Source organism: Tripterygium wilfordii, chromosome 11 (genome assembly GCF_013401445.1).
Source record: "Tripterygium wilfordii isolate XIE 37 chromosome 11, ASM1340144v1, whole genome shotgun sequence".
Classification (NCBI taxonomy): Eukaryota; Viridiplantae; Streptophyta; class Magnoliopsida; order Celastrales; family Celastraceae; genus Tripterygium; species Tripterygium wilfordii.
The window spans coordinates 9,185,508-9,257,596 of NC_052242.1; the positions used below are offsets into that span (position 1 = coordinate 9,185,508).

At 38.0% G+C, this 72,089-nt stretch overlaps 4 protein-coding genes, 1 long non-coding RNA gene and 1 pseudogene across 5 annotated transcripts; 4 read left to right on the forward strand and 2 right to left on the reverse strand.

Annotated features, from left to right (window-relative positions):
* Nucleotides 1–1,265: 1,265 nt before the first annotated feature.
* On the reverse strand, nt 1,266–9,590 carry LOC120008512 (annotated as a pseudogene).
* LOC120008513 lies at nt 1,991–7,146 on the forward strand. Its single transcript, XR_005470527.1, has 2 exons — nt 1,991–2,500; nt 6,721–7,146. It is a non-coding gene; the product is annotated as an uncharacterized LOC120008513 (long non-coding RNA).
* Nucleotides 9,591–23,649: 14,059 nt separating the features above from the next.
* On the forward strand, nt 23,650–24,632 carry LOC120008755. Its single transcript, XM_038859129.1, has 3 exons — nt 23,650–23,843; nt 23,930–24,350; nt 24,405–24,632. The coding sequence occupies exons 1-3, from the start codon at nt 23,650–23,652 to the stop codon at nt 24,630–24,632; spliced, it is 843 nt and encodes a 280-aa protein (XP_038715057.1).
* Nucleotides 24,633–30,417: 5,785 nt separating this feature from the next.
* Nucleotides 30,418–32,148, reverse strand: LOC120008521 (berberine bridge enzyme-like 4). The gene has a single exon (XM_038858867.1). The coding sequence runs from the start codon at nt 32,091–32,093 to the stop codon at nt 30,513–30,515; it is 1,581 nt and encodes a 526-aa protein (XP_038714795.1). The 5' UTR covers nt 32,094–32,148; the 3' UTR covers nt 30,418–30,512.
* An 11,406-nt stretch (nt 32,149–43,554) lies between these two features.
* LOC120008756 lies at nt 43,555–44,639 on the forward strand. Its single transcript, XM_038859130.1, has 2 exons — nt 43,555–43,732; nt 43,861–44,639. The coding sequence occupies exons 1-2, from the start codon at nt 43,555–43,557 to the stop codon at nt 44,637–44,639; spliced, it is 957 nt and encodes a 318-aa protein (XP_038715058.1).
* A 1,092-nt stretch (nt 44,640–45,731) lies between these two features.
* Nucleotides 45,732–46,996, forward strand: LOC120008757. The gene is made up of 3 exons (XM_038859131.1): nt 45,732–45,765; nt 45,962–46,038; nt 46,466–46,996. The coding sequence occupies exons 1-3, from the start codon at nt 45,732–45,734 to the stop codon at nt 46,994–46,996; spliced, it is 642 nt and encodes a 213-aa protein (XP_038715059.1).
* The last annotated feature ends 25,093 nt before the right edge of the window (nt 46,997–72,089 follow it).

The following is a 72,089-nucleotide window of genomic DNA, read 5'->3' on the forward strand; positions in this document are numbered from 1 at the left end:
GGTACATGAGCATCACATAATCCGATTCGTTGATGGGATCCGGATTGTTGTATGATGTGGATTGCATGTTTGTGTGTAGCATATAATATATATGTACACATACTTGTGGATGATTGGGTGCGTTGCAGCACGAGCATTTTCATACTGTTCTTGTTGCATATTGATTATCAGTTTCTACTTTTTACAGCATTCTTCTGATTGATATATTCTACATGTATCGTCGTGGATTCTATGTAGTGTTGTTGAGCTTATTCCACTCAGTTACTTGTTTCATAAGCAATTGGGCTCTTGTCGGGTACCCACTCCTACTTGGCTTTTATGCTCATTCCCTATACTTTGTCGTACGATGTGGTGGACCAGCACTCAAGAGTGTAGCCACGAGGGGGCCAGGATAGTTGAATTGGGGGTAGTGGGCTAGAGTTTACTTTGGCAATAATAATAAATAATGCACACTCATTCGAGTGTTATTTTCTATTCAGTTGAATTGTATGGATTATTCATAACATTAGTATGTTTAATTTCCATAACAAAGCATGATTTAATAGTTGAGGGTAATTTAGTCATTTCACAGATCCCTTGTTGGGATGGGGCATCACATCATTCATGGGGGGTTTACACCTCATCATGTCGAGCACATTACATATATACAGGGGCGAAGCCACATGAGGACTAGGGGGCCTGGATTTTGAAAACAAAAAGAGTACTTATATATATTTTGTACAATATATGTGAATGTTGTTGTAGCTGCAAACTTTGGTTCCTTTTATTGTGTGGTGCTTAGTTCGAATCTCAACTCCTACATATCTTTTTTTTTTCGTTAAACCTTCTTAAACCTACTCTTCTCATTTTAAGTTTTACTAGCATTTCTTTCCTTTTTTAAACCTACCAACATTTCTTTATTTTTCTTAAACATATTCTCCTCCTTTCATCAATATTTCTTTCTTTTTCTCAAATCTCCTAGTATTTTTTTTTCTTTATTGAGGTCTGAGAGCTGAGGAGCAGATGAGGTTCGGGGTTTTTGTAAGTACGTAGTCTCTATGCATCTGGTGATGTTTTTGTTTTTCACATGAATTTTGTTATATAATCAATGAGAAATTAGTTAATTTTTCAATAAATAATCCTAAAAAAAATTTAGGGATCACTCCCCCCTAACCACCGCCAACTTTTCGCCCCCTCACAAAATTTCCTAGCTCCACCCCTACATATATATGTCGTAAAGTTTAACTTTTGGATCATTAATATAGACCATACATTACCATTGTAAAATAACCTTAACTGCATAAATATGAAATCCAAGTTTTATTGTCTGAAATGATACATTTATCTATATGTGTGCAATTGCAGGTGGAATACTCTGTTCATGAATGAAGAAATTAGAAGGATCAACTTTAGCCTTCACTTGTGTCAACCTCCAGAAATTGTTCTTGAAGTACTTAGTTCCATAAGCAGTAGCATTTTCCCACACTATTTTATCACTCTTACCGCTTCCAATATCATTGTCTCTGTAATTCTGAAATGCCTCTCTTGGGCTCTTTGACACATATGGAGTCATACCTTTATAAATCCTCCTCAACACATCTATGTTGTAATCAGTATCACTCTCATTAGTCCATATTATTACATACCCAATGTTGAAGAGATTACCGAATCGATGAGGGAACGACAATGCAGTCTCTGGGATCCTGTTCATTGTTCCGCCATACGGATTCCATTGCATCAGTAAATTGGTTCTTGTGCTGATCATCATATTCCATATGGTTTCCAGGCCTTGTTTTGAGATGGGTTTTTTCACATAATCAGATTTCGACTTGGTAAACACCTGAGCACCTTCTGCCCTATCAAGTAGAACATCAATGGATGTTCCATTTGGAAAATCTGCCCAATAAACAAGAGAGTCAACCCATCTCATTTCATGGCAGTCCTGTTTTTGTAGACCCAATTCAGGGAATCTACTTTGCATCTGATAGTTTTTGTAGATTGCTTTGTAGAATTGCAGAAATTAGAGGGAGTAGAGAAAGAAGAAGAGAGGATGAAGAATATGGACAATGTTATTCATTGCTTACTTCACACAACGGCTATAAGCCTATTTAAACAAACTTTACAAAGTGAAACGGTCATCTGTCTTATCAAGGCAGATAAAAAACAAATAATATAAACAATATAAATTTGAATAAGAAAGGACTTGAGTGGGCTTGATAAAACAAAGGCCCAAACAAGCTAAGTATAGAACCAGCCCAAAGTGGAACCCATCTCTTCAAGATGAAGACCTGAGTCTTCACTAGGGCTTGCAAAAGAGAAACTCTTCTCAAGAAGAATGAAGGCGCGAACCAGAGAGGAAGCTCAGAGACGCGCGAACACAGAGGGAGTTTATCACCCCCCCTCAAGTTAAGCATGGTCAATTTTGATGATTGAGCATGATTAACTTGTCGGTAAGGATTCGAAGACGATGAGCTGAAACCGCTTTGGTTAAAATGTCTCCTGGTTGTTCATCAGTCTTAAGGTAAGCAAGTCTTATCAAACCCTCTTCAATCTTGTCTCTAGTGAAGTGGAGATCCAATTCTATGTGTTTAGTTCGTTCATGAAAGACTGGATTGTTTGCTATGTGAATGGCCGCTTGACTGTCGCAGTAGATAAGCATAGGTCTGATAATTGAAATGTGTAACTCTTTGAAAAAATTGGACAACCAGGTGAGCTCACTGGTTGTGGCAGCTATAGCCCGATACTCAGCTTCAGCTGAGGACCTAGAAACAGTAGTTTGCTTCTTGGATTTCCAAGAAATTAGAGATGAGCCAAGAGTGACACAATATCCTGTAACCGATCTTCTTGAGTCAATGCAAGAAGCCCAGTCAGAGTCGCAAAAAGCTTTGACCTGCAATGGGTTAGCACTAGCATAGAAAAGGCCCTGTTTTAAGGTACCTGATATATATCTAAGAATTCTGTGAGCAGCATGCATATGAATGTCTGTGGGATTTTTCATAAATCGACTTAAATTATTAACAGCAAAGGTAATGTCAGGTCGTGTTAAAGTTAAGTACATTAGCTTTCCTATTAATCTTCTGTATTGTAAAGGATCATCTAGTGTTTTACCTGAATTAACAGATAATTTAATGTTGAGGTCTGTGGGAGAGGTACTTGGTTTTGCTGTTAAGAAACCAGTGTCTTGTAAAAGATCAGTGGCATATTTTCTTTGACCTATAGTGAGACCATTTTGAGTAATATTAATTTCTAGACCCAAGAAATATTTTAAAATACCTAGATCTTTTATTTTGAACCATTTTGCTATGTGTTGCTTGACCTGATTAATTAATTGTATGTTATTGCCACCTAAGGCCATATCATCCACATATAGGAGTAATAGAACAACATTCCCATCTTTGTGATAGTGAAAAAGTGAATAATCTGCTTTACTTTGTATAAAACCAAAATCTAGTAGTGATTGTTTACATTTTTGATTCCATTGTCTTGAAGCTTGTTTAAGGCCATAAATAGATTTCTTTAATTTACAAACTAAACTAGAATTCTCTGTTTGAATTCCTGGAGGTATTTTCATGTATACCTCTTCTTCAAGATCACCATTTAGAAAAGCATTGTGAACATCTAAGTGATGCACATGCCATTTATAGATGCTTGCCAAAGCAAGGAACACCCTAACAGTAGTGATTTTCACCACTGGTGCAAATGTCTCTTTATAATCAAAACCTTCACTTTGACTAAACCCTTGAGCAACAAGTCTAGCTTTGTATCTTTCTATAGTTCCATCAGAATTGTATTTAATTTTGTAAACCCATTTGCATCCTATGGCTCTCCTTCCCTTAGGTAATAAAGTAAGATCCCATGTGTTATTATTCTTTAAAGCCTGTAACTCTAAATCCATGGCAGCGCACCATTTTGGATCTTTAATAGCTTGAGTGTAAGTTCTAGGTTCTCTATTAGTGGTGATAGCAGCCAGAAAATGATCATGAGATGCAATATCACTAGTTTTGGATGCATGTGAATGTAAAGATGCAATGTCACAATGATAATCTTCTAAATGTTTTGGTCTTGTTCTATTTCTCTGAATTCTAGTAGTTTCATTGACATGAACATTTTGATGTTCAGCAATGGGTTCTGGTGTTTTTGCTTTACATTCCTTTAAGTCCTTAACAGATTTATAAGGAAATTCATTTTCAAGAAATTTTACATCTCTAGAAATGAAAATCTCATTTGTTTCTAAGTCTAACAATCTATATCCCTTAGTCCCCAAAGAATAACCTAGGAAGACACAAGCCCTCCCTCTTGGTTGAAATTTAGAGATGTTAGGTTTGTTATTTTTAGCTACACAGTGACAACCAAACACTTTAAAGATTTTGTAGTCAACTTCCTTGTTATATAGAATTTCATAAGGTGATTTGTAATCTATCACTCTACTAGGCATCCTATTAATTATATAGGCTGCAGTTTGAATACTAAAAGACCACAAATTCTCTGGAATGTTACTATGAATTTTTAGTGTTCTAGCCACATTAAGAAGATGTTGGTGTTTTCTCTCAACAATTCCATTTTGTTGAGGAGTATAAGTGCAAGTCTTTTGGTGTTGAATCCCTTCCATCAAATAGTATTCTCCCATTTCAAATTCAGCACCATTGTCAGTTCTAATTTTTTTTACCAGTTTATTAAATTGAGTCTTTGCATAGTTAACAAAACCTTTAACATAGCTTCTGGTTTGTGTTTTGGATGACATTAGGAATATCCAAGTCATTCTAGAAAAATCATCAACTATTGTCAAGAAATACTTATATCCATCAAGTGAAACAGTGGCATTTGGTCCCCATATATCAATGTGAACTAACTCAAAACAGTCACTAGTGGAAGAAGTACTTAAAGCAAAAGGTTTTCTATTGATCTTGCCCATAAGGCATTCCTTACAATCATCAATTTGAGCACCAGGTACATCACATATCAATTTAAAAATCTTAGTAGAGGGATGACCAAGTCTTCTATGCCAAGTCTCTGGTTCAATGACTGAATTAACAAAAGCTTGATGTCCTAGTGTCACTTCTTGTTTCTTCTCCAAAAGATAGAGATCTTTAAGCATTCTCCCCATTCCAATCTTCCTCAAAGTGCCTAAATCCTGCATTTCACACCTATCTTGTGTAAAACAAACTGAATATCTACCATCTTTGGTTAGTTTACTAACTGAAATTAGATTAATTGTGAATGTAGGCACACAAAGTACATCCTTTAAGACTATATCCTTTGTCATTCGAATCATTCCTATATGTGTAATGTTATGCTTTTCACCATTAGGTAAATAAACAAAGGAATTATGCACTGCATGGCAGGTAGTATATAATGATGAATGACATATGACATGATCACTTGCACCACTATCTATTAACCATTTATCAGATACTTGAGCAGTGTTTAGATAGTTACCTGCCACTGAAGCAGTGGTGCCTACATGATGTTGTTTATCTGCAATAATTTCTTCTTGATTGCCCTTGTTTCTGAACATAGTCATAAGTTGTTGGAACTGATCATTGGACAACTGCACTCCAGAGTTTTGATCTGAACCACTTGCAACTTGATTGACTGAGTGTGTCTTTGAATTTGGATAATTTGTTTTCTGCCTTTTTGTTTGAGGAAAACTCTTTGCTGGAGGGAAACCATGAATCTTAAAACACTTGTCAATGGTGTGGTTTGTCAACTTGCAGTAGTTGCAGAACAAATTGTCCCTGTTGCCTTGCTGTGGTTTGTTGGATGTGTCTTGTTCCTTCTTTGTCTGATTGTTCTTGTAGTAAGATTTGGGATTTCCATTTTGATGAGGCTTAGGTCCCCCATTCTTGACAGCCATGGCAGCAGCATCCTGTGTTATAACACCACCTTTTTCAGTCATTTTTTGTTTCCTTTCCTCTTGTATAACCATGTGTAGGGCTTTATCAATATCAGGGAAAGGTTCTTTTGTTAGGATCTGACTGCTGATATGATTGTAACATTCATTGAGCCCCATTAAGAACTCCATAACCTTTTCTTTTTCTCTCTTTAGCAGCACTGGCTTTGACACATCACATTTACACAAACCACATTTGCAAGCAGGCAGCTCCTCATATTCCTGTAATTCATCCCATATACTCTTCATTTTGGAGAAGTAGTCAATCACACTGAGCTCTTCCTGTCTCATGTTAGAAACTTCCCTTTTTGCCTCAAAGACCCTAGTCTCATTCACCACAGAATATCTGTTCTTTAAATCAAGCCATATCTCCCTAGCACTCTTCCTAGTAGAAATGCTCTGTAGAATGCCAGATGAGACACAGTTTGTAATCCAAGTCTTGATCAGACCATTGCATTGTTTCCATAATTGAAAATCTGGATGCACAGAGTCAGGGACAAGTAGAGATCCATCCACAAAGCCAACCTTGTTCCTGGATTCCAATGCATTTGTGAAAGTAGAACTCCAAACATGGTAATTGTTTCCATTCAATTCCAGTTTAATAAGCTTTGATATAGAAAAATCACCAGGAAGGCAACTATATGGATTTTGAAATAGGTTTTGTCCAAAGCTATTGACTGTAGTTGAAGGAAACACATTAGACATATTTGGATAAGTGTTTGGTGTGGGTTGAGTTTGTGGAATGGAAAAGATTGGTGTATGATTACTGGTGTTTGATATTCTTGGTTGGTTTTGAGGAACTTGTTGTGAGCATGATATACCTGACATATATTGGCTGGCAATATCTGCAGGTGTTGGTAAGATCCCAGAAGTATTTCCAGACATCATAGTAGTGAATGTTGCAGCGGATTGATTGATGGTGGAATTAAGATTCTTCGCACTCTTCAAGATTTGAGAAATCTCTTCAAGTGTCGTTGATGAAGATATGTTGTATTCACTGGCTGGAATCTGTGAATCATCAGCATAGCATGAAGCTATGGATTGTAATACTTCAGCAATTGTAGTTGCTGGAGTCATATTGTTTCCACTTGTAGGAATCAGTGTATTTGGATCAGTAACCTGCTCCGATACCATGATAGTTTTTGTAGATTGCTTTGTAGAATTGCAGAAATTAGAGGGAGTAGAGAAAGAAGAAGAGAGGATGAAGAATATGGACAATGTTATTCATTGCTTACTTCACACAACGGCTATAAGCCTATTTAAACAAACTTTACAAAGTGAAACGGTCATCTGTCTTATCAAGGCAGATAAAAAAAACAAATAATATAAACAATATAAATTTGAATAAGAAAGGACTTGAGTGGGCTTGATAAAACAAAGGCCCAAACAAGCTAAGTATAGAACCAGCCCAAAGTGGAACCCATCTCTTCAAGATGAAGACCTGAGTCTTCACTAGGGCTTGCAAAAGAGAAACTCTTCTCAAGAAGAATGAAGGCGCGAACCAGAGAGGAAGCTCAGAGACGCGCGAACACAGAGGGAGTTTATCAGCATCAGAGGAAGAAGATTGTTTGCTTGACCTAAAAAGAATCCAATGAAAGCAATGTTCACTGTTCCATTTTCTAGTTGTGGCATTGCTCTTATGAAGAGCTCATCAGGCAATAAACTAGCAACTTGTTGCCATCGATAAACGATATCAGAACCATTTTGTGCTAGATTCCTGTGAACCCTGAACACGGTCACATTTCCTGGGACCGGAACCAATTTAAATTGCCAGGCAAGTATGACACCAAAGCTTGCACCCCCACTTCCTCTAATAGCCCAAAACATGCCTTCTCCCATTGATTTCCTGTCCAAGATTCGACCATTGACGTCGACTATTCTTGCATCAATAACATTGTCAACAGAAATACCATATTTTCTCATCATATTACCATACCCACCACCAGAAATGTGTCCACCAAGGCCCAAGGTAAGACATACACCAGCTGGAAAGCCAAGAAAATTACTTGTGTTGGCTATTTTGTAGTAGAGTTCACCAAGTGTTGCTCCCGCTTGAGCCCAAGCAGTACTACTACTTGCATTTCCAAGGTTGATATCGATGGATCGAAGATTAAACATGTCAAGGACAACAAATGGGACGTCGGATCGGAACGAAAGTCCCTCGAAATCATGTCCACTGATAAACGTACAAAAATCTATATATAAGTAGTGTTATATAGATATATGTTTATATAAATAGTTATATATATAGATATATATGTGTGTGTTTATATAAAATATATATACATATTACGTTTAAGTCAAAAAGTGAATAGTGTTTTATATATATATATATATATATAATTGTCTAACATCTGTATTGATTTTCATGTAGGCGGCACAGCTTTTATTCGAAAGTCTTCAAAACACAGCGCTAAAGAAAATCATGTGAAGACTTTCCTCAGTATTTTCAATCTCACCAGTATATTTTCACTACTATAAAGGAGGAAGAGGGATCACGGATAAAAAAAATCAAAAAAAACCAGAGAAGAAATCAGAGAAGAAAGAGGAGAAGAAATCAAGGAGGAAGAGGAGAAAGAAATCAAGGAGTGAGTTCTTGAGTTTTATTTTCTCTTTTACAGCAATTTACTCACATATTCTTTCTAGAATTTTGTGAGATTAATTGTTGGTTTTGTAAACCTAGTATGAGGAACTAATCCTCTTACTAGGGTGATGATGGATCCATTCTATTGTATCTAAATAAATTTAGTTTGATTAATTGTTAATTTATTTATGCTATGTCAAGTGTTAATTAGCAATTCTTTATTGATAATTAAATCTTGATGCTTAGCTACCATCTAGGTTCGATTACCATGATGCAAATTGAGACAAATGCTCATGTCCAATTTGAGACAAGCTTCTTGCAATTAATACCGGAGTTACCTAGACATAAATGCCATATGCTAGGATCTTTGTGATCGCTACATAAGTTACCATAAATCCTAATGCATTCTTGATTGTCCTAGCCAATCCAAATGCCCATGGATGGTTGCAATTGAGAATAGACGTGGTAAGTCAGATGCCCATGACTATTACATAAATTAGGGGACTTGATCTTTGACATGCATGAATGAAATGATAATTGTCGGCTAAATAATTTAAATACAATAGAGTTGGTGAAATCGGATCCCTAGTGTTTGTTTATTTGCGTTAATCCTTATTTATTTTGTTTTCATTGATAATTACAAGAGTTTGAATTGCAGATATTTAATATTCAGTCCCTGTGGGTACGACACTCGTATTTGCCACTTCTATACTACAATTGATTCGTGCACTTGCGAGTATAATTTGGGTTTATAATCGCTATACTTTTAGCGGGTACTAAACCCCACATCATCCACCACTTCTGATTCTGAGTTGCAGGAGATGTGTTTTAGCACAAACGACAGTTGATTGGACATGAGGTTCTTCCAATGCTGTGATTATTGCTAGAGGTTTTGGAGTTGGGAGTGTTGTGAATCTTTTGTTTCTGATGTATGATGTGAGAACAGACTCAAATGAAGGATTGGTTTGGATGTAAATGGCATTGGAGATCGAATTGGATTGGTTAGTAAGGCATTGTAGAAAATTGTCCAGAAGGGTTTGGGTAGGAATGGCCCATGAAACTGAAAAGAAAAGGATTGAAAATATTAGGACTTGAAGAGAGATTGTCCCCTTCATTTTTATTTTTTTGGTTCTACAATTTCTGACAGAAATACTTGTGATGGATTTCGGAATGTACAATCATATGCATATATAGAGAGAGCAAAATACTTGTATGTTTCGCACTTTCGCAGCACTTGAGATTTTCTGGTCAAACACTCTTCATATATCAAGAAAGTCCATAATTGTGGCAATAAACTCATTCATGAAATCTGGACATGTTTGTGGTTACCTCAATAATCCCAACTACTTTGTGGGCTTCATATATCCTACATGATGCACATGAAATCTTGTGCGTAGTGGCGGCCCCTGGTGAGAGACACGGGTGGCCGCCCAAGACCACCAAATCCCTAGAACCCAAAGTTTTTTTAAAAAATATTAATATTATATTAGCCCAAACATAAAAAAACTAATAATTCTTCACATATTACAACTAAAAAACCAATGAAGGAAAAAATTATATTTTAAAATAAATAAAATAAAACACGGGTCCATTTTCTAGAGCTCACTCAAGACCTCTTTAACCTCAGGTACGCCACTGACTTTACGTGCCACTTAACAATTATGATAACTGAGGTACCAGTTGCTGAGGTCACTATGGTAATTGTCTAACCATATAACGAAATCAATGCGAAAGTCCATTATTGTGGCCATGAATTCACTATATTCTTGATAATGACAGGATTAGAAAATTCATTTTTTTAAGGGAAGCACTATCCCAACCCCCTATTTTCAACCCCCTACATTCTCTAGACTACTTTAATGACTTTTTCCAATCTCATCCGTTGAATGACTTTTCAATGGTTTGAAATTGTAAAAAAACATCACCTTTTGCTTAGTGGTCCTTGCATCGTAAAACTCGCCAACCCCTTTTTTTGACCGTTCATGTATTCAATCCACCACTCTCTCATGGACTCCAACTCAATATATATTCTCTGTATAGGACAGAGAATATATTCTCTGAGTATACATGTGTACATATATGGCTATAAATTGAGAAGAGTTTGCAGAGCATTTAAAGAAGCTGCAAGAGATAGCAATATGTTGAAATACTTGGCGGTGAAGAGAGGGCATACAATGTTAAACACTCACTGAACTTTTTTCAAGATGATGTTGCAGCACCATTTGAGCATTGGATGACAATGCCAGATATGGGTCTATTGATTGCTTCTGCATACAATGTGATATTGCATGTTCTTCATCATGCAGAGAGTGGGACATATCTACCACTACGTACAGCTCCTCCATCACCCTATCTACGCGTTGCCATTGCTATAGGGCACGTAAATGGTAATTACTACGTCAAAGTTGGTTTGACAAGGAATTATCCAATGCCTCCCATCACACCCGAATGGGTTCACTGTTGACAAACTTGTGCAGCTGCATGGGCGACTCCGTATGCGGAACGATTAGATGCGTACATGCACTCATATGGATTCATCAAATCTTCATCTGAAGCTTTTATTCATGTACTTGAATAAATTATTATCTATGTCTTACAAAATTATGATAATTAAAAAAAGCAAACAAATAATCTTAATCAAAACATTTAAATTAATAAATGTATATATATATTCTCTGCCCTATATGTGTGTGTATATATCTATATATATATATATGTGTGTATGTATATGAGATGAGACATGATGAAAAGACATGACATGACAAGACAAATAGTAACAACCTAGGGGAGGGGGTTTAAAATAGGGGGGGTTTGTTTATCAATTTCCTTTTTTTAATCAATAAGAAAGTCAGCTGACAAACCAATCCACGGATTCTAGAATTTGTTGAATGATGAACGACCAAGTCATTGACTTTGATCAACTCATTTCCTTGCGCACCAAGTTGTATTGATTGTTTGATTGACCATATGACATTAGATTGAGGTAAAATTTAATGCACAAAATCTCATATTCTACTTTTCATTAAATTTACAAGGGCATAGTTTGGTAAACAATTTTCAAAGTAGTAGATATGCTAGTAGAAATTATGATAACAGAAATGTTGGATAATTTTAGTAGCAGATATGTTGCATAAATGTTTGATATTGTTTGGTTGAACCTTTGCTGGTAACATTTATGCTGGGTAACATTTTGTGACAAATTATGTGCAAGGATATTATGCATTTTAGTTGTAACATATATATATAAATGTAAAAATAAATAATAATTAATTTATAAAATAAATATAATTAATTAAATATAATAAATATAATTAGTTATAAAAATAAAGATAATTAATTAAAATAAAATAAAGATAATTAATTAATTGTAAAATAAATATAATTAAGTAAAATAAAAATAAAGATCATTAATTAATTAAATATTATTAATTAAAATAAAATAAAGATAATTAATTTATAAATTATATATAATTAATTTATAAATTAAATATAATTAATTAATTAGTGCAATATTGATTTGAGGGTATTAAAGGGATGACACTAAAAGAGTGAGGACAATATGGGAAGGAAATGAAAAATGCTACCAAAATTGTCCCCAAGAGGAGCATTCCAAAAGTAGCATAATATTACTCCAGAATTGTCTCGGATTATGTGTCCGAAAATGGCCGTTTGGCATGCACAAAGCATTTAGACTAGATACAAGCATAAATGCTTGCAAAAATGCTTTGCCAAACGGGACCCTAGATATCTATGTAGGAGTAGATGCCTGATTTTTTTTTTCTCAGGGAGGGCAAAGTCATGTGAACTCTAGAGGTAACGCACCTAGAGTTTTTTTAGGATTATTTATTAATTATGTTTTCAAAATGATAGAAAACAACATTAAAAATCAAAAGGTTATAGAGTAGCGATAAACATAGTACCGCTATTTGCACAAATACTTGGACTCAATACGTATCTTCTTCAAAAAAAATAAAATCTCCATATTATCTTTATTTGAAATGACTTTATAACCATTTTACTTGTTCCAATCATTTTTTTCTCCATACAATTAATTGACATGTCAAAGAGCACTAACGGCCACAAATTTCCTCTTCCTTGACCTACATGATCCAACACTACGCAGTAAATGCATTTCGCTACAGTAGCTCTCTACAAGTGCCCATCAATTCCCATTATTTTCAAATTTGATTTTTTTATCTCATTTTTTCATTTTTATCACGTTCTGTAGTTACCAAATTTCGTATGGCCCCATTGGGCCACCTTACTATGAGTCTAGGCTCAACGCATTCATTCCTCAAGTCCATTTAGCAGCTTGCCCCATGCAAAGGCCCGCACAAAACTCTTGAAGTCCAACCCATAGACTTCCCAGTCACATGACCATATAGTGACTCTGACATCACATCTGACACTATTGACAAACGTTATGTCTGACTCCAACTATACTGTTTTCACGACCTCATTACCTATCAGATTCTCTCATCTCCGCAGAGGCGCCACTACCATGGAGGTGCCAAGGCACCAAGCTGACCCTCAAATATTCCATTTACGAAAGCACATGCGATCCAATTCACACCTACATTTTTGGACCTGATAGGTAACATATCTTAAGGTATGATCTTCTAGTCATATGATATCAATTCATTTATGGTTGCTTACTTTGATCATCCATTCCATGACCAACACGTGTCCAACCCCCATTATTTCACTACACATGCCCTAACACTCACATCTCGCTTTACTTCTACTAACCCTGACATATCAACTTCACTTGGCTTTTATACGCATTCATCTCGAGTTTTACAAAAAAAGGACACTAGTTGGTGACACAACTTTCGAGGGAAACCTTACTCTTGTACAAAGACCCTTCTCTTGTCTTGAATAAGGGGGATTTGGACCACCACAAGCTAGAGACATATTTCTCCTGATCTCTAACCAAATACTCAGCCAAAACACTCCAGCCCTCATCGGTCTTCCATCTCCGGTTATTACTGACTTGATCGTCAGGGCCTCTACGACCGACATCCCCCAGTCCAGTCTTGGAGCTTTTATGGTTGTTCTTGTTGTGAAGCTTACAGGAGTCAAAGGTGTAAATGGACTTCCATGTAATCAAAGTTGACTTTTCAATGATTGTAGAAATCGCTCCTACACCTCCCATACATAAGGGTATAGAGAAAACCTAAGAACAAACTTTCTGGCTCACAGAAAGAGGAAAAGAATGAAAAGAGGGTTATAAAGAATAACAATGCAAGAAGGGATGTGAGTTTTAGAATCGGTTGCTTTCGCTAAAGACATAGAGACATTCAAGTTTCCAAAAATTTCAAGTATGAGAATTCCCTAATTTTGTGTTCATCTCGTTATCATACATGTGTTTGCAGAAATAGCTTGACTGTCATGGCTTTTTGTAACTGTGGTAGATGGAGCTAATATTGGGAATTTTAACTCAGAGGAAATTGAAGCCTTTGAAGGTAACTTGGCTAACGTAGGTAATTTGGGAAATTCAATGTATGTATTAAAACAAAATTTTGGGTGTGTTTGAGTAATTGTGTGCATTGAGTCCAAACCTGTGTACAAATAGCGGCTCCCCGTAAAATAATAATGGGAAAATTAAAGATTAGTCCCTCATTGAAGAATTTTGTTCCAAGAATGGCACTCTTAAAAGTCTTATCTCATAAAGTCCATATAGTTTGAACTAATATTACAAAAAAGATAAAAAGTTAAATTATATGGTTTTATTATATAAAATACCCTCATCTTCATCCTCAAACATAGCACATGCCTCCTGCACATGATTCATCTTTGATATTCGCCGGAAGCTTCTTCTCCGCCCCTCATGGCTTATTCGAGAGTTCTATGTCATTTTTTAGTGATTTTTCATCCCGATTTTTATTGTATTCAAATTAGATCTACTCATACTCACAACGAGACCTATAGACCTTGTTGTTTTCCTTTGATTTGTCATCACATCATTATTTTCAACATTTTTTGTGGTGATTTTCATGTTTTTTGGGATCAGCAGACTACAAGTGATATGTTATCTGTTTCGATTAATTTGATATGTGTCATAATATTATCTGTGTTGTTAAAATGTTATCTGTCTTTAATGAAATATTATCTGTTTGATGTTTTGAAACAGATAACATATCAGAATAGATTCGAAAAGATATTATATCTGCAGATTCAAATCCGATTTTAGAAGGAAAAAAAAGTTCGAAAAAACAAAAAAACCTCATAGGTGATGCGTCTTGATCCATGAAGTTGATTGGGGGCAGTAATAGTCGTCGGCGTTGGTCATATTGGTCGGATCTAGCACTTTTTCAAACGATGACTGTGATTTCACGAAGCTTTTTCGGTGACTCAAGTGGCAATCGACTGTGAGTGATGGCTGGGCTTTGATCAGGATGACCTAGAGCTTCATCTCGGTAGTTGGCTTGTTGAAAACGATGGATGGAAGAACAACTTCCGATATGGTGGAGCAAGGAAGGAGGAGGAAGAAGAAGAAAGGAGGAATAAAAAGGAGGGAGGGTATTTTTGTAAGTTGGTAGGTTTTGTCCTTTTTTCTGAAGTTTTTTTTTAGGTTGTCCTTGTTTGAATACAACTTTTAGTTTTTATTCTTATGGGTAAAAATCCCAATAATAATTGAAAGTTGATTTACAAATGCCATCAACGATTTTTAACATTTTGAAATCATTTCATGACAATCTCATTTGTAATAGTATCAAACATATCTTTCTCAATGTCCAAACCTAAACTATCATTTAACAATTTGTCACTCATTTGATTTTTCTAAATCCGATTATTGACAATCTCTCTACTATAGCAGTTGCGACCAATAGAATCAATGCTAAACTCAAGATTCTATAAATCATACTATATACGCTATGTCTTGTAGTATCAATCATTTTTTTGAGTAAGATTGCATATTCCTTTTAGTTATGAGAAATCAATACAAGTGGATCCCGTAACAATATAAAAGTTGGTCAAGGACAAACATACAATGCAAACTACGATTGCGGATATCGATTGAAGATATAGAACTTGAGACTGAGAGGTTTAGTCTAGAGTCGAGTTTCACTGACTAGGGGGAGAAAAGAAATGAAGTGTGAGGGAGGAGTGAGATAACTTAAACAATATCATATATCGCTTATTTATTTAAAATATAACGAAACTATTGTTAATAAAATAGTTTTAAAAAAAAAGTTAGGGTGGGCATGTCTGTTCGCTTTTGTGTCTGTGGTGTAGTGCACCGATTTGACAATTTCAGGTGATAATCACTGAAGAAAAAAAAAAGTTGGTCAAGGATGCACCGAACTGAATCATACTCCAAGAATGACTGTGAGAAAGTCTAGGGTTAACCATAAATCTCAACTGTAATTGTGAATCCAGTACTATATGTGCGTTTTTGTGATGAAATAGAAGTGCTTATGTTCAAACGATGTTTTGATGGTAGAGCCAGGGGAGGAGTCTGTTTTCCGTTATTATCCCAAAAGTTAATATCTCCATGACACTATTCATGTGGAAGCAAATGCAAAAGATCAAAACAGAACGTTAACAAGAACATGTAGCATTTTCCATCAAACGACTCACAAGTCTGTCAACGCACAGCAATAATTCAACTGGTTATATCTCAAGGCTTAAGAGGGTCGAGATTGAGAGTATTTCCCTGGACTTTAGGGACTTCTAAGGAGAGATTAGGAGCCCATTTCACTCGCATGGGCTTTTTCACCTCACTTTTCATCATACTGCAATTTCATCGCTCCTGGGTCAAGAACTCAAAATACCCAAAATTTCTAACAATAAATATGTCCACACAAATATATACATGACAAATCGGCAACATGCTGAGTGAAAACATTGCAACTAAGTAGAACAAGACACTCGATGCAAATGATAATCCACTGGCCTTTCCCATAAAGTTGGGCCCTTGGCCCTCCCCCTAAAAGGCCTATTAAGGGGAGGAAGGTTTGCCCCTTATAAACTGAATATTGTTGCTGTACCCAGCCGATGTGGGACTTTGGCCAACACTCCCTCGCACTCGTGGACTGAGAATCTTTGCCCAAGGCCCAACGAGTGGACTTCTTATCGAGGACGAGTGCACACCGATCTGGACCCTGCCTTTGATACCATCTCATAAAGTTGGGCCCTTGGCCGTCCCCCTAAAAGGCCTATTAAGGGGAGGAAGGCTTGCCTCTTATAAACTGAATATTGTTGCTGTACCCAGCCGATGTGAGACTTTGTCCAACAGCCTTTGAAACAGGAGTCATTTGAGACAAGGGCCAATTGAGTCCACCACAGCAGTTATCTTCTTCTGTAGTTCTGGCTTGTTAGCTCCGACAAGTTTGTCGACTTGCTGGCCATCTCTAAGAAAGAATAATGTAGGAGTGGCCTTGACCTCCCATCCACTGCTAAGATCCTGGATTATATATATACATATATATATATATATGTAGACTCTACAAAGGCTACATTCAAATTTTGTTGAAAGCTTTCTTCCTTTGAGAGTTCTTTACTGTTTGCTTTTGTAAACACTAGGGTGATGACTTAGTGAAATCTTCGAACCACTATAAATCTCATTGGTTTGCTATTCTCTAACATACTCTTTATAGCTTTCATAAACTATCTGTATATTATGTTGTTTTGGTGTTGGCTTGATTATGAATTGGTTAGTTAACTTTTCTCTCTCGTCACTTTCTCTCTCTAGCTTGGTTCGGCCATTAATGATGGAAATCGTTTGTTTGGTTTGTAGCACTGTTATGAACCACCAGTATGATTCTTGTGACCCCAAAGACTTGCCTGTACCTTTCATTTCTAGAATGCTGGCCGGAGTTGGTTGGAAAACTATTTTGAACCGTGTGAGTCTTCTCGAAGAAGAACCACCTATCGAATACTGTAGGTAACCACAGACCTAACAACCACACCATCGTAGCCACCAATAATGGCGATGCAGTTTGTTACCATAGGTGATAACTGTGGGTGACCGAGTGAAAAATGATGAATCTGTAGCAACCCGTTGCGGAGGGGTCTACGAAATTACCAAAATATCCCAAAAGTATAAATTTCTATGTAAAAATCTCCATAATTCATTTATGGCGATGCAGTTTGTTACCATAGGTGATAATTGTGGGTGACCGAGTGAAAAATGATGAATCTGTAGCAACCCGTTGCGGAGGGGTCTACGAAATTACCAAAATATCCCAAACATATAAATTTCTATGTAAAAATCTCCATAATTCATTTATTGAATCCAAAGTAAAATTCAACTTCTAAAAAAATATTTAAGACATAATTAAATGTGTCCTTAAGAATAACAACATGCGGAAGTCATTAATAATCAAACCCTACGCTACCCATAAACCATAAACTGGTATCCATGGCATAACACTCACCCCTCCGGATGTTGACCGCCATCTGCATACTTACCTGAAAAAGAAAAAAGAAAATAGAGGTTGAGCTAAATAGCTCAGTAGGAGTATAATACTCGATAAGCATCCGAATATCCATGAGGCGAATACCAAGATATAGCAAATCACAACAATAAGAGAAATAGTAAAATTAGTATACAGGTACAACAACCACTCAAAATGATGCAAAGAAGGGCAGGAACAATATGAACATGATCATGCCACAATCACAACCCAATATACACTTATATAAGCATGCAAATATATATGCAAAATATACGTCCAACTTGTGAGCATAGCACCACAAAACCACAGTCGATTGGTAGCACATAGCAATCCAAATTCCTCATCGGATGCCATGGCGCTCAAATTTATCCATAACTATCAATGCAACATAGGGCAATCTGGACTCATCAAAGGTCGTGGCGCTCAAATACCCTGCACTATCGAATGGATAACAGATAAAGAGTAAAATCCCAGACAGTGATCACATCTCCCGATAGTGTGTCATGAGCACAACCAATCGCACAAAACCAACCAACCACAATAAAGCTATCACATCCACCAATACAATTTTCAATCACAATCTAGTCCATCCAACATACAATCATCCATATCATGATGCATGTATTTTCAATAATATCTCATGCACCCAAAACCAGTTTCCAAACTAGTTCAGAAAATAATTTATTTTCTAAAGTATAATGCAAAGCTCTACAAAGAGTCCTAATCAATCAAACATTTCTATCCCAATATCCAAAATAGTGCATACCTAACTACATGCTGAAAGGAATATAATTAAGCTCGAAGAACTGTGAATCAATGAATAGGCAACAACCAACGATTCAAGGAAGTGGGTATTTAAGACGCAAGAAAATAAATCACAGAATTTCAAATTTTGAAGTATCGGGCACTCGAGACCAATAATTGAAACACCTCTGCATGTCATGAAAGTATTCCAAATCAACTGCATAAGGAACAAGAACAACACAAGTCCAATCAGATACAACAGAACACTAATAATTCCTAATGCATATGACATTAAGGAATTTATCAAACAAGCAGATAATAAGGGGAATAATATTCCAAAATTTATACAGAATGAAAGATCGGGTATAAGAGGCCAAAGAGATCAAAACCTCTACCTCGATAGTAGTGTAAATAGCTCTATGCATTTATGAAGTCATCTCGGTCTCCTCGATCACCTATACAAGCACTGAAGCGTTGCTGATTAACAAGAATCCATTTAATACCAGACATTCAGAATATCTAACTCCTTAGTTTAACTCGTGTAAGGGCCAATTGGATTTGACAACAGGGTTTAAGCCAATGTCAATATCCAACAATGGCTCACGATCAACCCATGCCACACTTCTCCTATTGTATGGGATTCAGTAATTCGTTCTGTATCACAACAAATATTCTTATGTAACTTTGCCATTTGATCTCTTCTGCTTCGTAATAGTCCAAAGACATCGTGATATTTTAATCCCAATTAGAAAGCCATAACTATATCCATGTATAACTAAGTATTGGAGAATATTTTGTGTATTAGTTACCTAGATTAGTGATGGTAATTAAGAATAATTTATGAATATAAGTGAGTCTAGGAGTTGTTGGTTGTATAGGCATATATTTAGGCTAATTACGTGATAGACAGAATCAATAGCTGTAGCCAATCCTCCATATATACTTGTACTCTATTATGAGATCAGTATGAATGAAAGTTCTTTTCTCTCTTAAATTTCTTCATGGTATCGAAGCAGCGATCTTATCTCTCTGCTTGAGTTTTTCTTAATTCTTGTTATGGTAGAAGACAAGAATAATGATGCAACTGATGTTTCAAAGGAGGTGGTTATCTCCTCATCCAATGTTGCCGATGGTGATGTCAATAATTCTCAAAAATCGAGTTTTGCATTGTTGAATGAATTTAATTACCTTCCTTGGTCAAGGGCAGTCACTATTGCTCTTGGTGGAAGATCAAAGTTGGGATTCATCAATGGCTAGGCAAAATCTCCTGATGTTAGTTCATCGGAGTATGAGGCTTGGCGGTCAAATGATCAGATGGTTATGTCTTAGATTCTTAATTCAATGGAGCGCAATCTTGCTGAAATTTACAGTTATTCAGAGTCTTCTTTGGATCTTTAGGATGTTGTTCGTGACATGTATGGCAACCAAAACAATTTTGCCTGGATTTTTCAGATTCATCAGGAAATTTCGAGCCCTCATCAACTCCTTCTTTTGTCTCTGTAGCTAATGGGAAAGGTGCTCTTGTAAAGGGTAAGGGCAAAATTAAACTTGTTTCGAATACTATAGAGTTTGATGTTCTCTATGTTCCTTCTTTTCCTTTACAATTGCTTTTTGTTCGCAAATTGACATCCTCCCTTAATTGTGAAGTTATATTTACCCCTTACAAAGTTATCTTTCAGGACCTTGTCACCAAGGAGACGATTGGTGAAGGATTTTATTTGCATGGCCTCTACTACTTCTCTCCTGACTCTCGGGTTTCCAAGGGATTTCAAGTTGTTTCCACTCCCATCAATGAGCATCTTTTATGGCACCGCCTTTTAGTACATCCTTCAAAGTCTGTTTTTAGCAAAATAAATCCGGTTCTGCCTAGAGGAACTCTTCATTGTGAGATTTGTCATTTTTCTAAGTCTTCTAGGCTTCCTTTTAATTTATCATTGTCTCGAACTACACGAGCATTTGAGCTTATACATTCAGATGTTTGGGGCCCTTTTTCCGCTTCTCTTGATGGTTTTAAGTATTTTGTAACCTTTATTGATGATTTCTCTAAGGTTACTTGGATATATTTATTGAAATAAAAAAGAGAAGTATTTGGCTCTTTCAAAGATTTTCCTATATTGGCTACCACTCAATTTTCAGCCCACATTAAAATTCTTCGATATGATAATGGGACAGAATATCTATCTCATGACATGACAAACTACTTGATCTCTAACAGCATATTGCATCAGACCAGCTATCTTAGTACACCTCTATAAAATGGGGTTACAGAACATAAAAATCGTGATTTGCTAGAGAAAACTCGCGCGATAATGCTTCAAATGAATGTTCCAAAACATTTTTGGCCTCATGGAGTTCTTACTGTCATTTATCTTGTCAATAGCTTACCTAGTCGAGTGCTGGATTTTAAATGTCGTCTTGAAGTATTGCAGGACAAAGAGCTGGATATATCTCATCTTAAGATTTTTGGTTGTACTTGTTTTGTGCACTTATCGACAACTCACCGTGACAAGCTTGATCCTCGAGCAGTTAAGTGCATATTTCTTGGCTATTCTCAAACACAGAAAGGGTACAAGTGTTATGATTCTATCTCCAAGAGACTATATGTCACTAGAGAAGCTCGTTTTGTTGAATCAAGTTCCTATTTTGGGGCTTCTAGCCAGGAGGAGATACTGCTTGAGCAATTTCCTTTACCCAGTATCAACGTTTGTCATGAACATCCTACTGACTCGCCTATTAGCCAGGCTACACAAATTCAGGATCCAACTGAAAATGCTTCACCTTTTGTGAGTACCTCTAATGACCACTCAGATATTGCTGGTGTTGTATCCCGGAAAGCTATTATCGAATCCAATGAGCAAGAATTCTCTAATGAAAAAGGCACATCATTATCTCCTCGACATATTCCTCCATGAACTCCTCACCCTCCAACAAAGTTGCAAGATTATGTTGCTCATACAGTCAGGTATCCAATTACTAAATTTTTGACTTATCAAATACTATCACCTTTGCACACAGCTTTCCTTACAGCTATCTCCAATGTTCATGAGCCTAAGAATTTTAAAGAAGCTCAATCTCAAGTTGTCTGGAAGAAAGCTATGGATGAAGAGTTGATAGCTCTTACAGAGAATAAAACTTGGAGTATAGTTTCTCTCCCACACGGCGAACATGTAGTTGGTAGTCGATGGGTGTTTAAAACTAAATTCAACTCCGATGGATCTATTGATCGACATAAAGCACGCCTTGTTGCTCAAGGCTTTACTCAGAAGTACGGTGTTGATTACAAGGAGACATTTGTCCCAGTTGCCAAGATGACCACTGTCAGAGTCCTCTTATCTGTTTCTATTAATAATGGGTGGTCCCTGTCTCAAATGAAGGTCAAATTAAAAATGCGTTTTTGCATGGAGATCTCGAAGAAAAAGTATTTATGAAGCTTCCTCCTGGACATTATCAAAGTGGAAATCCCAACTTGGTTTGTCCACTCCATAAATCTATTTGGTTTGAAACAAAGTCCTCATGCATGGCATGCGAAGTTGAGCTCCACCCTTGAAGCTCTTGGTTTTTCTAGGAGTTCGGTTGATTTTTCACTCTATGTCTGACTTGATACGGTTGACAAACTGATGGTGCTTATTTATGTGGATGATCTCATTATTACCGGAAATAATATTGGCTCTATTGCTCAGTTGAAGAAGAACCTACAACACCAATTTCCAATTAAGGATCTTGGTCTTTTGATGTTTTTTCTATGAATTGAAATGGCAACTTCCAGCAAAGGGCTATTCCTTAATCAGCGTAAATACATTATGGATTTACTTCAAGATATTGATATGTTACACACTAAATCCGCTACTACTCCACTAAATAGCAAATTGAAGCTTGATCCTACAGGAGAACCCCTTGATTCGCCAAGTTATAATCAAGCCGCCATGCACATTGCTTCTAATCCCGCGTTCCATGAAAGGACAACACACATTGAAGTGGACTGTCACTACATTCGTAAGCAAGTACAATCTAAGCTTATTGAAACTTATTATGTTTGTACAGATGACCAACTGGCAGATGTGTTCACCGAAGTTCTGTCGTCTACTCAGTTTCACCAGCTATTGAGCGAGCTTGGATCCATCAATCCTCTGGATCTAGCTTGAGGGGGAGTATTGGAGAATATTCTGTGTATATATGTCATTATTAGTTACCTAGATTAGTGATGGTAATTATGGATAATTTATGAATATAAGTGAGTCTAGGAGCTGCTGGTTGTATAGGCATATATTTAGACTAATTACATGATAGACAGAATCAATAGCTGTAGCCAATCCTCCATATATACTTGTACTTTGTATGTATGAGATCAGTATGAATGAAAGTTCTTTTCTCTCTTAAATTTCTTCACTAAGACCCAGATCAACAGATCCATCTCTTTCCTTGATTATTGTATTATAGTGACTTACATTACATGCATCAAAAGTCTATCACCATGTAAAGTATACACGGCTAGACCTAGTGTGAAGAACCACATTTTTCTATAATATAATAACAATATTCTTGCATATTTATTAAGATTTTGGGGTTTACCCCTAAGTAAAAGTTTGGGGTTTCACAGAATCAGTATAGTAGCAAGTTCATACAAATTCAGGTGCATATATGTACATACACATATATATATATATATTGTTGGAATATTTTAAGTCATGACCATTGGGGTTATTAAGGTTTAAGAGGTTATGACTTGGTCTGTTTATTGCTTTCAATAAATCCCTATTTGTTTGGGATATGCTTAGAGTTTGTTTCTCTTGTTTGTTACCACAATAGAGTAGTGTGCTTGTATGTGCTCTTTACGTGGGCTGTTTTTCTTTATTCCTTTTTAGTTCAAGGTTGTAAGGCTATATAAGCCGAAAACTAAGTATTGAATGACACAAGAAGATTACGTTTCTTCTATATCCATCTTCATTGTTTTTCCTCTGAAAATCTAACATCTGGTGTCGAAGCTCCCTCACGGGGCCTGATTTGTGAAGTGAAAGCAGCAGCCTTCCACAAGTTTAGTAGCAACAGAGATGACTTCGGAAAACGATGGGTTCGTACAACCGGCTATACCAAGGTTTGACGGTCACTATGACCATTGGGCGATGCTCATGGAAAATTTCCTTAGATCAAAGGAATATTGGAGCATAGTGGAGAATGGGATTCCTGCAACAGCAGAAGAGGGTGGCCTCTCAGATGAGCAGAAGAAAGTTGCAGCAGATCTAAAGCTAAAGGATCTAAGAGCCAAGAATTACCTATTCCAGGCAATTGATCGCTCAATTCTGGAAACTATACTCAACAAAGTTCTGTAAGGGTTAAAAGAGCACAACTGCAGGCTCTTCGAAAGGATTTTGAAACTCTCCACATGAAGGTTGGTGAATCTGTGACTGATTACTTTGGTCGTACTTTAACCATTGCTAATAAGATGCGGATTAGTGGTGAGAAAATGGATGATGTAGTTGTGATTGAGAAAATCTTGCGGTCCATGTCTCCCAAGTTTGATTATGTAGTTTGCTCGATTGAAGAATCGAATGATCTTGATAAGATGACAATAGATGAGTTACAAAGCAGTCTGTTAGTGCATGAACAAAGAATGCACAGTCATGAAGTCGAAGAACAGGCGTTGAAGGTATCACATGAAGAGTATACTGGAGGCAGAGGCAGAGGAAGAGGAGGTTCTGGTTTTAGAGGAAGAGGACGGGGCCGAGGAAGACAGATATTTGACAAGTCCATGGTGGAATACTATCACTTCCATGACCTTGGTCATTTTTAATCTGAGTGTCCAAAGAAAGGATCGAGGGTGCACTATGCAGAAGCACATGATGAGATGCTTCTCATGGCCTATGTTGAAGACAAGAAAGCCTACGATGAAGAAGCCTGGTTCTTAGACTCTGGATGCAGTAACCACATGTGTGGTAAACGTGAATTGTTCTCACAATTGAATGAGGAATTTCGAGAGTCTGTTAAATTGGGAAACAATTCAAGTTTATCTGTGGTAGGAAAAGGGAATATTTGAATGCAAGTGGCAGGGATCACTCAAATTATTACAGAGCTTTTCTTTGTTCCAGAACTAAAGAATAACCTCCTTAGCATCGGTCAACTATAAGAAAAGGGATTGGCAATTCTCATTCAAAATAACAAATGCAAAGTATTTTATCCAGGAAGGGGGTTGATCATGGAAACTACCATGTCTATCAACAGGATGTTTATTTTGTTTGCGAAGACTGTTCCACAACCTCAGTGCTTTAACTTCTACAACTGTGATCCATCTTATCTCTGGCATTGTCGATATGGTCACCTCAGCTATGGTGGAATGAAGAACTTGCAGCAAAAACAAATGGTGATAGGGCTACCACAGTTCAAAATAGCTAAAGAAATATGTGAAAGCTGCATTATTGGGAAACAACAAAGAGATTCTTTTCCCAATACATGTACATGGCGTGCATCTCAGGCCTTACAACTCATCCATGCTGACATTTACGGCCCTATATCACCTGTGTCGAACAGTAACAAGAGGTATGTCCTCAGTTTTATTGATGACTATACACGTAAAACTTGGGTTTACTTCCTTGTAGAAAAGTCAAAAGCTTTTATCATGTTCAAGAGGTACAAAGTGTATGTTGAAAATGAAATGGGAATAAGCATTAAGGGATTGCGTACAGATAGGGGAGGAGAATTTACTTTGAAGGAGTTTATGGAGTTCTGCACCACTTGTGGGATCAAATGGCAATTAACAGCAGCTTACACCCCTCAACAGAACGAGGTAGCGGAGAGGAAAAATTGGACCATCATGAACATGGTGCGATGCATGCTTTCTACCAAAAACTTTCTGGCCTGAGGCCATAAACTGGACCGTGCACATCCTAAACAGAACCCTACATTGGTTGTGCGCAACAACACTCCAGAGGAGGCCTGGAGTGGTAACAAGCCTAGTGTGGACTACTTTAGAGTTTTTGGGTGTGTTGCATACGCACATGTACCAGACAGCAAGAGAACAAAATTGGAAGATAAAAGTTTGAAATGTGTACTGTTGGGAGTGAGTGAAGAATCTATCGGCTTTATGATCCAATTTCAGATAAAGTTATCATTAGTCGAGATGTAGCCTTCAAAGAGGAAGAAAGTTGGGTATGGAGTGATGAAAAATACAAGAAGTATGTTCAGGTGCCTCTAGAATGGGGAGATGGTGATGATGAACTGGTGGAAGAAAATCAAGATGGTGAAGGTACAGTTACTGAAGTTGCTGAACCCAAATCCCTCTCTTCTGAAAATGAAATAAATGTAGAGGAGAATCAGAATGAGACACGGTCTGATTCTACAACTAACACCATGCCAAGAAGGACTAGAAGTCAGCCAACTTGAATGAGAGACTACATTGGAGGAGAAGAATTGTCAGGGTCTGAAGAAGAAATTGTTCTTAACATGGCTTTATATGTGGATAATGATCTAGTTTCTTTTGAAGAAGCAACAAAGAGTGAAAAGTGGAGAACTACAATGAGAAGTGAATTGGAAACAATTGAACGCAATGCCACTTGGGAACTCACTGATCTTCCAGTTGAAGGGAGGATAATTGGTGTCAAATGGATTTTTAAGACAAAGCTTAATGAGAAGGGCGAAGTAGATAAATACAAAGCGAGACTGGTAGCTAAAGGCTACTCTCAACAGCAAGGAATTGACTTCAATGAGGTGTTTGCACCAGTAGCAAGGTTGGATACTATCAGGTTAGTCATCAGTTTAGCTGCTCAAGAAGGTTGGCCTGTGTTTCAATTGGATGTTAAATCGGCATTCTTGCACGGTGAGCTAGCTGAAGAAGTGTATATACAACAGCCTCCTGGTTTTGAGATAAAGGGTCAAAAGCACAAGGTATACAAACTGAGGAAAGCTTTGTATAGTTTGAAACAACCCCCACGGGCTTGGTACAGCAGAATCGAGGCTTATTTTGTGAAGGAAGGATTTGTTAAATGTCCTTATGAGGCAACTCTGTTTATTAAGAAAGGAGACAAGGGTAAGCTCTTGATTGTTTGTTTATATGCGGACGATCTCATTTTTACTGGAAGTGATGAGGGCATGTTCTTGAAATTTAAGCAGTCCATGATGTCAGAATTCGACATGACTGACCTCGACAAAATGAGGTTTTTTCTGGGAATTGAAGTTCTTCATGGACCAGATGGGATCTTTCTATGTCAAAATAAATACATTCAGGAGGTCTTGGAAAGGTTCAATATGGAGGGTTGCAAACCTGTAACTAATCCCATCGTTCCAGGGTCTAAATTGGGAAAGGATGTGGGTGGAAAGAAGGTTGACAGTACAACTTACAAGCAAATTGTGGGTAGCTTGATGTATCTCACCGCAACTTGACCAGACATAATGTATGCTGTTAGTCTTTCCAGTCGTTTTATGGACTGCCCTACTGAGATTCACTTGCAGGCAACCAAGAGAGTTCTGAGATATTTAAAGGGTTCAGTTGATCTTGGAATTTTTTATAGCAAGGGAGGAAGAAAAAGGCTCATTGCTTATAGTGATAGTGACTATGCTGGTGACCTGGAGGATTGGAAAAGCACCTCAGGGTATGTATTTATGCTTGGCTCAGGAGCCATCTAGTGGTCTTCCAAAAAACAACTTGTGGTTTCTTTGTCTACCACTAAGGCAGAATTCATCGCTGCTGCCAATTGTTCTTGTCAAGTAGTGTGGCTGAGAAGAATGTTAGAAGAGCTTGGTCAAGAACAACTTGAAGCTACTAAGATGTACTGTGACAATAGTTCAACAATCAAGCTTTCGAAGAACCCCGTACTTCACGGCCGCAGCAAGCATATAGATGTGAGATTTCACTTTCTCAGGGAGCTCTCGAACACTGGTGTAGTAGAAATGGTTCACTGTCACACTCAAGAGCATATTGTTGATATCATGACTAAGCCTCTGAAATTGGAGTCGTTCTTGAAGTTACGCAGTATGATGGGGATGTACTCAGCTGGAGATGTAAACTGATTGTCAGGACAATCAGTTTAAGGGAGGATGTTGGAATATTTGAAGTCATGACCGTTAGGATTATTAAGGTTTAAGAGGTTTTGACTTGGTCTGTTTATTGCTTTCAATAAATCCCTATTTGTTTGGGATATGCTTAGAGTTTGTTTCTCTTGTTTGTTACCACAATAGAGTAGTGTGCTTGTACGTGCTCTTTACGTGGGCTGTTTTTTTCTATTCCTTTTTAGTTCAAGGTTGTAAGGCTATATAAGCCGAAAACCAAGTATTGAATAACACAAGATTACGTTTCTTCTATATCCATCTTTCATTGTTTTTCCTCTGAAAATCTAACATATATATATGCAGTTGTATATATATATTTATATTTATATTTATATGCACTTAGTCATGCATTATAATATTTGCCATTAAATAATATGTTTGACCGAGAATCCATCAAACTTTGACTTGCCATGCTGATTGGTATGGTTAACGTCGGACAACCAAATCATCGCCTTAGCAACCACGGGAATGATACGATTACAAATATACCTTCGGTGGCTCCATTGGTAGCAGTTGGATGAATAGGATGAATAGTAACGGAGTCACTCTGTAATTTAGTTGCATGAGTTGCATACATGCACGCAACGTCAAATACGTGAATGGCATTTTAGTAATTTGGTTCAAAGACACAACTGTAATTTGGACCAAGGGTAAATGGTAATCTTCCAGGGATATTTTGGTAACTTGCCCAAGGGTAATAAATTGTAATTTAAAGTAAAAAGTATTTATCGATGTTATTAACCAGTATTATACTGGTATAATGATATAGGTGATAAGAGAGATCGTGTAGACGCAGAGTATTTGTGCATTGCTATCGAGATAGGGGTTCCTTATCTTTGGCTTCCTGTACTTATAATTCCTTTCCTATTTACTCCATAATTATTTTTGCTATTTCTATTCTTGCGATATTCTTTATTATACCATGCTTATTGTCTTGGTAAATTTGCTTTGCATTTTGATTACTATGTTCTGTTTGTGAAACCCCTGTTATCACCTACTAATGGGTTTATCTCTAAATCTATTCATGTGCATTTATTCTTCGTTTCAGTGTTGATAATCCCGTTCGACATGTAGCATGCCATGTGTTCAAAATGGGATTGGGCTGCAGATATATTTTCCTAATACACTATTTGGGAAATTATTTAATAAATAATTTTAAAATTGGTTCATAAAACTTGTATATTGTTTTTGGTATGGAACTATTTTTCAGAGAGTTTTGCATTTGGGATATATTCATGGGAAATTTACATGCATCATATTATGGTTGTTTATGAATGTTTCTGATGGGTCATTTCGGGCCGGTGAGGACTATTTGCACTCCCTATTTTTCCATTCACACCCCCCTTTTCCCCAAAATCTAAACGCGTCCTTATCGTTCTTCACTTGAATCTAGGGCGAAGTTCAAATCTTTCCTATTCTTTCACAAGCCATTCTTACTACACATTCAAAGTATGGGTAAAGGAACTTCTTCTACTTTATATATACACCAACCCAATCTCGAATATAAGAAAGTCGTAGAGTGATCACAGCTTCTTCTTCTTGAGCAATTCGTGTGATAACATCAGGATCAGGAAGAGTCCGCCTTTCTATACTCTCTTCGTTTAGTGGGCAGAAGACGAAAAGTTTAGTGGGCTAGCTAACTTCAGTTCGATAGTCTTTCTAATCCCTATGGAATTGGGCCTCGGTCCTTTCACTCCAGCAGCTGCTCGTGGTTCAACCTATCTATAGTGAACAATCAATCTTTGAATGAGGAGGACGATGTGGAAGATCCCTGGTTTAGTATGAGTTATGATGAACAAGTGATTGAGTCGCCTTTCTCTTTCCTTGGTGTCACCAACTCTACTGAAAAGTTTGAACCAATAATCATTGCTTGATTACAAGGATATCTGTGTCTGTTAAGGGCATGTTTTGTGGTTGGGGGAAAGGGGGTGTGAATGGGAAAATTGGGAGTGTAAATAGTCCCCACCTTTGGGGCCATGTGGGACCAGGCCACTTTGAGGCCGAGTGGTTGTGATAGCTACACACCATTGAGACGTCATGACTGTCTGAGGATTTATCCTTCACTATTATTATATGGATGTACCGCTATCATGTATCCGGGGTACATGAGCATCACAGAATCCGTTGATGGGATCTAGATTGTTGTATGATGTGGATTGCATGTTTGTATGTAGCATATGATATATATATATATATACACATACTTGTGGATGGTTGGGTGTGTTGCAGCACGACCGTTTTCATATTGTTCCTATTCCATATTGATTATCAGTTTCTACTTTTTACAGCATTCTTCTTATTGATATATTCTACATATATATCCTTGTGGATTCTCTGTGGTGTTGTTGTGCGTATTCCACTCGGTTACTTGTTTCATAAGTAATTGGGCTCTTGTTGGGTATTCACTCCTACTGGGCTTTTATGCTCATTCCTTATATTTTGTTTTCCTTTCAAGTGAGTACGATATGGTGGACTAGTAGTCGAGAGTGTAGCCACGAGGTGGCCAGGATACTTGGACTGGGGTAATGGTTAGAGTTTACTTCCGTAATAATAATAAATAATGCGTACTCATTCGAGTGTTGTTTTCTATTCAGTTGAATTGTATGAATTATTCATGAGATTATTACGTTGAATTTCCATAATAAAGCATGATTTGATAGTTGAGGGTAATTTAGTCATTCCACAGACTCCTGTTGGGATGGGGCATCACATCATTCATGGGGTTTAACTTGTTGATCATTAATATAGCCCATACATTACCATTGTAAAATAACCTTAACTGCATAAATATGAAATCCAAGTTTTATTGTCTGAAATGATATACATATATCTGTTTGTGAAATCCAAGTTTTATTGTCTGAAATGATACATATATCTATATGTGTGCAATTGCAGGTGGAATACTCTGTTCATGAATGAAGAAATTAGAAGGATCAACTTTAGCCTTCACATGTGTCAACCTCCAGAAATTGTTCTTGAAGTACTTGGTTCCATAAGCAGTAGCATTTGCCCACACTATTTTATCGCTCTTACCGCTTCCAATATCATTGTCTCTGTAATTCTGAAATGCCTCCCTTGGGCTCTTTGACACATATGGAGTCATACCCTCATAAAACCACCTCAGCACATTTTCATTGTAAACAGTATCACTCTCATTAGTCCATACTATTGCATACCAAATCTTGAAGAGATTACCGCTTCGATGAGGGAACGGCAATGCAGTCTCTGGGACCTTGTTCATTATTCCGCCATACGGATTCCATTGCATCATTATATTGGTTCTTGTGCTGATCATCATCTTCCATATGTTTTCCAGGCCTTGTTTTGAGATGGGTTTTTTCACATAGTCAGATTTCAACTTGGTAAAATCCTGAGCACCTTCTGCCCTATCAAGTAGAACATCAATGGATGTTCCAGTTGGAAATTCTGCCCAATAAACAAGTGATTCAACCCATCTCATTTCATGGCAGTCCTGCTTTCGTAGACCCAATTCAGGGAAGCTACTTTGCATCAGAGAAAGAAGACTGTTTGCTTGACCTAAAAAGAATCCAATGAAAGCAATGTTCACTGTTCCATTTTCTAGTTGTGGCATTACTCTTATGAAGAGCTCATCAGGCAATAAACTAGCAACTTGTTGCCATCGATAAACGATATCAGAACCATTTTGTGCTAGATTCCTGTGAACCCTGAACACGGTCACATTTCCTGGGACCGGAACCAATTTAAATTGCCAGGCAAGTATGACACCAAAGCTTGCACCCCCACCTCCTCTAATAGCCCAAAACAAGTCTTCTCCCATTGATTTCCTGTCCAAGATTCGACCATTGACGTCGACTATTCTTGCATCAATAACATTATCAACAGAAAGGCCATATTTTCTCATCATATTACCATACCCACCACCAGAAATGTGTCCACCAAGACCTACGGTAGGACATACACCAGCAGGAAAGCCAAGAAAATTACTTGTGTTGGCTATTTTGTAGTAGAGTTCACCAAGTGTTGCTCCCGCTTGAGCCCAAGCAGTACTACTACTAGCATTTCCAAGCTCAATATCGATGGATCGAAGATTAAACATGTCAATGATAACGAATGGGACGTCGGATCGGAACGAAAGTCCCTCGTAATCATGTCCACCACTTCTGATTCTGAGTTGCAGGAGATGCGTTTTAGCACAAACAACAGTTGCTTGGACATGAGGTTCTTCCAGCGCTGTGATTATTGCTAGAGGTTTTGGAATTGGGAGTGTTGTGAATCTTTTGTTTCTGATGTATGATGTGAGAACAGACTCAAATGAAGGATTGGTTTCGATGTAAATGGCATTGGAGATCGAATTGGATTGGTTAGTAAGGCATTGTAGAAAGTTGTCGAGAAGGGTTTGGGTTGGAATGGCCCATGAAACTGAAAAGAAAAAGATTGAGAATATTAGCACCTGAAGAGAGATTGTCCCCTTCATTTCTATTTTTTTTTTGTTCTACAATTTCTGACAGAAATACTTGTGATGGATTTTACAATGTACAATCATATACATTTATAGAGAGCAAAATACATGCATGTGTCGTTGTATTTGAGATTTTCTGGTCAAACACTCTTCATATATCAAAAAAGTCCACTATTGTGACAATAAATTCATTCATGAAATTTGGATATGTTTGTGGGTATCCCAATAATCTTAGCTACCGAGTTATACGTATAAGACTCAAATGAATTTGTGGGTTTCACACAATGTTGTGACCGCAGGTTCAATAAAAAAATAAATATATATTATAATTAAACTTTATGCTAAAAAATAAAAATAAAAACCAAAATAATGAAATGTGATCATCCAAAAAAAATCTATATGTAATATTGTCATTTAACAACGTAATAATAATATATTATATTGATATATTTTGATAATTGATATACATATATTGATGTTATCATATTACATGTAAAAAAATGAAATACATATAATGAAATTACAAAAAAATTCAATGGTTTATAGTCATTTAACCCTAAAAAATATTCTCTTCGGCTCATATAAAATTGGCCGGGTCGTAGGGTTTCTGGTCTGAGTGGTTGGCATGGTCCGTTTCTCACAACACTGGTTTCACATATTCCACATGATGCACATGAAATTCAGTACATACAACTTAATAGTTGTGATAACTGGGATACTAGTTGTTGGGATCCCTATTATAACTCTTGCCATACAAGTAAATCAATAAGAAAGTCCATTATTGTGGCAATGACTTCACTATATTCTTGATAATGGCGTGGCAGAATTAGAAAATTATTTTTTTTAATCAATAAGAAAGTGCATTATTGTGGCAATGAATTCAATATATTCATGATAATGGTAGAATTATAAAATTAATCAAAACCGTATATCCCATTTAATATGACGTCATTAATATTATTAATAAGTCAAATACGTTTTTTGGTCATAGCAAAGCACTTGCGTCATCATCAAATTAAGATTTGACACTTGAATGAAAACTCTATATCCCTAACAATTTCTTCCATAACCAGTAATAACAATATTACGTTATCTAATTACATTGAATTTTTTTGTTACGTTGTCTAATTACATTGACTTTCGTTATTACGTTGTCTAATTACATTGACTTTCGTTATCACGTTGTCTAATTACATTGAATTTCGTTATCACGTTGTCTAATTATACATTATGACTGATCATGATTGAATTTGTTAGGAATACTTAGTGTTTCCGAGACTTAAAACATTTCATATTAACTTCTGTTCAAAATTTTTGAATTGACTTTTATTTAAATTAAGATTTAAGAATTAAGGTTGTATTTGGTATCACTTTCAAAAATTTTGAAAACAAAAATAAAAAACAAAAACATAAAACATAAAACATAAAATTGAAACTTGTTTGGTTGAACACTTGAAATTGAAAACAAAAACTGAAAAAAAAATGTGTGTTATGCTTTTATTTTCATAATAATGGAATATATCCACACCACTATATTTTTCATATCTGCAGCCTTTGCTGTGTCTATTGCAACGTAATTCACCATTGAAAACATCAGCAGAAAGAAAAAAAAAAAGATAAGAAATAAAACAATAACCCAAAGTATATTTGATCATTGTCTTCATATCTCTATGCAATTTGCAATCTAAAATCTTAAAGAAAGTGCAATATATAATAAGTGTAACTAGTTTTGTTTCCAAACCTTTTTTTTCTTGTTTTCAAAAATTTTGAAAACCTGTTTTTGGTTTTCATAAAAACCAAAACAGAAAATACAAACAAACAATATTTTTTGTTTTTATTTTCTATTTTTTGAAAACTAAAACAAGAAACAAAAAATAAAAGTGATACCAAACAGATCCTAAGCATTTCATTTTTGGTTTTGTTCAAGATTTTTGAATTGACTTTTATTTAGCTGCATGATGAGGGAAATGTGATTGAAGAAATTAGGAGTTCGTGAGGGTTTTATATCGTCTCGGGTTTTTATATTAATTGTTCTAAGATTTTTAATAATATTGTCCATTGTATTGCAAAAATTTGCTCTTAATTACTCTAAATACATGTGTATGGACTGCGTCATACGAGCCTTACTGGATTTAGGAGAAGGCTATACTAATGCTCTGTTTATTTCAAGTAAATTAACTTCTTAGAAAATTAAATATACATTTTACATTGTTTGTTTGGAGGAAATTAAGAAAGTTAACAGAAAATAAAAAAAGTCAATATGAAAATCTAACCTAATTAGGTGCCTGTTTGGCATAGCAATCCACATAGCAGAGCTGTATCGGTCCCGCTTTGTGAAACCGCTGTATCAAACGGCACAACAGAACCGCTGATCCAATGCCAACGGTTCCGTTGGCGCCTCACAAGCTCCAAATTGGAGCTTATGAGGCGGATCCGTTACACTTTTTTTAAAAAATTTTAATTGTGGGGCCCATGAATCATGACATGTTTAATAATAACAAAATTTAATGTGGGCCAGCCCACAGTTTTAAACATATATATTGAATAAAATAATTAATGTAGGGAATAAAACGTAAAATCTAAAATTAAATTCAATATTTGTAAATATTAAAAATACACCCTAAATATAATAAAAGCTTATATAAAATAAAATGTGATTTTTAAATTTGATATTCATAATCTATGCTTAAAATTAATCTAATAATATTTATATTTCTAATTTAAATTTAATAAGTGAAACAGACTATTTATTTAATAAAAAAGTTGTTATTTTAATTATTTTACTAATTTTAATAATATTTATTAAATGAAATTTAATAACAAAATGATTAAAAATTTATTATTAAATTCAAGATAATATTTTTAGTCAGCAGTTTTTTCGCTAGCAACAACTATTAATTCACCAAACACCTCAAAGCATTTTTCACAGCTTTAAACTCAGTTTTTTTCCCACAACTTTTCCGTTAGTATTGAAAATAAATTCAATCGCTCTAGCAAACGAACCCCTAAGAAAACAACAGCCGCTTTAGAGGAGCGGCTATTGGTTTTCCCGGTCTTCCATCCAACTCGCCTGTCTCTTACTTTCTCATTAGCGGCATTCAATATTCTCTTGCATATTCGTGTACCATTATGTTTGGCAGATGTTATAATTCCTCTTTGAACCTGAAACTAACAAATAGTGGTTGATAAGCCATAAATCATAGTGTGTGTATATATCCATACGTCTATATATGCAACTATTTATAGGATGTGAACATGTGCCACCATTACATCTTATGCTTTTTTTTCAATAAAATGCAAGTTTTTCTCTTAAAAAAAATTTAATAGTTGTATTTATGAAAGTCAGCATATATACTTGGCAAGAGATATTGATATAATTTTCCAAAAGAAAGAAGAAACAAACTTGAGGATTGTACGTTTCCATGCATTACTTTGTCCACTTTACTACGACATTTGAAGTCGGACAATTATTTACCGTAAGCAATCAAGACAAGCAATTGAACATATATATATATATATATTATTCATCAATCATTTATAGATAAACTTAAAATTTTGGTCATTCATATAAATTATACATGCCATTGAATCCTATTCCATTCAACGGCATGTATAGACCTAAGCCTTGTACATAATAACATCTAAGCCATCAATTAGAGTTGTAAAGATCGTGAATAGCACCCTGATTTCACATTGATAAGTTGAAAGTTCAAATCTTTTTACTTTTCCATGCATTACGTTGCAGCTTTACTAGAACATTTGAAGTCTGACACCGTAAGCAATCAAGACAAGTAATTGAATATACCGTAAGCAATCAAGACAAGTAATTGTTTTCCATGTATTACGTTGCAGCTTTACTAGAACATTTGAAGTCTGACACCGTAAGCAATCAAGACAAGTAATTGAATATAAATATAAATACGTGTATATATATTATTCGTCAATCATTTACAGATAAACTTAAAATTTTGGTCATTCATATAAATTATACGTGCCATTGAATACTATTCCATTCAATGGCATGTATGGACCTAAGCCTTGTACATAATAACATCCGAGTCACTAGTTGGAGTTGTAAAGATGGTACATATCACCCTAATGATTAGGGTTCGAATCCTCCTCCACCGTTTCAGGGGAAAAAAAAAAGCCCTGTACATAATAATGAGACAATTTCATTAAGAGTCAAAAGCATATTGCCACAATAAGGATTTTTGGACCTAGTGTTAGTCAATTATTAGGATTTCATATTGATAAGTTGAAAGTTCAAATCTTTTTACACCCTAAAAACGGCTAATAATAAAATGAATATTATTTATATAAAAAAATAAAAAAAATAAAAGAAGTCTGTTGACAGACCAATCGGATCCACGAATTCAAGAATTACTTGGAGTATAGTGCAAGGCATCCTCTTCAGGACCCTACTAGGAAGATGCAATGTACCCATTTGAAAACAAGTCATGTAAGTAAAGAAATTGGCTCGTTTTTTGGGCTGTTTGATGGGTGACGTCCGGACACCCTTTAGATTCGTCGGAATGGATAGTGTCTAGAAGCCGGTTTGTTCAATTCTAGAGCTTTTGTTTAGACGGGCTCAGGTGCCGTCCGAACACATGTTTCATGTATCCGGACACTTCGCGCCCAGAATTCCAATTTTGATTACAGTGGCAAATCCCGATCGATCGAGACAGTAGCTCATTTTTGAACCTAACGTGGTTTAACTTGTTTTTGGAATGCCGTCTCGAGAGAAAAACACAGAGAGAGAACACTTACAAAGGGGAAACATTTGAGTGAGAGTGGAGAGATCCAAGAGAGCGCCTTTTGGGGTTCCGATTGCCTTGTAGGTAAGTGGGTTTATTGTCTTTGTTGGTTTCTCCATTGATTTTCTTGTTGAGAGAGTTTGTAGGAACGAGATAGTACATAGGGTGGGCTTGTTCTACATGTATTGGTAGTCACTCTTGGTTTGTAATCTTCTCCACATAATGATTTTGATTCTCTGCTGCCCGAGGAGTAGGCAAGTTGTGCCGAACCTCGTATATCGTTTGTCTTGTCTCTTTATCGCTTTGATTTGCTTGAATATTATTTATTGGTTGATTCACTGCATACTTAGATTGGATTAATTGGTTTAATCAATCGATTTGGTGCTATAGATTTGTTGGTATTGGTGATTTTCGCACAACAATGTATCCATTTGAAACCAAGCCATTTGCAGCCGTTTTTGTGGCCAAGGACTAATTCTTTGAAATGAATTTAGATTGATCAGAAAGTTTGCGCGAATATATTTACATCTATCTGGTATTTGCTGAATGATTAATTGCCAAGTCATTAACTTTGATCCACTCATTTCCTAGCATCAAGTTTTCTTGATTGTTTGGTTGACCAAATGACATTGGATTGAGTTAAAATTTTATGCACAAAATCCTATATTCTACTTTTCATCGAATCTACAAGATGTTTACACAGGGGCAGACACATGATTTTTTCTTCGAAGAGGGCAAAGTCATGTGGGGTCCAGGGGCAACGCCCCTAGAATTTTTTTGGTCTATTTATTAATTATGTTTTCAAAATGATAAGCTTACGACATTAAAAATCAAAAGGCTATATAATAGTGATAAGTAGGATGCCGCTATTTACACACATGTTTCGACTCAATACACATCTTTCTCAAAAAAAATTTAATTTAATTACCAAATTATTTTTATTTGAAATGACTTTGAAACCAGTTTACTTCTTACCCCCATTTTTTTTAGTACAAGTAATTGGCATGTCAAAGAGCTCTAAGGGCCACAAATTTCCTCATGCTTGACCACCAACACTCAACAATTTTCCAATTTTTTCAGTACAAGTAATTGACATGTCAAAGAGCTCTAACGGCCACAAATTTCCTCATGCTTGACCACCAACACTCCACAATTTTCCAAAAATTTCGAGTACGAAAATTCCTTAATTTATATTCATGTATTATGAGATTGTATTTCTAGATTTATGTTGGATGACTAAGAGGGTGTTTGAGGTTTTCGGGAATCCTGTGTCGGATAGTATGGAGGTGGATATGGGCCCTAAGGGTCTTGGTTTTGACTGTGTTTGGATTTTATTCGATATTATCTCATCTTTGAATTTCTTTTATATTTGCAGGGAGGCATTCCCCAATTTATGGGGAGATGTTGTTCGCTTTTTTGTTTGATTTATTGTTGTGTGTGGTGTTGTTGTGTCATTTCCTCATTTTCTTCACGCTCCGAGAAAGATATGTTTGATACTATTACAAATGAAATGGTCATGAAATGACTTCAAAATATGAAAAATCATTGATGACATTTGTAAATCAACTTTCAATTATTATTTATCGGGAAGCCGCTATTTGCACATATTTTTGAACTCAATGCACACAATTACTCAACCTACCCAAAATTTTGTTTTAATTTATACATGAATTTCCCAAATTACCTACGTTAGCCAAATTACCTTTAAAGGCTTCAATTCCCTCTGAGTTAAAATTCCCAAAATGAGCTCCATCTACCACAGTTACAAACGGCCATGATAGTCAAGCTATTTCTGCAAATAATTAATTTGTTTTCATTCATCAAACACGTGTATGTTAATGGTGGAAGAATGAAAATTTAAATGATGAAATTAACAAAAACTAATAAGGAAGCAAAAAACCAGATTTTATGTTACGTACCAATAAGAGGGACAGATACTAGGGCAATAACTTCACTTAACAATCCGATCACAAGTATTCAACTAACAAGTACACAATTATAGTTCTAATTCAATGGTTGATTATTTCTTAAATATGTTGGTTCATTCATTCGCGGTGTCAATAAATATATTAAATAATGGACTAATCATGTTCGTTCGCAGTCGTTAACCCAAAACTAATGACTCATTAAGATCTAAAGAATTATAATGACCAACCAACCCCCTAAACCATGTTCTCAGCATTTGACAATTGTTTTCCTTAATTTCAGCTCCTCTAAGAGCACTAGCAATGGTGTTATTTTGTCTGGGCCAACAAATATGTATAGAGTTTTATGTTTTGCTGATATGGTTGTATTGGGTTTTGTGTTTTGCTGATGTGGCTGTATTGAGAGATGTGTCTTGGTATAGTTTTATTGGGGATAATATGGAAGGCATGGGAATTTGTTGGCCACCATGTTAGGTGGGAAGGAAAAATGTGTAGGAATTTGTGTTTTGCTAATGTGGTTATATTGGGAGATGTGTTTTGTTGATGTGACTGTATTGATATACGTGTTTGGCTTGACTTTTTATGTAATAGAGATGGGACTCAGTATTGAGTTTTGCTGGCCCAACAAATTTTTGTCATTGCAATTGCTCTAAGACATGTGAATTTTGTTCGTTCCTTAGTCTAGATAGATGAGTCTATATGCATATCCAATTGGTGATCAAACAATCAAATAAACAGTAGGCTTTAGCATAGAAATTAAAGATAAGAATTATTGAACTATAATCATGCACTCATCAAATTGAATAACTTGCAATATTCATGTCAGGCTACATTATACTCTAGCAATAAGATTTAGTTACAATCCACATCCAAAAATCAAAAAACAAAACCAAAAAGAGAATACATAGAAAGAAGATGAAGAAACCTCATTGAGATTGATGGAATCGAGGTTGGAAGGAAGCCTTTATCGAATCCTTGAACCCTTGCCTAAGCTTGGAGAGAAAGAGTTTGCTGTCAAAAAACCTAGAAAAATGTTGTGTCCTCCTAATTTTTGTAGCTTCCCTTTATATACTACGGTTTAGAATTAGGAAACCCAAACAAAATAGAAAACTATTGATTTTCCTAATTGAGGTCCCCTCGAGTGTCCCATGCTGCTTGAGCAACCCATAATTGTTCTTTTGTCTCTATTGGTGATTTCTGGCCCGCTCGAGGGTTGGTGGGAGCTCATTGATGAAAAATGGGCTCTTGTTCTAGCATCAATTTTTTGGCCTGCTTGAACGCTGGTGGGCACTTGAGCAGCCTTCAAAAATCTTCTATACGTTGATTCAACTGTTTCTCCACTTTTTTCGCTCCATATCTTCGCGTTAACTATCCTGTAATAGAAAAACAGGAAGCTCAAGTAATGTCAACTGAATATCATAAAAAAATTACCAACGATGTACAAAGAAATACGCAAAAAAAAAATGTGATAAAATATATGCAAATCAAATACCCTATTTTTTGCATGAAAAAAATTTGAATTTCTATAATATTTTAGTATAAGTACTCGACTGGATAGAGAATATGGGTCTCGTAAAATCCTCTGACATTGTTTAGCTAGCAAGGCATCGTTAAAAGTACTAAAATTACGAAAGACATCTTGAATTCTTTGGCTCACATAGCTTCATCCACACAAGCCAACTAGCAGATCTTTGGTTTGATGTGTTCCCCCACCATACTTTCCTCACGAGCTGATCAATACCGTCATAAAGATTGTGAGAAAATTTGGAAAGATGCATTGCATAAGTAGGGATGGCTTGAAGTACAACTTTGATGAATATTTCCTAATTCCCGACTTGATATAAGTTACGATGAGACGAACTAAGGATCTTCTTCCTCAACTTCTCCAAAAATATACAAAAAAATCTTTCAGTTACACAACAACAATCTGCCTAACACCTCAACCATACCAGAACCTATACACATTATTTCATAATCATAATTCATGCATTTGAAGAAAATCATGGTCATAAAGACATCCTAAATAAGTACCACAATGTCCAAATCTCTGAAATCCATCCAAATAATACCAATAATCCCCAAGACAATACAAATAACTTTCATTTGTTTTACCGTGTAGGGTTAGTAAACAAATGAATCATCAATTCATCAATCATCTAGTAAATTCAATATCAATTAAGATTCTTCCCCTATCGTAAGTGAACTAATCTATAACAAATTATATTGGCCACCTTCATTTTTTTTTTCATGTTCTAGAACATTCATGACGAAAATCTCTACCATAGGAGTCTAATATATCAAGCTATAAAATAGCGAGAAATACATGCAACACAATCATCACAAACCAAAAGATGATTTATCGGCTAGTTCTGAAACGCATAGCGATGCCTATGGATACTGCCTAGGATACTAGAACCTAGAGTTTCGATACCAATTGTAACAACCCGTCCTGAAGGGGGTCTACGAAATTATGAAAATATCCAAACATATAAATTTCTATGCAAAAATCTCCATAATTCATTTATTAAATCCAAAGTAAAATCCAACTCCTCAAAAAAATATTTAACACAGAATTAAATGTGTCCTTACGAATAACAACATACAAAAATCTTTAATAATCAAACTCTACGCTACCCATAACCCACAAATTGGTATCCATGGCATATCACTCACGCCTCCAGATGATGGCCGCTATCTGCATACTTACCTGAAAAAGGAGAAAGAAAATAGAGGTTGAGCTAAATAGCCCAGTAAAAGTATAATACCCGATAAGGAACCGAATATCCATGAGGTGGATACCGAGAGATAGCAAATCACAACGATAAGAGAAATAGTAGACTTAGTATACAGGAACAACAACAACTCGAAATGACGAAAAGAAGGGCAGAAACAATATGAACATGATCATGCCACAATCACAACCCAATATACACTTATATAAGCATGCAAATATATATGCAAAATACATGTCCAACTTGTGAACATAGCACCACAAAACAACTACAACCGATTGGCAGCACATAGCAGTCCAGATTCCTCATCGGAGGTCATGTTGCTCAAATTTATCCACAACTATCAAGGCAGCACATGACAGTTCGGATTCCTCATCGAAGGCAGTGGCGCTCAAATACCTCGTCCTATAAAATGGGTAATATATAAGGGGATAAATCCTAGACAGTGATTGTATGGGCCAAAAACCGTCGGCCCGAAATAGTTGGACACATGGGTAAAAGCTCATGTATGGGCCCCGTTTAGATCGGCCCAAGTATGCTCCTGATGGCCAGTTTAACTCAGGTCCCGAGCAAGCCCAAGGCCCATATTGGGATTGGGTGTAGAGGCGTATCAAGGCCTTGGTATCCTATAGCTGTCAAATTAAGCCACAGGCCCAATCACGGCCCAATGAAGAAGCTCATCCATACGGTCAACACTTGCTGACCACGTGATTGGAAACACTATAAATAGGGGAGGGGTCCTCCTCATTTACTCTCTCAACTACCTGGTATCTCTCTCTCTCTATCTAAAAGCCTTTCACTTCTCTCACTTAAATCTCTCCTATCGTTGATTGACTTGACCGTCAAGCTTGTTCGGCCGACACCACACCGTTGTCCAAGTTGATGGTCAACCTTCTTTTGATCTTGTAGGGTTGTCATAGGCCTCAATCGACTATAACAAATTGATCGCAGATTTTAGGATCTACAATTTGGCGCCCACCGTGGGGCCTTGACAATTATTCGGCTAGATCAACTACTTCCGGACGACTCTCCATTTCATTATGTCTTCGGACGATTCAAATGATTTTGCTACTCAGTTGGTTGCGTTGAAAGCTCAAATGGCGGAAGACAAAGCTGCAGCAAAGGCCGGAGAGTGCCTCCGTCAGGGCAGAAAACATTGCCCTAAGGGGTAAAGTAGAGCAGTTGATGGCCCAGCTTTCCACGCCGCCCCCGACCTCACAGGTCCATCTCAACATCGGCTCGATGCAGTCACTGGACTCTCCCAATCCAGCTAAAACTTCTTGTCAGCTGCGATCTCAGTCATTCAATGCCCCACACCTCCTTTTGTCGGTCAGCGAACAATCTAATACCATTCATGGACTTCCTCCACCCCCACCAACTCGTCCTACCATGACAACCAGTGCCGGATTGTCTTACTCCTCTGAGGGTTCAACCGACTCCCAGAGGCTGACCGAAGTCGAGACATTCCTCAGACGACTTCCTGGAGTATCGATGTCTATTCAAAAAAGCTTGCCTGACAGTTATTCTGACTCTCCATTCGTCGATCGCATTGCTTTGGTGGAAATGCCGAAAAAATTTCATCTTCCTAACATGCGCTCCTTAGATGGAACCAGCGATCCGAACGACCATATGGCTCAGTATAGACAGAGGATGCTCACCCTCACTGTGTCGAGGGAGTCTCCCGAAGCATGTATGTGCAATGCGTTTGGATGTTGTCTTACCGGTCAAGCACTATAATGGTTCATTAACCTCCCTAATGCTTCTATCAATTCATTCGCCCAGCTGACAGATCTTTTCATAGAGCAGTTCGCTAGCAGCAGGAGGTTACCCAAGGCTTCGGACGATCTTTACAAAATCAGACGCCGATCGGACGAATCTCTTCGTTCATACATTGGTCGCTTCTTGGCAAAGAAGGTATTGATCCCTAGTTGCAACGTGGAGACAGTTGTCATAGCTTTCAGAAAAGGTTTGTCACCCTCCGACGAACTCTATAAGGAGTTGACGAAGTTCTCGTGCACCAACATGGAAGATGTGCTAGCTCACGTTTGGGCCCAAGTGAAATAGGATGAAGATGAAAGCAATCAACCACCACCTTCGGTCAGGAGAAGCACTGGAAATGCTAGAGTCGACAAGGACCAAAGCCGAGATCATCAACCCCGAGGGTCTGAGCGATCGCGCCATGACAGACGACAATACGATCGATCTCGGTCTGCTTCGTCCGGTTTTCAGAAACCAGAATATGCGTTTAATATCGAACCGACCGAAATGATCTCCACTCTTAAGAGCTTGGGGGACAAAGTGCAGTGACCCAGCAAAATGAGGTCCCCGACAGATCGTTGAGATTAATCGAAATGGTGCAACTTCCACCCAGACCACGGCCACACCACTTGGGATTGTCGAGGTTTACACGATAAAGTTATCGAGTTGTTGAACCGTGGGCACCTGAAGGATGTGTTGACCGAAAACGGTAAAGAAACCATGGCCAGAAGGAATGAGCGAGAACTGACTCCACCAGCTCACCCCAAGCCGAAGGGGACAGTTGGAGTCATTATCGGTGGATCCGAAATCAGTGGCATATCACATTCAGCTATAAAGAGGAATGCCCGGAAGGCTGTAAATCCAATCCTGCAATCAACCGAACCTGTTACACCGTGGTCCGGACAGATTATAAGTTTCATCGACAATGAAGCCACGCAATTACTCAATCCACATCACGATGCTTTGGTAATCTCTATTCTTGTTGCTAATTATACAATTAAACGTGTCTTAGTTGACAATGGCAGCTCAACAAATGTCCTCTTCCTAAGCTGTCTCAAAGCAATGGAAATCGACGAATCCCATATTGTTGGTCGGTCAACAATACTCTTGGGGTTCAACGAAGAGCAGGTCTACAACCTAGGGGAGATTGCCTTGCCGGTTTACACGGAAGGAATAAATCTCAACACTAACTTCATGGTGTTGAATAGTGCTTCTCCTTATAATATCATACTCGGTCGATCGTGGATCCATGAGATGAAAGCAATACCTTCAACGTACCATCAGCTGATACGTTTTCCTACAAAATGGGGGGTCAAGGAGATTAGGGGAGAACAACATGTTTCACGGAACTGTTACATGAGTGCCTTGAAAGGAAAAACAAATGACTTATAGCAATTACAGCAACTGACGACCTCTGGAGACCAAGCTTCCATAGTCGACCGAGGTTCGCCAGACATGAAGGAATTGGATGACATTCAGATCCATCCAGACTATCCAGATCACAAAGTACAGATCGATGAACGCCTTGAATATGATATTCGAACTAATTTGATTGAATTTCTCACAAAGAATCTTGATTGCTTCGCATGGTCGCACCGATATGGTAGGAATAGATCCAGAAGTTGTTGTCCATTGACTCCAGGTCAATCCAAATCATGAGCCTATCAGACAGAAGAAAAGAAAGTTTGCGCCCGAGCGCAATCGTATCATAAACAACGAAGTTCAGAAGCTAATCGACATAGGCTCCGTTCGTTAGGTTCAATATCCGGATTGGTTGGCGAATGTAGTTGTGGTCAAAAAGAAAAACGGAAAGTGGAGAGTCTGCATCGACTTACTGATTCGAACAAAGCATGTCCAAAGGATCCTTTCCCTCTCCCGCACATCTATGTGCTGGTCGATTCTACTATCGGGCATGAACTCCTCAGCTTCATGGATACTCGCTGCTATGCTGGGCAAAACTATGGAGGTCTACATCGATGACATGCTGGTGAAATCCTTGAAAGCTGAATTCCATATGTAGCACCTGCGAGAGGCGTTCGAAGTGCTTCAAAAGTACAACATGAAGCTAAATCCAACCAAGTGTTCTTTTGGTGTGTCTACCGGAAAGTTCCTTGGTTTTATGGTGACTCAAAGGGGAATGGAAGCAAATCCATATCAAATACGGTCGGTTCTCCATATCTTATCGCTGAGAAGCAGGAAGGATGTGCAGAAGCTGACTAGAAGAGTAGCGGCCCTAACAGATTTATCTCTCGCTCGTCCGACGGTGCCACAGCTTCTTCAGCATTCTTCGTAAGAGCAAGGGCTTTGAATGGTCGGTCGAGTCAGAAGAAGCCTTGCAACGGCTGAAGCAGTATTTGGTATCAACACTACTATTTTCCAAGCCAAAGCAGGATGAGTCACTTCTATTATACCTTGCAGTTTCCGAAACGGCCGTTAGTGTTGTATTAGTCAGGGAGGAAGACGATCGACAATTGCCAATCTACTATGTCAGCAAAAACCTACTCGATACAGAAACGAGGTACTCCCAACTCAAAAAGTTAACCCTAGCACTCATGGTGGCCGCCTGAAAATTACGTCCCTACTTCCAATGTCACCCGATCATTGTTGTTACAACCTTCCCGCTGCGTAACATACTCCATAAGCCCGAATTGTCTGGCCAATTGACAAAATGGGCCTTGGAACTCAGTGAACATGACATTGTGTTTCAATCCCAGAAGGCGATGAAGTCTCAAGTGTTGCTGATTTCATGGCTGATTTCGTGGCTGACTTTACTCCATCAATCGAGGCCCAGGTGAAGCACGAGTTGTTATGCCTAACAGAGCATCCAGAAAGGACGTGGTCTCTCTCAATCGATGGTTCAGCAACGTGAACGGAAGCGGCTCGGAGTCATACTCACTTCACCCTTTGGGGAAATAATGCAACAATCCATCCGTCGTGGGTTCTGAGCTACCAACAACGAAGCTGAATACGAAGCCCTTATTGCTGGATTGGAGCTCGCAAAGGAGCTTAGGGTAAGAAAAATTTCCGTTCGGTCAGATTCGCAGTTGATTGTTAATCAACTGCTTGGGACTTATCAAGCTCGCGGAACCAATATGATGACATATTTAGAGTTAGCAAAAAAGCTTCGAGATACATTTGAGGAATTCATTATAACGTAAGTACCACGTCTCGAAAACTCACATGCGGATGCACTGGCCAACCTGGGATCTCCCCTACAGACAAACAAACCACAAATGATACCAGTTAGGCATCTCGAAGTCCCGACAACCGAAGATGTTGATAAAGTCCTTGCAATTGCCACCGAGGACAACTGGATGACCCCTTTGATCAAGTACATTGACAAAGGAGAGTTGCCGCTCGATAAGAATGCTGCCCGACGACTCAGGGCAAGAGTCGTCCGGTTCACCCTTTTCGAAGGTCAACTTTATAGGAAGTCGTACTCAGGTCCTCTACTCCGCTGTGTAACGACTAGGCAAGGTGGAGACATCCTTTCAGAATTACACGAAGGAGAATATGGGAACCATTCAGGAGGAAGAATTCTGGCCAATCGAACTTTAACGACCGGCTACTTCTGGCCTACGATTCGAGCAGATGCTGCTAACTTCGTCCTACTTTGTGATAAATGCCAACGATTCACCCAAGTTTCTCATCTTCATCCCGAGAAACTTCATCCCACGCTTGCACCCTGGCCCCTCATGCATTGGGGAATGGATACAGTTGGCAAGTTACCGATCACTTCTGGCCAATGAGTATATGTCCTCGTCTTGAAGGACTACTTTACGAAGTGGGTCGAGGCAGAAGCTTTCAAACAAGTCCGGGATAATGAGGTCAAGACATTTATCTGGAAGAACATTATCTGTAAGTTCGGTATTCCTAAGAAAATTACGACTGACAATGGCTCACAGTTTCTGAGCCATCAATTTCAAGTTTTCTGCAGCAAGTATGGGATAACATTACATTACTCCATTCCGCATAACCTGCAGTCAAATGGACAGGCTGAGTCCTCCAATAAAACCATTATGAAAACTTTAAAGAAAAGGCTTGAAGATGCTAAAGGCAAACGGGCAAAAGAATTGCCAGGCGTACTTTGGTCTTATCGGACGACGGCCAAAACTCCGATAGGTGAAACTCTATTCTCCCTAGTATACGGGTCGGAAGCAGTCATTCCCATCAAAGTCGAGCTGCCCTCAGCCAGATGTCAACGGATAGGCTAGAGCACTAACGATGAATTATTACAGAACAACCTTGACACGATCGATGAACTCAGAGAGAAGGCTAGGGTTCGAACGGCCATCTATCAACAAAAGATGGCACACCACTATAACAAAAATGTTAGAACCCGAATGTTTCAAGTTGGAGACTTCGTACTTAGAAAAGTTTTTCAGAACACCAAAGAGCATGGAGCAGGAAAACTTAGACAAACTTGGGAAGGACCCTATCAGATTAGGGAAGTTATCGAACGAGGAGCATACAAGCTTACATCCAAAGATGGTCGGGAATTGAACAACAGTTGGAATGCTATCCATCTCAAGTTGTATCATTTTTAACTAAATAAAATCCCCACTTTTGCTAAAACCTCGTTCGAACGATTAAAATAAACATGCTATAGACGAGTAAAACAACCAATGATACCAACACGATCAAAACTAAAATTGAGAAAATAAACCGATTTCCAAAATTACATCACAAAAAAATCGCATTTTCACTTGATTGCCCCAGAAATTCTAAGCATTCTATGCCAAAAACCGGACAACACCAAGCGGTATTACAAACCGGTCAATTATAGCTAAAGTTCATTTAAAGTTCAGGCCGTAGGGGGAGCATCACCATCGCCGTCATTCGCGTCGCTTGCTTTATCAACGTCATCGTCCTCGTCTTCGTCTTCAGCAAACATTTTTAAATATTCCTTATGATTGCAAATATGTAGGTCAACTTCCCATTCAGAAGACTTCCCCTCTTTGAACTCCCTCATCAAATTTTTGGTCGTACAAATGACCGCATCATCAACAGTAGACTCCAACTGCTTCCTCAAGTCGGCGACCTCATCTTCTGAAGACTTGTTACTGACCATCAAGGACTGGACCTGAGATTTAAGATCTTCAATCTCTTTCTCCAACGACCCAGTTTTCTCTTCTAGAATCTTTGCATTGGCGGTTGCTACAGACTCCTTTTTCTTTCGCAATGCAACTTTGGCGGACAGCTCTCGAATTTTGAGCGAAGCATTTAAGTATTTTTGCTTCATCACATCGTATTGCTCGCACATATAGAGGCAACTTTCAAAAACCTGCATCGGATAGAATTGCTTTTAAACGCATGGTTTCCTGAGGTCAAAACGGTTTAATGTTTGGACCAACAAAAACGTACCTGAAAGGCGCGGGTGGCACTAAAGTCCGCAATGCTCTCAGTTGTAAAGTCCGTGAGTTTTTCCACGTCGGCCGGAAATACTAAGCCACTCGCCGCAGTCATAAATAAGGCAGGGTCACCAAAAGCAGATGTCCCCTCAAGAAAGGTAAATACAACATTGCCGGGCGAATCATCCAATTCTTTTCCTTTCCTTTTTGGCCTAGCTTCTTGAGGTGAAGGAGGACGCTCGACTTCCACAACACCATGATCTCCCGATTCCACAGCGTCTACTATTGTCTGCTACCTTCTTTCCACCCTTTCTCCTGGAGGACTTATCTTTTTTAGCCTCCTGAGCAGCCTTTTTTCTTTGCTCAAAGGCATCCGTAACTTTTTTGACATCAACAGGACCAGCCATCGTATCGTCCGACAATCCTTTTTCAGCTAGATTCAAATTTCGGGGAAAAGAAAATTGGTATCCCAACAATTCGCACGATCTTGTAGTGCACAAAACAATACTTAAATCTTTAAACTTAGGCACGGGAGTACCTTCTGGAATATCTTCAATGTGCGACCACAAAGAACTCCTGCTCAAGTTTGATTCCTTCAAGATATCCTTCCAGTTCCTTTGCCTGACAGATAAGTCCAAGACAAAACCGTTGAAAGGTCGCTCGTAATTATCGCAATCAGGTTTCGTGCTCAGATTCCCTACAAGAATAAGAACATAAGTTTCAGTCAGTCAATTGCGAACGAAGCAAACAATAAATTACACTTACTAGCTTTTCTCCAGAAAAATGGAATTCCATCCGATCCACCGGGACCAAAAACCATCTCCCCTCGAACCCAAAAAAAATAGGGCTTCCAGCCTCGATCGGCTGGCGTCAAGTCTAAAACAGGATGGCCTAGTTTCTTTCTATACAAATTGAAGGTATACCGACCGGGATCCCCTGGAAGCTCTTTCAGGTAATAGCAATTTAATAACTCCCTGTACCCAAATGGACATCCCAGCCTTTCGCTAAGACATTCGACCGCAAGCAAAAGTCTCCATCCATTTGGCATAAGCTGGGACAGAGCAATACGAAAAAAATGCAATACGTCCCGCACTAACTGCGATATTGGAAAACGAAGACCCAGCTTAAAAGGAGTCTCGTACATAGCGATCCAGCCCGGCACATCCCAATCAACCCTTTGGTAATAAGCTGGAGCTTTTACCTCAACTCCGACCAAAAATTTGTAGCAGTACTTCAACCTTGAAACATCATTTCCTTTAAGTACTGGAGCGTCTGTCTTCACTAAGAAGTTCAGTGGCCTCCCATCAGCCTCGATCGACTCGGTCCCAATAGGAGGGAGGGCTTGACCTCCGTCCGGGTCAGTTTCCTCAACTAATTCAGCATATCGTATCCCCGACTTATGGTGAGTTTTCCTTTGCCGGCGAACGACATTCAAAGGAGTCGGTCGGCTTGCCCCAGGTTCATTCCCTTCCATACCTTCCTTGGCTAGAGTCACTGTACTATCCACCACATTATGTAGAGCGGTGTAATTCTCAACGAGCGGACTGAATCTTTTATTCTCCCTTAGTTCATCCAAATCAGACTCTTTAAGATTAGCGATCTCTTCTAACGGCGAAGAGGAGGTCATCGAATCCACCACCAAAAACCTAGATATGACGAAAGAGAAAATCCCAAAAACCCACGGAGAAGACAAGGCATGAATTGGCTAAAAGGATCCGAAAATCGACCAAGTAACGCCAGAAACAATGACAAAATTGACAAAATGACATAATAACTATAGAGAAAAGCAAGAAAATCACCTGGAACGTGGAAAAGAATGGTGCCAGAGCAAGAGGAATCACGAACAAGGCAAACAGGAAACTTTGGAGAAAACAAACGAAGTGAGGGAAGAAACCATCCTCACAGTTTATAAGAAGTATCACGAGAAATGAAGCTCGTTTATTGCCTTGGTAATGATTACTTCGGGAGAAAAAACGGCGGCATGCCTCCTCCTACGCTATAAATGCTCTGACAAAGCGTGTGAAGGAGGGAATGCATTAAATACCCCTAAACCCTAAGCTTGCCTTGGGTAACCTAGGCGTCAGAAGTTGACAACTGCACTTAATATAAAGATCTCTCCAGATACTTTCACCAACTAGACCCGTGAGAGTCTAACGTTCAAGCCCAAGAGGCCAAGGACTTTCGTCCGAACGAACAACTAGACTCGTGAGAGTCTATCGTTCAAGCCCAAAAGGCCAAGGACTTTCGTCCGAATGAACAACTAGACCCGTGAGAGTCTAACGTCCAAGCCCAAGAGGCCAAGGACTTTCGTCCGAACGAACAACTAGACCCGTGAGAGTCTAACGTTCAAGCCCAAGAGGCCAAGGACTTTCGTCCGAACAAACAACTAGACCGTGAGAGTCTAACGTTTGACCCCGAATAATTGATGATCTTCGACCGACGACTTGACTACTCTCAGAGTCAAGAAACTTGACGCTGAGAGTGGGGGACAAACTGTTTGGGCCAAAAACCGTTGGTTCGAAATAGTTGGACACATGGGTAAAAGCTCATGTATGGGCCCCGTTTAGATCGGCCCAAGTATGCTCCTGATGGCCGGTTTAACTCAGGTCCTGAGTAAGCCTAAGGCCCATATAGGGATTGGGTGTAGAGGCGTATCAAGGCCATGGAAACCTGTAGCTGTCAAATTAAGCCACATGCCCAATCACGGCCCAGTGAAGAAGCTCATCCGTACGGTCAACATTTGCTGACCACGTGATTGGAAACACTATAAATAGGGGAGGGGTCCTCCTCATTTACTCTCTCAACTACCTGGTATCTCTCTCTCTCTATCTAAAAGCCTTTCACTTCTCTCACTTAAATCTCTCCTATCGTTGACTGACTTGACCGTCGGAGCTTGTTCGGCCGACAACGCACCTGTGTCCAAGTTGACAGTCAACCTTCTTTTGATCTTGCAGGGTTGTCATAGGCCTCGATCGACTATAACAAATTGATTGCAAATTTTAGGATCTACAGTGATCACGTCTCCTGATGGTGTGTCGCGAGCACAACCAATCACATAAAACCAACCAACCACAATAAAGTTATCACATCCACCAATACAATTTCCATTCACAATCTAGTCCATCCAACACACAATCATCCATATCATGATACATGTATTTTCAATAATATCCCATGCACTTGAAACCAATTTCCAAACTAGTTTAGAAAATAATTTATTTCTAAAGTATAATGCAAAGCTCTACAAAGGGTCCTAATCAATCAAACATTTCTATCCCAATATCCAAAATAGTGCATACCTAACTACATATCGAAAGGAATATAATCAAGCTCGAAGAGCTATGAATCAATGAATAGGCAACAACCAACGATTCAAGGATGCGGGTATTTAACACGTAAGAAAATAAATCACATAATTCCATAATTCGAAGTATCGAGCACTCGAGGCCAATAAATGAAACACCCCTGCATGTCATGAAAGGAATCCAACCCAACCGTATAAGGAACAAGAACAACACGAGTCCAATTAGATATAACAGAACACTAATAATTCCTGATGCATATGAGATTAAGGAATTTATCAAGCAAGCAGATAATTAGGGAAATAATATTCTAGAATTTATACAGAATGAAAGATCGAGTATAAGAGGCCAAAGAGATCAGAACCTCTACCTCGATAGTAGTGCAAATAGCTCTATGCATGTATAAAGTCATCTCGGTCTCCTCGATCACCTATACAAGCACCAGAGCGTTGCTAATTAACAAGAATCCATTTAATACCAGACATTCAAAACATCTAAATCTTTATATAGTTTGACTCGTGCAAGGGCCAATTGGATTTGACAACAGGGTTTAAGCCAATGTCAATATCCAACAATGGCTCACGGTCGACCCGCGCCACACTTCTCCCATTGTATGGGATTCATTCTTCGTTTTGTATCACGACAAATATTCTTATGTAACTTTGCCATTTGATCTCTTTTGCTTCATAATAGTCCAAAGACACCGTGGTATTTTAATCCCAATTAGAAAGCCATAACCGTATCCATGTATAGCTAAGAAAAGATAGATATAAGTACTTGTATTTAGGTATTACTAATATTCCAAGTTTAACCTCTACAATTCAATAATTTATTAGTTTACCCCTAAGTAAAAGTTTGGGGTTTTACAGAATCAGCATAGTAGCAAGTTCATGCAAATTCCGGTGCATTTATGTACATATATATGTGTATATGTGCAGGTATCTATATATATGCTTAGTCATGCATTATAATAGTTGCCATTAAATAATATGTTTGACCGAGAATCCATCAAACTTTGACTCGCCATGCCGATTAGTACGGTTAACGTCGGACCACCAAATCATCGTCTTAGCAACCACGGGAATGATACGATTACAAATATACCTTCGGTGGCTCCATTGGTAGCAGTTGGATGAATAGTATGAATAATAACCGAGTCACTCGGTAATTGAGTTGCATGAGTTGGAGTTGTATGAGTTGCATGCATGCAACGTGAAATAGGTGAATGACATTTTAGTAATTTTGCTTCAAGGACACAACTGTAATTTGGACCAAGGGTAAATGGTAATCTTCCAGGGATATTTTGGTAACTTGCCCAAAGGTAATAAATTGTAATTTGAAGTAAAAAGTATTTATCGATGTTATTAACCAGTATTATACTGGTATATTGATATAGGTGATAAGAGAGATCGTGTAGACGTATAGTATTTGTGCATTGTTATTGAGGTAGGGGTTCCTTATCTTTGACTTCTTATACCTGCAATTCCTTTCCTATTTACTCCAAAATTATTTTTGGTATTTCTATCCTTGCGATACTCTTTATTATGCCATGCTTATTGTCTTCGTACATTTGCTTTGCATTTTGATTACTCCATTTTGTTTGTGAAAACCCTATTGTCACCTACTGATGGGTTTATCTCTAGATCTATTCATGTGCATTTATTCTTTGTTTTAGTGTTGATTATCCCATTCGACATGTAGCATGCCTTGTGTTCAAAATGGGATTGGGCTACAAATATTTTTTTCTAATACACTATTTGGGAAATTATTTAAAAATTGGTTCATAAAACTTGCATATTATTTTTGGTATGGAACTATTTTCAAGACGAGTTTTGCACTTGGGATACATTCATGGAGAATTTACAAGCATCATATTGTGATTGTTTATGAATGTTTTTGATGGGTCATTTAAGGCTATGTGATTATGGGCCATGTGGGACCAGGCCACTTTGAGGCCGAGTGGTTGTGATAGCTACACACCATCTAGACTTCATGATTGTCTGAGGATTTATCCTTCACTATTATTATATGGATATATTGCTATGATGTATCCGGGGTACATGAGCATCACAAAATCCGTTGATAGGGTCCAGATTGTTGTATGATGTGGATTGCATGTTTGTAGGTAGCATATGATATATATGTACACATACTTGTGGATGGTTGGGTATGTCGCAGTACGACCATTTTGATACTGTTCCTGTTTCATATTGATTATCAGTTTATGCTTTTTACAACATTCTTCTTATTGATGTATTCTACATATATCCTCGTGGATTCTCCGTGGTGTTGTTAAGCTTAATCCACTCGATTACTTATTTAATAAGTAACTGAGTTCTTGGTGGATACTCACTCTTACTAGGCTTTTATGCTCATTCCTTATATTTTGTTTTTCTTTCAGTTGAGTACGATATGGTGGACCAGCAGCATGGAGTGTAGCCACGAGGTGGCCAGGATACTTGGACTGGGCGTAGTGGCTAGAGTTTACTTTCGCAATAATAACAAATAATGCATACTCATTCGAGTGTTGTTTTCTATTTAGTTGAATTGTATGGATTATTCATGAGATTAGTATATTTAATTTCCATAATAAAGCATGATTTAATATTTGAGGGTAATTTAATCATTCCACAAATCCCTGTTTGGACGGGGCATCACATCATTCATGGGGTTTAACTTTTTGATCGTTAATATAGCCCATACATTACCATTGTTTTGTCACCTAAATGTGGCCCAAGGTGATGGTGATTTGCGGGTGTGTCAAGGATTATAGTTTCCTACACTAATGTATAAATTGCACCGAATGTAAATAAGACTTCTATCTAGACGATTGAACGAACTATCTTGGGACCTCAATAGTTCTAGGTTCCCCAACTCCACTGAAGTGCGCTTCGTTGAGATTGAAATGAAGAAACAAAAACAGATACCAAGACCAATTTACACAACGATGGTTGGTATTGAAACTTGATTGGAAATAAATACAAGAGAATTTGACATAGTTTGAGATTGACAAAGATTTGGAAATGTAATTGAAATGCTAGAATGCTAGGAAGCTTGAAAGTTGAAGTTGCCTTTGGGCTTGAGTAGTTTGTTTGATTGATTGGTTGTGTCCGTCCTCCGTCTGTCTACCACCTTATATAACTTCTGTCTTTGCACGAAAATCTCCTCCATAAACCATGATTTCTCTGCAGTTATCCTTGATTCATGCCATCTTCTGTCAGTTTGAAACCATTACCACATTACCACTTCTTCATGTTAGTTTTCTCTTAAATCTTTCACAAGCTGCCACCTGGACCATCTTGTTATAACTGCCACCACTTCTTTCTCTTTTCATGGACCATTCTCAGCACAACTCTACCTGGCAGTTACTCATTAAATGGGCTTCTCTTCTTCAATAATATGGGCTTATGGGCTGTGATAAAACATGATAGACCGTATGGGCTGCACCTTGGGCCTTGTACATGGACTAGGCTTATTAGGCCCAAGATATTTTTTGATGCCAACAATTGCCCCCCCCCCCCCCCGCTTGAATTTCAACTGTTCAAAGTTGGATTTCAAGCTTATTTCTCGGCCCTTCCTTAGCTTCTTCTCAAATATCAGTTACTATTAAAGAGGACCCATTTAAAATTCAAACTCTTCTCTTACCTCATTTAATTTGATCAGCCGCTGCCTCTTACTCGTGCACGCTTCTTTATCTCTTCACCTGTTTAAGAAATCCCTAGCTTTCTTCTTTCTCTTTTCATGGACCATTCTCAGCACAACTCTACCTGGCAGTTACTCATTAAATGGGCTTCTCTTCTTCAATAATATGGGCTTATGGGCTGTGATAAAACATGATAGACCGTATGGGCTGCACCTTGGGCCTTGTACATGGACTACGCTTATTAGGCCCAAGATATTTTTTGATACCAACAATTGCCCCCCCTAGCTTGAATTTCAACTGTTCAAAGTTGGATTTCAAGCTGATTTCTCGGCCCTTCCTCAGCTTCTTCTCAAATATCAGTTACTATTAAATAAGACCCATTTAAAATTCAAACTCTTCTCTTACCTCATTTAATTTGATCAGCTGCTGCCTCTTACTCGTGCACGCTTCTTTATCTCTTCACCTGTTTAAGAAATCCCTAGCTTTCTTCTTTCTCTTAACAATGGCTTCTTTTCTTCCAAATACTGCTCCTATTGACTCCCACCTTTCCCCCGAAAGACTGGCAAGCTTTTCATCATCCTTTCGTGAAGAACTTCTTGCTAATCATGTAAAAGAGTTACCTTTATTGGAACAACATCGTTCCTGGCCCAAACCGCCTCTGGGATGGAGAGACAGGGTCAGTCGACTTCGAGCTACCTTCGGTGTACAATGGATGAAACAGGGACTTGATCGGCTTATAGACATGACCCTTGAGTCAATCCCTTTTGACCCATCTTTGATTTCAGCTGCCTGCTGTTTCTGGTCTCGTTCAACAAACTCTTTTGTCTTTCCCGGTGGCCATATGACCATCACGTTGAAGGATATGTATGCCCTAACTGGATTGCCCATCACAGGTCCAGATGCTCCCTGCCTCTTTTCTTCAGTCAGGATCGCTGAGGTAGGAGTAATGGAGGAAAAGAAGACTTTTTCTCACCAAGGTTTGAGCTCCACAAGGCATCTTGGGGAACCTACCTTCAAAGAGCATACTCTATTCCTGTGGTGTTTGCTATGTAGGTATGTCTTTGGTACCTTTGCAAATCAATCTGCCAAAGATTATCTCCCCCTTGCATGTGCCCTAGCAGAAGGTCAGAATGTAGCTTTAGGTAGTATTTGGCTACACCGTATCTATCACTGTCTTTCTTTGCTCACTTTTGAGAAACCCTTTTACCATCGTCTTTCTGGCAGCCTTTGGATTCTTCAGCCTTGGCTGTTCACTTACTTCTCTGCTTTACGTTCTCCTGATTATCAACTACCTACCAAATTCACTTCCTATGGGCAGTTTGTCTTAGCTTGCACTAGTGATAGATCTTTTGTAGAAATATTTAATTTCTTCTTATCCCTGCCTTCAGATAGACCTGATTCTGAATATTTTCTGTTTACTGATACTCTGCCTGGTGGTCCTTTGATGCCCTTGTTGTCTTCAAAAATTACCATCTCTATGGTAATGGACCATCTCCTTCGTGATTTCTGGGCCAGTCTTGTTACACCCAGGTATCTCCATGAAGGTGCCAATATTGATAATCCTATGAACCCTCCTTGTGGCTTTGAGGCCTACAATCCTCAGCTCTGTGCTAGGCAGTTGGGTTATACCCAAAATGTGCCTCTTAACCGTCTTTTCCATTACAACCCTCCTGGAGAAGAGAGAACCATTGTTCAGTCCAGAGAAAGGATTGAAAACCAAATGGCTGCCAATAATAACGCTTTGAGGAGGTTTGTATTCCAACTGCTACCACTATTTAGTCCTGGTAGTACTTTCGATTATCAATCCTCAAAGGAAAGATACTATATAAATCTGCTTCCACTTGAACGGCTTCCTCCTCTCAATACTGAATCTGAGGCAGATATTGCAGATGTTACCCCTGGTATGTTTCTTGCTCTCCTTTTCACTTGCTTATCTGTCTATGAAATTCTGATCTGGCAGTATGTTATGCAGCTATTCCTGCCATTCCAATCTCTTCTAAAAAGTTGAACATTAAGAATGAGCCATTTTCTCCCAAGAAGAAACCAAAAACTCATAAGAAAGTAACGGCTGTGAGAAGATCTCAACGATCTTCCACTAGAGTTAAGAAGACCATACAATCCAGTTCAGAGCCTGTTACTATCTTAGGGGATGATGATAGTGAAGATGAGAGTGAAAAGATTTCCACCAGCTATGTAGGAGTTCCTTCATCAGATGAGCCAATTGTCACTCCCAAAATTTCTAACCAACCTTCTGGCTCAGTTACTCCTCTCTCTTCTCAGGTTGATATCTTTCTTTATTTTGCTATCACAAATAATTCTTTGATGCTTATGACAGTACTGTATGTATGCAGGCAGCAACATCATTTAAAATGCTTACCTCCATCATTCCAACCAGCGTGGTAAATCCATTAGCAGGTCTAGATTTCTCCTTCCTGACTCCACCTCCTCTTGCTAGTAAAGTGCCAACTGAGGAAGAACTGCAGCATGCAACCAATAGATTGGTCCAGCTTTTTGAGACAAACCTTCCAGCTGTTCAAGAAGCAGATGGTAAGGAGGCTTTGAAGTATGTGAAGATTTTGTTGGCAGATCCTCAGATAGCTCCAGAAAGTAAAAGCAGGCTCATATGTTTGGAGCATGATTTGCATCATCTACCCACTGCTTTTCATCAGGACTACTCTCTGGAACAGACCTTATCTGGAAAGTTAGAGGATTTATCTAAAGACCGAGCTGCTTATGAAATTTTACTTGCCAATTCTGAAAGTCTGGCTGCTGAAGACCTTGGGATTCAAAAAGACATTATTGCTGCTCAAGATGAAATTGAAACTTTGGAGCTCAAAATCCAAAGTTTGAAAGATAAGATTTTGCAGCAGTATGATGCAAAAGGCCAGGTGTATGAAAAATTCCAAGAGGCTCAGCAAAACCTCAGTACTCTGGGTTCTTCCATCAAGTCACGACTACCTGATGCTCAAGCTTGGTCTTCAGATTTGCAGCTAACTCAAGCACGTCTTCAAGCTCATCAGAATACCTGGTCGGCCTTGAAGCATATGCTAACTTAATTGTTGAATTTTGGCCATTGTTTGGCCTTCGTTGGTTTATTTTATTGCCATATGTATTGGCTTCTAGTACTTGACTTTGGCCACTATTTGGCCTTAATTTCGGATATCTTTTATAATTGCTAATCATTTATTTGCAATTTCTTTTGTGTGGCCTGTGGCCATCTACTATTTTTATTCATAATATGTGGCCGCTAAGACCAGCTTATGGCTGCGGCTAAATAGCCTGCTTTTACATTCTTTATGCCATTACAGATATAGATTCCCAAATGCTTGGGAAATATGGCTTTAAATATTTGCCATTCTCTTATGTGGTTGACCATCTAGGTCTGCTAACCAGTATGCACTGCCTTTGAGAATTCTGTGCACCTTGAAGTGTCCTTCCCAATTTGGAGACCATTTACCCAACTCTCTATCCTTGATTCCTGGTGGTAGGATCACCTTCCACACCATTTGGCCTTTATGGAACACTTTCATCTTCACTTTCTTGTTGTAGGCCTTTGCGATCTTCTTCTTTTGGACTATCATTCTGTTCAGAGCCTCCATCTTGCTTTCATCCAACTGTTCCAGCTCCATGTTAATGGCTTCTGAATATTCTCCAGTAGATAGACCATGTTGTTTCATGATCCTCAAAGATGGAACTACCAGCTCCATAGGTAGTACTGCATCATGCCCATAAGTGAGGGCAAAAGGGCTGGTTGCAGTATTTGTTCTCTTGGATATGCGGTAAGCCCATAATGTTTTTTGTAGTATCTTGTGCCATCCTCTAGGATTATCCTCAATAGTTTTCTGCAAGATAGAAATGATTACCTTATTTGAAGCCTCTGGCTGTCCATTGGCCTGAGCATAGTATGGGGTAGATATGAGTAATTTGACTCCATAGTCTTCCAGAAATGCTTTAACCTCCCCTCCAGTGAACATTGTCCCCTGGTCAGTTGTGATGGTTTCTGGAATGCCAAATCTGAAAATACGGTATTCTTTGATGAAATCTACCACCTCTGCTTGTTCGACCTTCTTCAGGGGTACTGCCTCTACCCATTTTGTGAAATAGTCAGTAGCCACCAGGATAAAATGATGGCCTTTAGATGAGGCAGGAAAGATCTTTCCAATGATATCAAGCGCCCATCCTCTGAATGGCCATAGTTTAATGATAGGCTGCATGTTTGCTGCTGGTGCTTTTTGAATATTGCCAAACTTCTGGCATTGTTGACAGTCTTTTGCATATTTAATGCAATCTTTCAAGATGGTCGGCCAATAGTAGCCGTGTCTTCTTATCAACCATCTCATCTTTGGACCGGCTTGATGTGCACCACAGATACCTTCGTGTACCTGTTGCATTATTTTCATACTTTCAATAAAACTGGGGCAGCGGAGTAACAAACCATCAACTCCTTTTCTGAAGAGTTCACCCTCGATCATTACATAGCTCTGTGCCATCACTTTGACCCTTCTGGATGCTGGATTATTGGGATATGACAGATGGTTAATGATATCTCTCCTCTAATCTTCCATCTGATTGTCAAGAGCTAGGCATTCAAGTGCCATGCCTCTTTCCCTGATAGATGGATGAGATCACCTTTCCACCGTGATGATTTGTTGTATCAAATTCTCTGGAAGTATTAAACCAGAAGCTAGTTGGGCCAATCCATTGGCCTCAAGATTTTGATCTCGTGGAATGTACTTCAACTCCACTTCCTGGAAGTCATCAAGCAATTGCAAGGCTGTACTGTAGTATGGCGCCAATGTGAAACTGGCACATTTGTATTCTCCAGCCAGTTGTTTTAGCACCATTTGAGAATCTCCAACCACCAGAATATTTTTGGCTTTTAATCAAGCAAAATCTCCAAGCCAATGATGAGTGCTTCATATTCTGCCTGGTTGTTAGTACAATCAAAATCCAAATTAAGCTAAGGTGGTTTTTGTACCTCTTGGGATTGAATGACTACCCCAGCTCCAGCAGCCATCTCTGTACTAGACCCATCGAATTTTAGCACCCATTCACCTTCATCTTCAAAGGTTGGTGTAGTGTGCGCATCTATCATGCCTTGTAAGGTCTCAGGAATTTCTAGACATGGGTGGTCAGCAAGGAAATCAGCAAGTGCTTGCCCTTTGACTGCCTGTTGTGGTCTCCATTTGAGGTTGAATTCTGTCAAAGCCAATGACCATCGACCTATCCTTCCTGTTAGCAATGGCTTGGTCAGCATATGCTTGATCAAATCCATCTTTGAGATCACGTACACCTTAGTTTGAAGCAAGTAGTGCCTCAACTTGCTACATGCAAAATATAATGCAAGGCAGAGCTTCTCCACTGCAGAATATCGTCCTTCAGTATCTATCAGCAATCTGCTCAGGTAGTAGACTGCTCTTTCTCTTCCAACATCATCATCTTGGGCTAGTAGGCACCCAATGGAATCATCAGTAGCTGATATATACAACTTCAATGGTTTGTGCCTGTTAGGTGGCATGAGAACTGGAGGTTTGCTTAGGTAGGCCTTGATGGTTTGAAAGGCCTCTTCATGTTTTGACTCCCATCTGAGTGCCTCCTCCTTCTTTAACTTTAACAACTCTGAGAATACCTTGGTCTTACCTGCAAGATTATAAATAAATCTTCTAAGGTAATTTACCTGACCAAGGAAACTTTGGAGCTGTTGTTTGTTCTTCGGTGGTTGAGCTTGGCATATAGCTTTGGCTTTGTTTTGGTCAACCTCCATGCCTCTTTGATGGACCAAAAATCCCAGGAAGTTTCCAGCTTTAACTCCAAATGCACATTTCAAAGGATTGAGCTTTAGTTGGTACTGCCTCATCCTTTCAAATGCCAGTTTGAGATTGGCCACATGGTCATTGGCCTTGACTGACTTGACAATGATATCATCAATATAGACTTCCAGTTTCCTGCCTATCATGTCATGAAAGATAGCATTCATTGCTCATTGGTAGGTGGCTCCGGCATTTTTTAGGCCAAAGGGCATCATTACCCATTCATATGTACCCAATGCTCCTGGACATCTAAATGTCGTTTTTGAAACATCTTCTTCTGTAATAAATATCTGATTGTATCCAGAGTAACCATCCATCATAGATAGCAGCTCATGTTGAGATACACTATCTATCAACATATCAGCAATTGGCATAACATACACATCTTTAGGCGTAGCAGTGTTTAAATCACGAAAATCAACACAAATATGAATTTTGCCATTTTTCTTGACTACCGGTACAATATTGGATAACCATGCAGCATACCTGGTTGGCCGTATGAAGCCGGCCTTAACCAACTTTTGTATTTCTTCTTTGACACGCAACTCCACCTCTGAAGACATTCTTCTAGATGGTTGCTGGTATGGTTTGTATCCTGACTTGATAGGCAGTCTGTGTTCTACCACCTTTCTATTCAATCCTGGCATTTCCTGGTAATCCCAAGCAAAACAATCACGAAACTCGTGAAGTAAAGCTATTAGTTTTACCTTGATAGATGGATCCAAGGTAGAACTTATGTAAGTAACTCTGGACTCTTCTTGCCCCCCCAAGTTCACTTCTTCCAAAGGATCTTGGGTTTCGGCCTTCAAATCATCTAATTTGGCCGGTGCTGTTTGCAAATCATTCCAATTCAACTCTTCTTTATTATTAGTGGCTAAACAGCCATCATCTTCTACTATCATATCTTTTTCACTAATTTCTTCTGTTACAACTCTATCAATGGCAGCTTGTACTATAATTTTATTTATTGCGGCCGCCACTATCTTCTCTTCATCTTTCGACCACATCATGGAACTTCTTCAATGATTGGTTCTGATCTCCTCGGCCTATAAGGAACAATGGTCGTTGGTTGCAATAATTGTCTTGCAATTTTCTGCATCTCCTCTTTCTTAGTTTCGAACTAGATTGGTCCACATTGAGCATGATAATAGCGAGCTTCCACCTGATCTGATGTAGTCTTGAATGGCTGGTTGTCTGCCCAAATGATTTCTACATCATTTCCTCTCCAGCACACCAAGAGCTGATGTAGTGAAGATGGAATGCACCAATTGGAATGAATCCAATCTCTTCCCAATAAAGCTTGATATTTGGCCTGACTGTCAATGACAAAGAAGGCAGTCATGGAGAATTTTTGCCCGACAGTCAGCTCCACTGGCAGTATAACAACTGCCTTAGTAACTTCACCTGTAAAACCTGCCATAGTCACGTCAGTTGGAATTAAATCATCTTCTTTCTTACCCAGCAGCCTGAGCACTGATCGTGGAATGGTATTGACCGTAGAACTGTTGTCCACCAAGACTCTGTCAATCGGCCTGCCATTTATTTGTGCTTTGACATACAATGGCTTGATGTGCTGTGACATTTGGATTGAAGGTTTCTCCAAGATAACCCTTTTGGGGGTCTCTTCATCCACTATCTGCACCGTCACTGAACTGAAAGGTTGATCGCCCTTCCCTAGCCGGTCAAGCTTTGGTATTTGATTTTCCTTTATGTGCTTCTTAGCCTGCCAAGCAGCTGGCAAAACTAAAGTAGTAGTAGAACATTCATATGGTACCTGAATTGCTCCCACCATGAATTCTTTTGCTGGTGGTTGATCCTTTTTCACTTGGTGGTTGTCCTCTTGCTTCCTTTCTTTACGAACCCATGTCCAGCTCCTACGTTGAATCACTGGAGGTTTGTAGTGATTCCTCATATAGGCAGCATATTGCCTCTGCTTTCTCCTCAACTGAGTTCTGGTTAAAGGTGCTGGAAATTTCTTATGTTTCACCAACTGCCATCTATTGGTAATGGTGCTAGCTGGTGGTTGCACATAGCGCGGTTTCCATCCTTTCTTCTCCTTGTGGACCTGAGAATTTTGAGAATTATGAGCTTTTGGTTCCCATACCTGAGATTTTTCCTTCAATTTCCTTTTAAGCTCCAGGTAGTCACGAAGATCTACATCAATCGCATGCATTGTAGTTGCCACCGGAGGAAATGGATCTTCATCTACCAACATGGACTCCTTATCAGGGAATCGCAGGACACCCTTGTTGATTTTCTCCTGAATCATGTTCTTCAGAGTCCAACAGTTGTTAGTGGTATGAGACCATAGGTCATGGTACTTGCAATACTCCTTCCCTTTCATATCCTCCTGAGATAATATTTTGTGTCCAGCTGGAAATGTAACAAACTTTTTCTGCCATAGAAAATCAAAAATCTCCTCTGTTTTGGTCACATCAAAAGTGTAATTGATGTTACCACCCATAGGCTGCTTCTTTACTGGCTCAGTTGCCTTCGGTTTGGATAGTGCGGGACAAACCCACACTTTCTTCTCTGCAGTCACCTCCGCAGCAGCCATCTCCATCTCCTGGTAGTAAGTTCCCATAGAAGATTTCTTTCTCCTACTTTCTTCTTTCAGCAATTCTTCATACTCTGCTACCTTTGCTGCCATTTCATAAAAATCATAAAATTCCATACCTTGGAACTTTTTGCGCAATTTTATATCTAATCCTCGTTGGGTCATCTTGACAAATTCTGATTCAGGCAGATAGATGCGGCATCTATTCCTCAGCTTTTTAAAACGAGCAATATAAGCATTGGTGGTTTCTCCTGCCTTCTGCACCAATCTGGATAGCTCAGCCACAGATACCTCTGGTTCAGCTCTAAAGAACTGAGTGTGAAATGACCGTTCCATCTCCCACCATGTATTGATGGAATTCCTTGGTAATGTGGAATACCAAGTAAAAGCAGCTCTTGTCAAAGAATTTGGAAATAACCTGAGACGAAGGTTGTCAAAGTTGTCATAGTTTGCTAATTCGCCACACTGCACAGTGAAGTGACCAATATGCTCCACGGTGGACAGTCCTTCTTCTCCAGAAAATAAAGTGAAGTCGGGTACTCTGAATCCTCTTGGGTAAGGATTCTCCCTATCCACAACAGCTGGATAAGGTTTGTGATACTCTGGCCGGCCAACTGGTCTATGGCCATGGCCATATAAATCTTGAACTAACTGTCTGAGAATCTCCAGATCAACAGGTGGTGTTGGTGGAATTATAGGTTGAATCCTGCGAGCAGTACCCACTCCTGCAGCCACGTTGCCTCCTGATCCAGCAGGTTCAGTATTTGCATAAGCAGCTGGATTACTCATAGGATTAGTATTCCCATAAGTAAGGTGTGTATTTGCTGTAACCACCATCAGCCTGGTAGTTAGCTCCTTTCTATGATGGGAATTGCCCCCCCATAGTCAGATCTTCGAACTCCTGCTCCAGCTTTCGCTCCATCTGCTTCATGGCATCTTCCATGTTTGATTTGAAAGTGCCTCCAGATTCTTGATAGTTTTGACCAGATGTTCAAACAAAATGGCGGCTTCATCGGATAAGCCAGCTGGTCGTTCAATGAGCTCCTGCTTTTCTTCAGTACTACCATCATTGGCAGCCTCTTCCATTTCTACTAATGGGTTTTCCTCCTGCAGATTCTCCCCAGCAACTGGTTCTTTTCCTGACAAGCGAGTTTTGAGATGCTTCTTCTTTAGTCCCACCGGGTGTGCCAAAAAAGGTTGTTGTCACCAAAATGTGGCCCAAGGTGATGATGATTTGCAAGTGTGCCAAGGCTTATAGTTTCCTACACTAATGTGAATGAAATGCACCGAATGTAAATAAGACTTCTATCTAGACGATTGAACGAGCTATCTTGGGACCTCAATAGTTCTAGGTTCCCCAACTCCACTGAAGTGCACTTCGTTGAGAGTGAAATGAAGAAACATAAACGGACACCAAGAACAATTTACACAACAATGGTTGGCATTGAAACTTGACAGGAAATAAATACAAGAAAATTTGGAATGAACGCCATAGCTTGAAATTGACAAGGATTTGGAAAATGTAATTGAAATGCTAGAATGCTAGGAAGCTTGGAAGTTGAAATTGACGGATCGAGTTTAACACAAGAGGGGGGGTGAATTGTGTCCCCAAATTTCAATTGGAATCCCTTTTTAAATTTAAATAAATTAATGACAATTAACACATAGCACACAAATTTGGACTCTAAATTCTCTAATGATTATCCTAATCAATATTCAATCCAGTGAAAGATGTGATACAATATAGTGAATGACCAAATATCAAATAATCAAGATTTGCACAAAACAGATTTTCAAACAACACACTGCACACAGATTTTTCAACTCAGGTTTCACCTATCAAATGATGTCGAAATGCAACAAATTTTATATGCAATGTCACAACACCTTAATAAACACTATATCAAAATTTCAGATCAAAATTCAAAGTTTAAATAAGTCTGCTAATCTCGGACAGATTAAGGTTTTGAAAATCCTGCAGTTTGAAACAAGTAGTAAATATAAACAATTAAACAAAGAAATCAACACAGAGATTTATAGTAGTTCGGAGACCCTTCTCCTACGTCTACTACCTAGATTCACCAACCTAGGATTTTCCCAACTCCACTAAGGTGTGGTTTTAAGAGACCCACAAAACTCCTTACACCAAGGGTTTCTAAGAACTCCCTCAAACTTCAATGTTTACAATTTCCCCTAACAAAGAGAATTTCTCAATGGGATTTTCAGCCAAGGTTCTCACAGGTTACCTCAAAGGTATTTGGTGTGGAACTCTCAAGATTACAGCAACACTCTCAAAGATAGGATTTTAAGAACAAGAGAGGTTTAGATTGTAAGTAAACAAAGCCTAAAGGATATAGGAACTTCCCTTTTGCAAAAGCAAGAGTAGTGAGAAGTCCTTGATTGTAGAGGCTTGTATTGGAGAAGATTGTTGTAGCAAATAGCAAGAAAGCTTGATGATTGATGAACTTGATAGCAAGAGGTTTCTCTCAAGGATAATTTTCAATTTGCTTCTCCAAGTTGTATGAAAGGGAAGATCCTCTTTTAAAGGCAATTCTCTCCTATGCTTGCAGCCATTGGATCAAACTTCAAGAGTTGATCTCTACCATCCATTGCAGCTCCTAATCTTGGTCATTGATGATTTGAGCAAACAAATCTCCACCATAGAGCATATAGACGTTGCACATGCTCCTTTTTTAAGTCAAAAATTGCAAGCAAGAAAGTTGTCTTATGCACAACCATTTGATCAATGTATGTCTTCAAATCTTGACCATTCAAACTCTCTTTAATTCTCAACCATGGATGTAGATTGTACTATGTCATCTTGTCCCTTCATTTTGAATCAAAGACTTCAAAAGTGATCTCTTAGTCAAGGATCTTGTTTGATTGCACCAACCTAACTTTCTTGGTAGCACATGTCTTGAGTGAAAATGTCAAACAAGAATATATCACTAATGATAGAGAGGACAAGGTTTGTCCCACATGTTTGAAAAGATTTGTATCTCCATGAAGACCACAACCAATAGCCTCAATGTTGAATTCATTCAACTTGATTAAATGCCTTAGTGGAAAGTTGGCAAATATAGGATTTTTCATAGTTTCCTAGAGCTCCAAGCTCATTCTTAGAAACAAGACTTCGACACTCTTGAACGTACTGAATTCTGAGCCATATGAGACCACAATGATGATTAACCTACAAGGAAATAGGAGGTAGAACTCCCCAATTGCATGTAAGCTCAAAGAGCTTCATATAGAGCGCATAGGTTAATTACATTAGAAAAACAACCCAGAAAATTCATATTACTGCATGATAAATCATTTTATATGTATTAGAATGTCCATGTAAAATTTCATAACAATCGGAAATCGTTTGGTCACTCAACCAAGCAATTAGATCACTAATAGTGAAACCGATAAATTCTAAGTGTAAATTCAAAGTCATTTTGCAAACTCGGTGTAAATGACCTTTTCTCTTGAACTTTACTAAATACAATATGTTCATAGTGATGAAACTAAGATGCACACGAAATTTCATTTAAATCGGAGTTCATTTGGTTCACCACGTTCACAAAGAACACATATGTACAAAATTAGGTAAAACCTAGTTTTGGCGGAATTTAAGCATATGACCAAATATATATGTGATGCACTTAATTTCTCATGATTATAGTCCTAGAACATATATTAAACCTTCATGTGCTTGTGGTTCAAGTTTCAAGTCATTTAGACCTAAGTTGGTTAAGATATGATAATTGATGCTCTAACTTAGTCCATGTATGTTTGTTTTCAAAACTTAATTTCCAGCACTATCTCAAAAATATATAGTCATTTAAATTCAATTTATATAAATCAAATATTGCTTTAATGTTTCATTATCATTTATAAATGATTTAATATCATCAAAATTAGACATATAGGATCATAGGTCCAACAATCTCCCCCTTTTTGATGATTACAAAACATGCATGATATAAATGTCTATTTGATTGTAATTGAATTTAATATCAATTCAAAGTGCATTAAAAAGTTTAATGATATCAATTTAAAACAATTTTGAAACTCATATACAACTTTAGTTAAGTAAACTTAGCTCCCCCTTACTTTAACATCTATTCTCTCCCAATCATGGCATATACACTCCCCCATAAGTTATGCCTATATATGCATTTTGGCAAATGATTTTAATGCAATTTATCATAATGTCTCTCCCCCTTTTTGTAATAATTCAAAAAGTGGAGAACTAAGGGGTTGATGCAAGTTTTGTAAAAGATTTATAAGCATTTTTGAGATTTTATCACAAAAGTGATTTAAGACCATAAACATGCTTCAAATAATATCAAAACTAATTCTCATCAACAAATAGTCATGGCAACACACCAATTGAACTAATAGAACCTAAGTGACCCAATTTGGAGCCTATCACACTAAGTGACCCATGGCCTCCTAATGACACTAGGTTACTCCCCCTTCAATCATGCGTACCAATTTATACATTTAGCTGATAAGCACATATCACCAAGAAAATATAATAAGCAGTCAAGTTCAAACTTGGGATATCAATCAAACAAGGATATGCATTCAAGTAATATGCACTCAAGGTGCTTCACACAAACCCAATACATTTCTTAGTTTTATGAATCTATCCTTAGCTAAAGGCTTAGTGAACAAATCGGCAATATTATGTTCCCCTTCTACATGTTCAAGCACAATGTTCTTTTTAGCAACATGATCTCTAATGAAATGATGTCTAATGTCTATATGCTTAGCTTTACCATGATATCTAGGATTCTTAGACAAATGTATAGCACTTATGTTATCACAAAGAATTGGAATGTTTGAAAATTTCATATTAAAATCAAGCATTTGTTGTTTAATCCAAAGCAATTGGCAAGTACAACTACCAATAGCCATATATTCGGCTTCGGTAGTGCTCAAAGCAACACATGTTTGCTTCTTGGAGAACCAAGATATGAGCATATTTCTTAGGTATTGACAAGTACCACTAGTACTTTTCCTATTTATTTTGCAACCTGCAAAGTCGGCATCTACAAATGAATGCAAGTCAAATGAAGATTTCTTATCATACCACAACCCTAGGGAAGGTGTGTCCTTTAAGTACCTAAGAATATTCTTTATGGCCATGAGATGTGTTTGCTTAGGATTAGATTGAAATCTTGCACACATGCAAACACTAAACATAATATCGGGCCTAGATGCGGTCAAATAAAGTAAACTACCAATCATTGACCTATATCTCTTTTGATCAACATCATTACCATCTAGGTCGGGTTCTAATTTGGTTCCCACTCTCATAGGTGTGGATGAACCTTTAGAAATATCCATGCCAAACCTTTTTAATATCTCATTTGTATACTTAGTTTGACTAATGTGAGTGTCAAGTGGGGTTTGTTTAATTTGTAAACCTAGAAAGTAAGTCAACTCACCCATCATACTCATTTCAAATTCATTCTTCATGCATAATGCAAAATCTTCACATATAGATTCTAATGTAGCACCAAACACAATATCATCAACATATATTTGCACAATTAGCATATCAAGACCTTTGTATTTAATAAACAAAGTATCATCAATACTACCACATTGAAAACCATTTTCAAGCAAGAACTTAGACAATCTTTCATACCAAGCTCTAGGAGCTTGTTTTAAACCATATAAAGCCTTGTCTAGTTTGTAAACATGGTTTGGAAATTTCTTACTTTCAAATCCGGAAGGTTGTTTAACATAAACTTCCTCATTTATCACACCATTTAAAAATGCACTTTTCACATCCATTTGAAAAAGTTTGATATTTTTGTAACATGCAAATGCAAGCAATAATCTAATAGCCTCTAACCTTGCAACCGGTGCAAAGGTTTCATCAAAGTCAATGCCCTCTTCTTGGCAATATCCTTGGGCCACTAATCTAGCTTTGTTCCTAGTTACATTACCATTTTCATCCATCTTATTCCTATAGACCCATTTTGTTCCTATAATGGTGTGGTCTTTAGGTTTAGGACAAAGAGTCCAAACCTTACTTCTCTCAAATTGTTCTAACTCCTCTTGCATGGCATACACCCAATCATCATCATGCAAAGCATCACGTACATTTTTAGGCTCTACTAAAGAAAGCATGGCAAAAGAGTTTAAAGGATTAGAATTGACCGTAGAGTCCCTTTTGGCTCTTAGTTGCCTTCCTTGATGCAAGTCTCCAATAATTAGTTCTTTTGGATGAGACTTCATCACCTTGTATTTGTGAACACCCGGTTGTTCCATAGCATTTTCAGCTTCATTTTGTCCTTCATTTCCCTCGGGTTCACCTTCACTTTCTTCATTTGGTGGTGTTTCTTAATTTGAGATATTCATCTCCCTTAAGTTCTCCACCAAAGGGACATCATCTTCATCTTCTTCTAACAATTGTACTCCATGTGTACCTTCATTTTTGTGCTTCAAAGGATGTTCCAAATCTGAAAATTTATTTTCTACACGCACATTTGGAGCAAGTGTGGTCATATCATCAAATTTAACATTTACACTTTCTTCCACAATTTTAGTTCTAGAGTTAAATACTCTATATGCTTTAGATGATGATGAATATCCTAAAAATATTCCAATGTCACTCTTTGCATCAAATTTATCCAAATTGTCTTTGGTATTTAAAATAAAACATTTAGCACCAAAAACCTTAAAGTAATCTACTTTAGGTTTCTTGCAATACAAGAGTTCATAAGGAGTTTTCTTTAATCCTTTTCTAATGCTAAGTCTATTACTCACATAACATGCATTACTAGTAGCTTCGGCCCAAAAATATTTAGAAAGATTATATTCTAGAAGCATGGTTCTTCCTAGTTCTTGTAAAGTTCTATTCTTCCTTTCTACAACCCCATTTTGTTGAGGTGTCCTAGGAGCACTAAACTCGTGTTTAATACCAAAAGAAGCACACAAAGAATCAAAATTAGCATTTTCAAATTCACCTCCATGGTCACTTCTAATTTTTGAAACCTTTAAGTTATGCTCATTTTGCAATCTCCTAAGTAAGTTTTCAAAAAACATGCAATGCATCACTTTTATGCACAAGAAACAAACACCATGTAAATCTAGTATAATCATCCACAATAACAAATGCATAGTATTTTTCACCTAGACTCCTAACTCTACTAGGACCAAATAAATCCATATGTAACAATTCTAGAGGCCTAGAAGTACTAATATCAAGTTTAGGCTTAAAAGACTCTTTAGTTTGTTTACCCCTAACACAAACATCACAAACATGTTCAACATTGAAATTTAACTTAGGCAATCCTCTAATAAGTTCATTGGCACACAACTTTTTCAATGTAGACATTCCGATATGACCTAATCTTCTATGCCAATGGAAAGCATCATCATTCTTAGCAAGCAAGCAAGATATTTTAGAATTTTTCATAGCATCAAAATGCATTACATACATATCACCACTTCTACTTCCTAATTTCACAACATTACCATAAACATCAAACACATAACATTTATCATTTTTGAAAAGAATATCAAAGCCTTTATCGGCTAAATGACTAACACTCAATAAATTAAAAGATAAATTTTCAACCAATCTTACTTTACTAAGGGAGAAAGAAGAGTTACCTATGGATCCCAAGCCTAGGATCTTACCTTTGACCTTGTCTCCAAAGGTCACAAATCCTCCATTCTTCTTTGCTTCAAAGGATGTGAATAATGAAGCATCTCCCGTCATGTGTCTAGAACAACCACTATCCAAATACCATTTGCATGACTCGGATTTGGATTTTAAGCACACCTAGATAAACACATGTTTAATATACCTTAGGTATCCAAACTTTGGATCCTTTGGGGTTAGTAGCAATAAAGGCATATGCATCAATTTTGAAAGTTCTCATCACATATGCTTTCTTTTCAAAGTCATTCAACCCTTTAGGCACCCAAACCTTCTTCACATAAACTTTCCTCTTCCTAGGTGTAGTTCCCTTAGGAACATTAGCCTTACCCTTGGGGTAGGTACCATTTTTGTTCAAGTTGACCGTGGCCTCCTTAGCCTCTAGGGTGTCCGTAAGTTTCATAGGATCATATCCTAATCCACTCTTGTCAAGATAATGTCTTTGAGATGCAAGAAGTTCATCCAATTTAGAAGAACTCATAGAAAATTTTGAAAATTGTTTTTCAAGCA

What these genes read in the sequence shown, in the direction of transcription:
- LOC120008755 (XM_038859129.1), top strand. Translation starts at nt 23,650, where the DNA reads ATGACTTCGGAAAACGATGGGTTCGTACAACCGGCTATACCAAGGTTT. An exon ending in AAAGTTGCAGCAGATCTAAA is followed by an intron (nt 23,844 to 23,929) that starts GCTAAAGGATCT and finishes AAGTTCTGTAAG; the next exon opens with GGTTAAAAGAGCACAACTGC. An exon ending in AGATATTTGACAAGTCCATG is followed by an intron (nt 24,351 to 24,404) that starts GTGGAATACTAT and finishes GAGTGTCCAAAG; the next exon opens with AAAGGATCGAGGGTGCACTA.
- LOC120008756 (XM_038859130.1), top strand. Translation starts at nt 43,555, where the DNA reads ATGAAGATGAAAGCAATCAACCACCACCTTCGGTCAGGAGAAGCACTG. An exon ending in TTTCAGAAACCAGAATATGC is followed by an intron (nt 43,733 to 43,860) that starts GTTTAATATCGA and finishes ACTTCCACCCAG; the next exon opens with ACCACGGCCACACCACTTGG.
- LOC120008757 (XM_038859131.1), top strand. Translation starts at nt 45,732, where the DNA reads ATGTCAGCAAAAACCTACTCGATACAGAAACGAG. An exon ending in CTACTCGATACAGAAACGAG is followed by an intron (nt 45,766 to 45,961) that starts GTACTCCCAACT and finishes TTTCAATCCCAG; the next exon opens with AAGGCGATGAAGTCTCAAGT. An exon ending in CTCCATCAATCGAGGCCCAG is followed by an intron (nt 46,039 to 46,465) that starts GTGAAGCACGAG and finishes TCTCCCCTACAG; the next exon opens with ACAAACAAACCACAAATGAT.
- LOC120008521 (XM_038858867.1), bottom strand. Translation starts at nt 32,093, where the DNA reads ATGAAGGGGACAATCTCTCTTCAGGTGCTAATATTCTCAATCTTTTTC.